At 43.0% G+C, this 62,515-nt stretch overlaps 1 protein-coding gene across 1 annotated transcript; it reads left to right on the top strand.

Moving 5' to 3' along the window:
• Positions 1-562: 562 nt before the first annotated feature.
• On the top strand, positions 563-29,494 carry MEX3C (mex-3 RNA binding family member C). Its single transcript, XM_010586730.2, has 2 exons — positions 563-1,325; positions 24,274-29,494. The coding sequence occupies exons 1-2, from the start codon at positions 578-580 to the stop codon at positions 25,497-25,499; spliced, it is 1,974 nt and encodes a 657-aa protein (XP_010585032.2). The 5' UTR covers positions 563-577; the 3' UTR covers positions 25,500-29,494.
• Positions 29,495-62,515: the final 33,021 nt, after the last annotated feature.

A 62,515-nucleotide genomic window follows, 5' to 3' on the forward strand; every position in this document is an offset into this window, starting at 1 on the left:
CGTAAAGGGAAGGGAGGGAGGGGAGGGGGAAAGGAGAGAGGGCGGAAGGAGAAGCCTTCAGGGGCCGGCCGGTCGTGGACACCCAATCAGAGAGCTCTGGCACGGGGTGGGGCGGGGTCCGAGAAGTGGGTGGGGGTGGGGCTAGGGAAAGGAGCGAGCAGGCTGCGAGGAAAGAGGGCGGGCTCCCAAAGAGTAGAAGCGGCCAATCAGAGCGCGCCGGCTTCATTCGGAGAGCGGCGTGGGGCGTCGCCGCCGCCGCCGCCGCCGCCGCCGCGCGCGCCGGGGGCTGGTTAAGGCCATGAAACAAAAGAAAGCCTGAGAAGGGAGCCGCTGCCGTCCCCACCCACCCACCTAGTTACCTACCTTGGCCTCCTTCCCCTGCCCCTCCACCCCGCCCTCTCCGCTACCCGGGCGGCGCTGGCGCTCCCCAGCCTGGGTCGCGGGCCCCGCCGCCTCCCCAGAGGAAAGGTGTTTGCGCGCTGAGCAGGGCCGGGCCCTGTCCGCCATGGGGCTCGCCGTCTGCCGCGCCTGACCCGGCCGCCGCCGCCGCCGCCGCCATTGACAGCACGCCGCCGCGATGCCGAGCGGCAGCTCCGCGGCCCTGGCCCTGGCGGCGGCCCCGGCCCCCCTGCCGCAGCCCCAGCCGCAGCCGCCCCCGCCGCCGCCCCCGCCGCTGCCACCGCCCGCGGGCGGCCCGGAGCTCGAGGGGGACGGGCTCCTGCTGAGGGAGCGCCTGGCCGTGCTAGGCCTCGAGGAGCCCAGCCCGGCGGAGCCCGGCGCTCCGGCGCTCCGGGCCGCGGCGGCGGCGGTGCAGGGCCAGGCCCGGCGGGCGGCGGGGCTGCCTCCGGAGGAGCAGGCTCCGCCTGGCGGGCCCGGGGCCGGGGAGGAGGCCGAGCTGGAGCTGGAGGAGGAGGGGGAGGAAGCGGAGCTGGACGGCGACTTGCTGGAGGAGGAGGAGCTGGAGGAGGGCGAAGAGGAGGACCGGCCGTCCCTGCTGCTGTTGTCGCCGCCCGCGGCCGCCTCCTCCCAGACCCCGCCGACCCCGGGCGGGTCCCTGGGGTCGGTGCTGCTGCCCGCCGCCGGCTTCGATGCCCGGGAGGCGGCCGCGGCGGCCGCGGCGGCGGGGGTACTCTACGGAGGGGACGATGCCCAGGGCATGATGGCGGCGATGCTGTCCCACGCCTACGGCCCCAGCGGCTGCGGGGCGGCGGCGGCCGCCCTGAACGGGGAGCAGGCAGCCCTGCTCCGGAGAAAGAGCGTCAACACCACCGAGTGCGTCCCGGTGCCCAGCTCCGAGCATGTCGCGGAGATTGTCGGTCGCCAGGGTGAGTGCGGGGAGGGGAGCCCAACTGAGCTTGGCCCTGGGCGTGGGTGGGGAGACCTGAGAAACAAGCTCGGGGCAAGAAAGGCGAATACGACGAGTCCCCCAAAGTCCACTGCCAGGGGGTCTGGGAGGAGCCCAGAGTCGAAGAGGCCAGAAGATGGGTCACCCTGCGAAACCCCTGCTGTTCCACTCCTTTTGCGTGATAAAAGATGTTAAGTTTCTTGAGCCACCCAATTCGGTGGGGTTCTCTGCTCGGGCTGTATTCGTGGAACACTAACTGGCGTGCCACCAGAAACCTCAGCGACGTGGTAAAAGGTCGCATCAGATGAGTGTGGATTCGGGGCTGTAAACTAAAAGCCTCGAGATTGTAAGTTCGTGCTGCAGACAGTTTTGTAAAAGCTGAGGAAGAAGCTGTTAGCTTTCCTTACCCAGCTTATTCAGATGAAGAAATGGATAGAAATGGAGTCTTGTAGAAAGCTTATTCGAAAGGGAAGGGTCAGTAGCCCCCACCCCGCCGCCTCCCCTCAGCTATTCAGAAACTTGGCTTTTGAAGAGCAGCCTGACTCGCCTGAGCTTACTGTATTCCTTTTGATACATTTTCTGTCTCAGAAAGGGACACTGGCTGTCTTGTACTGTCTTTCGTGTACGCGGTAAAGGAAAATTGGATAGCAAGGTAATTGAGTTAAGAAACTTTGCGTTTTTACAGTTTTCGGTCAATTCTCTTCACTTGCCAGCACACCAATACTGCAGACAGACTCCTCCCACATTGTTCAGACAAAGGACCTATGTCTCAGATTCCAGGAGTAGATTTGTGAAGGTGGGGGAAGGGGATGCTGGGAGTACCTCTGTATCTGACATTTTGGGGAAAGAGCCTATGATCTTAAATGTAGTTTTCCTACTTGATTATTACCCGCTGCCTCTTATGTACAATATGGTTTAGCCACGTTATTGCACGGCTCTTTACTGTTAGGTTGAGAGCGTCCGTGGGGGTCAAATAGATGATGGCGCTGCTGCTTAAATGATCTCATCTTTCCCAAGTGGTCTAAAGTACACATAAATAAGAGTTCTGTTGAAATGGTGGTTTCAGATATCAGAGTTGGCGCCGTTCTTACCTCTAGGATTTTAATAAGGAAACCCCATCTGAAATCTGGATAGAAAGAGCTTATTTCAGACTCCCTGATGATTTGGCACTTAAAAGCACAGCTCAAAGATGGTGCCATTCAGTCAAAAAGGAGTTTATTCCTATAGTTTGTGGTAAGTCAATTTCACATTCCTGTTTGTTTGTACCATTTTGTTTTGTTTGCATCATTTAAGATAAGGAGTCCCTGGGTGGCACAAATGCCTAAGCCTTGACTACTAGCTGTAAGGTTGGCAGATCGAACCCACCCAGAGGCACCTCAGAAGGCAGGCCTGGAGATCTACCTCTAAAGAATCACAGCCATGTAAATCCTGTGGAGCAGCTCTACTCTGCACACATGGGGTCACCATGAGTTGGAATCGACTCTCATAACAACAGGATAATAACTGTTTCACCTACACATGATGAAATTATAACATCTCAATTTGTAGGTCTAGAATGAGTTGCCCATTCATTTGAGAACGTCGAAGAATGGCTCTGTCAGGCTGGTAGTTCCAAAGCGTTTGACTTTGTGTCACTTGGGTATGTGAGGTTGATTCAGACAAACTTTCTGCCCTTACAAAGCTATCAGTCTAATAAACAGTGGAAGGGCACTAAACTGTTACCTAGTTAGTGTCACAAACTACAGTGTGTGACAAAGAAAAAGTGGTACATATGAGAACTTCGACCTTGGAGGGCCTTGGAGTATGGATAGGACTTTAACACATGGAGGTGGAAGAAAGACCAGAAGAACAATGAGAGGAAAGATGTGGAGGAATAATCTCTTGAGTGTGACTGGCAAGTAGTGTTGAGTTTTGTTAGTATCTAGCACTGGGTCTGGGTTAGGATTTGTAAAAGGGAGTGTGAAAAAGGGCCGGGAAGGTGTGCAGACCAGGATATGAAGAACCTTTAATGCCATGCTAGGATGCCACCTCCTTGTTTGTTTCAGTGAGCTTGTGGTGACAGTTTAGGATAACAAAAGAAGAACATTTACATGACAGTTATATTAAGGGACAAATTAATAATATGCATTGTGGATTTAGTTTAATAGAAACTTACTTCGCTGTGTTATACCCTTTAAAGCACTGTGAAATTGTCCTTTTTCCACAATCTGCTTGCTATCTTTATACAAATCCATTAGTTAAAAGTAAGCTGGATTAATTCCAGGCTTCTATTTTGTACCATCTAAAAAAAAATTTTTTTTTTATCAAGTGATTTTAGTTTCTTTTTTTTAATCAAGTGATAGCAAAAGAAATGAAGTCTTAGTGGTCTTTTTGTTTTGTTGTTCCTGTTTCAGGGCTGTGCTTATTAATAAGAAAATGTGGATATATTTATGTCTTAGGACATGGAGACAAATTGCTGACAATTCCTTTTGCACTTAATATTTTCCCAGAGTTGACATATTATTGCTAAAAGTATGTCATCATTCTCTATCTTATCTTAAGAGCAGCAAGTCTTGCCCTTTTCCTGTTTTGAACCATTCAACTAGTGGATCATTGACCCCTTTGCCACCCCCACTCACAGCCAACACCACAATAAAACCTGTGAAGTCTTTTATTTCCTCCTTTGGAGAGTAAGGCTACTTCTAATGTTTGTTGCATCCTCTCCATGGTGTGGTAATTTCCCCCTGGGAGAGTACCTATCCCTTTTCCCTAAGTGACTAAAAAAAAAAAAAAAGTGACTAGAACAGGGCAAATCATTTAGTTTAGTTGTTTGGTTTCAATGAGCTAAACTTTCATCCTTAAAAAATTACCCATTCTTGCTATTTTATTCAGTACCCGAAGTCATAATTTTCTATATGACATCTCTTAATTGGTTCTGGAAATAATTATGTCACAGATGGAGACATTTATGACTTCAGCTCTGAAGGAAGGAGTAGGACAAATGGAATTCTGAGTCATATAGACAAGCAGCTCAATGTAGATGGCCTCTGGTTCCAGTACCTTTCAAAAAAGAAAAGGAAAGAAACAGTGCTTTTGATGGTGATGAAAGTCGGCAGAGTGTTTGACCTCATATTTATTCTCCCCAGTAGCGTATGGTCATTTGTAGGTGTTGAATTGGGCTTGGTTTTTAAACTTCGCATCTCATTTAAAAGAAGCCAACAGTGCTGTATAAAATAAAGCTAAGATCTAAAGAGTCTTAAATCAAAGAAGCTTTACAATGTAAGGAAACCCTGGTGGTGTAGTGGTTAAGTGCTATGGCTGCTAACCAAAAGGTCGGGAGTTTGAATCCACCAGGCGCTCCTTGGAAACTATGTAGTAGTTCTACTCTGTCCTATAGGGTCGCTATGAGTCGGAATCGACTCGATGGCAATGGGTCTGGTTTTTTTGGTTTACAATGTAAAAATCAAAAGTAAACCTGACAATAGATTTAAGATTTAGTTTTGTAAACTTGGAAACATTTATATTTTTTAATGTATTGCCTGCAAGACGCATTCATAGAGGTGTTACCAGGAGGCTTAAGTCGATGGGTTTTATTCCGGTTTGTACGGTCATTGATAATCCAGTTTAAAAAAGGCATTAAAGTAGAATCCTATAACTGTCCTTTCTAACTACAAAATAAATAAATACTGAATGTCATAAATTCAGTTGTTACAAAGACTGGTAACCTAAGGTTTTGTGTTACTGTTTAAGGTCAATGGGCATCTTCAAATATTTTCATTAGTTACTCTTTGATGGTATATGTGTGTTCTGTAGCCTCATGAGTGTGCCAGTATATTGTACATCATACCCATTGCTGTTGAGTTGATTCCGACTCATAGCAACCCTATAGGACAGTGTAGAACTACCTCATAGGGTTTCCAAGGGAGTGGCTGATGGATTTGAACTGACAACCTTTTGACTAGCAGCCAAGCTCTCTAACAGCTGCACCACTAGGGCTCCGTTTTACATAAGACATATAAAAATTTTAAATAATGAGATTAAAATGGAAATAGGAGTTATAATTTTTTTTTCTGCACTCCTGGTGGATTGTCCTGCATATACCTTACTTTTGGCTATCACTTGAGCTAGAATATTTTGGATTTTTTTTTTTCTTTTATTGAGCCATTGTGTGTCTGCTGATCCCAGTGGTAATGTGTATTGTTACTTTTTTTTTTTAACAATAGTTCACATGGTTTCAATTTGTCTTACAAGCATCCTTGTGACAGTTTTTTTCCCAGTTCCTTGAGGTGGAACTAACTTTCAAGCTCTAACACAATTGAAATACGGTGTACACCTATTTGATCCAAAAAAAATTGTGTTATTATACACACTTGCTGTATATAAATTCACTATTCAAGAATAAATACATATTTCATGAGGAGAAACAATTTCACAATAATCCTAAAGTACAGTGTCTTTTAATTTTTTGGAGGAAGGAAATTGTTGATCTTCTCTTTGCTAGGTACTATCTTAGTTACTGTACCAGTGCCATTTAATCTTGCCTAGTTGGTTATATCCCCATTTTACAAATGTAGAAACTAACCTTTGGAAAGGTGACTTGCTCGAATAATGGAACTTGGATTTAAGTCAGTTTGACATAAAAGATATTCCCACTCTATAGTGCCACCTCACTATTTGAGGCATTCCGCTTACAGAAGATCAGTCGTGATTTCTGAGTTCGGAGACTTTATTTCTAGTATGCATAACAAAATATAACTGTCCAAATTAGTGTTTCTTAATAAGGTGTTGATGTCTACTACTCAGAAGGCACAGTTAGATTCTAATATAGTTTTAATGTGTTTGGCTAAAAATTCACTGTCATTTATATTTGTAGTTCAAAAGCTAATTTGTGTGTATATACACTAGCTTTAAAAAATAAAATATAGCTTTTCTAATCTTTAAACTTAATTAATAGTAGTTTGTATTCCCTTTGGGCCCATTGAGAAAGGTTCCGTTATAATTGTTTTGCAAATGGATTAAGGTATCTCTACTGCCTTTTTCTTCCTGCCTTATTCAGCTAATGAACTATTCTGATTAACGAGGGAGGAAATGTGAAATAAAAGCTGTGTTATTTCAGGGGTGTTTTTTTCTACCCCCTAGTTACCAACAACCTAGAAAACTGATCCAGGGAGACAAGTATTTGAGAACTGTTACTCTGTTGGAGATTTCTGCCCAGAAAAATCTTCAGAGGTGATGGTTTTGAGTTGGAATTCTAGGTAATTCTTCTCTGCATCTTAAATTTTTAAGAAAAGGCACCATTTAGTTATCTACTGCTAACGTAGTGCTTCATATACTGCTGATTTGGTTTTGAATATTTTTGACATTTGTCCAATTGGAATAATTTATAGAAATTTTAATACTTTTGCAATAAACTGAATACAAAAATGTTTTAGAGTATATTTTTAATGTAAAAACACATATTGTAAACTACCCCAAATTGCCTTTAACAGTCTCTTTTCAGCTGCAGTACACTGAAAAAAGCCAACAATCAGAAATAGAAGTTCCTGAATTTGGATTACCCTCTGCCACAAAATCACTTTGTGATCTTGCACAAGCCACTTACACTCCCTAGGCTTCTGATTCCCCTTCTAGCAGCTGGTTATAATCGTATCTACAATACCTGTAAAGACTACAAATGATACACAAATAAACTGACATATATGAAACTGTAAAGTGAGAAGCACGTAATTTTTGTGATGGTAAATCTGAAATTAATATGAAACCACTCTGTTTAATCTTGTTCCCCTTTTAGTACAGTTTCGTCGTTTATATTGGTTGGGTAATGTAAATAGAACTGGAACCAACTGATGATACCTGAATGTATCTTAGATATGTGACACTATTATCAATCAGGATTAGCTTAAATCATGGTGTGGTAACAACAACAAAAACTCCCAAATCTCAGTGTTAAAACAGCCAAGCTTTATTTCTTCTTGTTAGGTGTTCAGGGACACAGGCCGTTGGAGCAGCCACCATCTCAAGGGTTGCTGCTCCTCCCCCAGGGGAAAGGGATGAGAGACTATAGCATTGCACACCTTGCCCTTTAAATGTTCAACCCAGGAGTAATACCACTTAGCTGCCAAAGCAGGTCATCTGGCCACACCTAACTTTGAGTGTGTTTGTTACAGAATTAATAAAAATACAGTTTCTGTCATGTAGGACTTGTAATTTAAAGTTTCTGCTGCTTTAGGAAGCAGCAGATAGATAATAGTCTATTGATCTTCACATGATTCTAAAGTGATTTCGTTGTTGTTATTATTATAGAACTGTATCTTAATGCTTCCCGAATGGCTTGTATACCATAAATTGTGGATTTATTTTTAACTTTTTTCTCAAGCTGCCATTAGGTGCCATTGAAATTATTTTCTAATGTTAGGATTACCAAACCCAACTATACTAAATCAAATGTAGTCCTAGCCTCATGTTGCTTGAATAGTTCACATCTTTATTCCATGACTGATTTTGAGAATTTTAGGTTACTCTGTATAACTGTGGAAACCCTGGTGGCCTAGAGGTTAAGTGCTACAGCTGCTAACCAAAGGGTCGGCAGTTCGAATCCACCAGGCGCTCCTTGGAAACTCTATGGGACAGTTCTGCTCTGTCCTGTAGGGTCACTATCAGTCAGAATTGACTGGACAGCAACGTGGATTTTTTTTTTTTTTTAATTGTAACTATGTAGAGCCCGTTTCATGCCAGCCTTTGGGATTTAAGGATGTCTGCATGATTTGACCCAGAAAGAAAGGTCTATCATGAACTAGTAAGACTGGGCCTTAAAATAAAAATTATTTAGTCAGAACTGCAGACATAGTTGAAGGTAAGCATAAAGTAGGTGGTCTAGAACATGGTGGGTGGGGAGTGAGAAGGGAATGGTTCCAAACAACTAGAAAATTTTCCAAAACGTTACCAGTGTGAAAATGTTTGCATTTGGAGCTGACCTTTTTATTAATGTTACGCTTCTTTGTGCCGCTGCTCCTTCCCTACCCCAGAGCTTAGCCTTTCCACCAGTATGATCTGGTATACTGCAGCAAATGACATTGAACTTGGAGTTATAAAACTTGTGTTAGAGTCACCACTTGTTGGCTGTGACCTTGGGCAAATCGATTAACCTCTCTGAGCGTAGGTTCCTCCATGGAAAAAACCTGTCCTGTCTACCTATTCTTTCCAGCTCCTCTTCCCCCCAGTTTGTTGGGAGGATCAAGTTTGAGAAAATGTCATTAGTATAAGACAACTGTACACCTGGAAGTATAGAGATGATAAAAGTATACATGAGGTAACATAAAGTTAATGAATTTTTTTACTGCTAGATTTTTTTTTGTAAATGCTAATTGAAACCAAAAATTATCATTTCAACAAGTTTTTCCTAGGGTATGCCACTAGCTAAATGAGCTCAATTTTTTAAAGTGGCTTAAAATTGACCAGGTTGATGAATTATTACCATTGCAATCGAGTTGATTCTGACACCGACTTATAGCAACCCTATAGGACAGGGTAGGATTTCCAACGAGCAGCTGGTGGATTCAAACTGCCGAGCTTTTGGTCAGCAGCTGTATAGCACTTAACCACCACCATCAGGGCTCTTGATGAGTGTTAGACCTATGTAATATCTAGCAGAATCTTCATATTTCTTAAAGCCTACTAAATACTAAGTTTGTATTAAAATAAGTTTTTTGTTCTTGTAACTTTTGATTGGGGAAAGAGAGCCTTAAACTTAACAGTCTTAGCAACTAAAATGTTTTTCCTGCGATGATTTTTTAAGATCCTTTTTGCATCTCATGGCTGAATTGTAATATCACTAACCCAGTTGAGGTTTATATTTCTTACAGTTATAATAGCTTAATTTAAAAAAAAAAAATTCATTTCTTTTTTTAATTTAGTGTAACTTTAAAGTTAGATGAAGCAGGTTTTGCTAAATGTTGTCATTGTGGTCTAGTTTGAGAAACAGTACTCACCAGATGTGTATTTTAGCCCCAGTTTTACCTTTCATTTGCTGTGTGACTTGAAACTTTCAGTGCCTCAGTTCTGACGAAGAGATTGTTGTAGAGTGCTTTCGCTGATGGTTTCCACTATGGTCTCTAATAAATTAGAACCTCTAGGTTATTTTATTCTTGATCAGTCAGAACAGTGCTCATAAATCCTAAAATGAATAATGCGACTTTACAACAGCATTTCCCATCATACGTTCGCACTGATTAATAGATGTCAGAAAAGGACTGTAGTCAAATTAGTTTGCGAAATACTTAGGTAAACCAAGTTAAGCAGGTTATGTTACTACAGGGTTTTTTTTTAAGGGCCTTTATGTGAATGTTCATTGTCAGTCTCTTGGAAAGAACCTTTTCTCTCTGAGCATTGGGACTAGGGTTTTATCTTTGGGAAATGGAGCTCCAAAGCTTGGAGTTGGGATTCTTTTTGAATGACATATTGGCCTCAATATTGCCAGATTAAGTAATATAATTCTCTGGTTACTTAATTATGAGTTAAAAATTAATCAAAGACATGTGGGAAAATATAGTATTATTTCTTTATACAACCTATGAACAATTTTTAAATACCATTTACAGTTGTTGTTAGGTGCAGTCGAGTTGATTCTAACTCATAGTGACCCTGTAGGACAGAGTAGAACTGACCCATAGGGTTTCCAAGAAGAGGCCTGGTGGATTTGAACTGCCGACCTTTTGTTTAGTAGCTTAGGTCTTAACCACTGCACCACCCGGGTTCCCCATTTATAGTGGTGCCTCCAAAATGAAGTACTTGGGTATAAATCTAACAAAATACATATAGGATCAGCCTGTGTGCTGAAAAACGACAAAACACTGTTTGAAAGAAAAAAAAAAAAATTAAAGGAAACCTAAATAAAGGGACTCAATAACTTAAGAGGTCAGTTCTCCAAAAGTGATCTATAGATTTAATACAATACCAATTAAAATCCGAGGAAGATAATTTTTAGATTTAGACAAGATGATTATAAAATTTACATGAAAAAGTAAAGGAACTAGAACATCTAAAACAATGTTGTTAAAAATAAAGTTGGAGGACTCAAACTACTGATTTTAAAATGTATTATAAAGGATTTTAAAATCAGTAGTTTAATAAGGATAGTTGTGGTATTGGTGAAAGGATAGACACATAGACCAATAGAACAGAACAGAGTCTGGAAATTGTTCCATATAAGTGCAATCAGTTGGGTTTTTTTTTTTTTTTTTTTTTTTTTTTTTTAAAGCTGCAAGGCAATTCAATGGAGGAAGGACAGTCCTTTCAACGAATGTTCTTGGAAGAACTACATCCATATGCAAAAAAAAAAAAAAAAAAAAAAAACCTCAACCTATAGCTCATACCACAAACCAAAAAAAAAAAAAATTCTTGAAGTAGAAAAGTAGGTTGTGTAAAGTTTGCTATGTATACCATATTTTCACACAAATAACGTGCACCTGCTACATTTGTTTGCCAGCCATTCCCTCCCCCTACAAGATTTTATAAGTGTGCTATGCTAATTGTTTTTTTACAGCAATATGTAAAGAAAATTTGGCATAGCAGCGCTTACAGAAATACCTCGTGGTGTAGAAGGTGCGCATTACTTACACAAAAACATGGTATTTAATCCCTAGGTTAAATCACTAAAAAAATTATATAAAAGATATCATCAGATGGTCAATAGACAAATTAAAATCAAATTCTAAAAATTATTTAACTTACAAGAAGGCAAGAAAAGGAAGACAGGAACATAAAACAGAAGGGACAAACAGAAAGCTAATAATAAAATGTTATAATTAAATCTAGCCACATCAAAATTTATATTACATGTAAATGGTCTAAACACACCAATTAAAGACAAGGATTGCTGGGTTGGATTTACAAGAAACTAACTTGAAACATGATATAAACATATTAAAAATTAAAGGATGGAAAAGACGTACCACGCAAACACTAATTTTTTTAAAAAGCCAGCATGACTTTATTAACATGAGGAGAAGCAGACGTCAGAACAAGGAATATTACCAGAGGCAGAGAGGGACATTAAATAATGATTAATGGGTTACTTTACAAAGAAATCATAATACTGAATGAGAACAGCTTCACAATAGTTGGTGCAAAAACTGATAGAAGACGAGAAATAGACAAATCCGCAATTACAATTGGACCCCTGAACATTACTCTCTCAGCAAATGGTAGAACAAGCAGACAAAAAAACAGGATCATAGAAGACTTGAGCAACACCACCAGCCAACTTGACCTAATTAGCATTTGTAAAAATACCACTCATCACTTGCAAGATACACATTCTTTCCAAGTGTACATGGAACATGCACCAAGATAGACTACACACTAGGTCACAAAACCTGTTGTTGTTAGGTGCCGTTGAGTTGGTTCCAACTCAGAGAGACCCATGTACAATGGAATGAAATAGCACCTGGTCCTGTGCCATCCTCACAATTGTCGTTTTGCTTGAGCCCATTGTCGCAGCCACTTTGTCAAACCATCTTGTTGAGGGTCTTCCTCTTTTTCACTGATCCTCTACTTTACCAAGCATGATGTCGTTCTCCAGGGAAACAAACCTTATTAAATTTAAATAAAGTATATTCTCTAACTAAAATGCAGTTAAGCTAGAAATTAACAGCAGGAGGATATCTGGAATATTCCCTAAATTAGAAATTAAACAAAAGCACAATCAGCATATAATCCATGGGTCAAAGAGGAAGTCTCATGGAAATTAGAAAATATTTTGAACCAGATGAAAATACGACATATCAAAATTTGTGGGATGTAGCTAAAGCAGTGTTGAGAAGGAAATGTACAGTATTAAATGCTTGTATTTGAAAAGAGGAAAGATCTCAAATCAATACTTTAAGCTTCCACCTTAAACTAGAAAAAGAGCAAACCTAAAGAAGTGGGGATGGTGAAACTAAGCCTCACATACATTGGACACGTTATCAGGAGGGACCAGTCCCTGGAGAAGGACATGATGCTTGGTAGAGAGTCATCGAAAAAGAGGAAGACTTTCAATGAGATAGATTGACACAGTGGCTGCAACAGTGGGCTCAACAATTGTGAGACTGGCAGAGGACCAGGCAGGGTTTCATTCTGTTGTTCACGGGGTCGCTATGAGTCAGAACTGACTCCACAGCACCTATCAACAGCTGACAACACATGACTGAAGAAAAAGGTTGATGTATTTGGACTTACACATGCATGAGTGGAATGATTAGTTTTATGTGTTTTTCCTATATGAGGAGGGCATCATTGCATGGCTTTAGGCATAAAGGAAAAAATAACTTCTAAACAGATATCAACCAGGAAAAAAAAAAGTGAAATCATTTCATCTTCTGTTGAAGGTAATCATTAAAGTCAAATGCTCCATTGTGTTTTAGAGGCACAGTCATATTGTTTATGCATCTTTTTTACTGTTTATTCATTCAAAGTTGTTTCTTGTTTCAGTTTCTTTTGCCTTTTGTCTCTCCTTATGGTTTTGGTAGGAAACCCAAAAAAGAACAGGTGTATTTCCAGTAGTCTCCATTGGAAAGAACTATCAATTTATTATAGGGTCATAGGGGTGGGGAGTTGTGGATGATGAGAGGACAATGGCTTGGCTTCTCCAGGGTCATCAGATAGGTGAAGAAATACAGCCATCCTAAAGATAAAGAGGTTCTTAGCAGATTATTTACTCAGGTTCCAGGCACTGAAGAATCTGCAAGGGAACATGTATGCAGGGCAGAACAGTTCCTGCCTGTGTTAAGTGGCCTTAATTTCCTTACCTTTTGTGTTGTCCTTGAGAAGGGTGTGTGTAAGCTTTTAAATAGTAATCAGTAAATCTTGCGTTTATCTTAGTTTTTTTTTGTTTTGTCAGCATAGCTTACAATTATTTTGACTTTTTTTTCCTTGCTCCTGAATTCACAATCAAATCAAGTCTCATTAAATTTAGTCTAATCCTCCTAGACTAAATATGTCTTTTGGAGAGAGAGATTAAATGAGAGAGGCACCTTCAGGGAAGGAGCCATGAGAAATTCTAACACACGAAGTAAATTTAGAATGAAACCGAGGAGTTTACTTTCATCACTGACTTAGTAAAAAGTAACATCCCTGAAAAACCCCAGATCAAATGCTGCTTCCTACTTCCCTTTACCAGTCTTCTTATCAGGAGCTTTTGTATAAAACTGTCACTAGAACTGTAGAACAGGAAAATAATCGCCCTGAATACTAAACGTACCTGGACTAAATGAAAATCCTGTGGGTCTTGAGGATGCGATAAGTCAGTGAAGGCAGAGCTGAATCTCGGTCATATTTGCATCCTTCATGTCAGTAAAATTGCTTGATACGAAGTAGTTATTTGCCGTTTATTTAACTGGACTCAATTGTGGGATTAGAAATGTACCATTTGATTATCATTTTAGTTTCTGTGTTGTAGATGCTGTTTGATGTAAGTCATTAGATGTCCTTGTGAATAGTGGAAATAAGCAAAAGTGAAATCACACCCGTGAAGCTGTTTGAGGTGATGTCATAGTGATCCTCTAAAGTGAGACAAGCAAAGTGTTATTACAAAAAAAAATTTCGTATTTTGACTGTAAAAGGAGAGCAGTTGTTAACACAGGGCATTCCTAAACTAAATAAATTCTTATTTAAACGCTAACTTAAATTGTGTGGATAAGAAACACTTTCTTATTGGAATTTAGCTGATACACATCAGTCTTCCCAGCTATGATACTGAAATTGACTCCTTACAAAGTTAAAGGAACTTTTGAATAGCTAATCCTGGACTATGACAAACCAAAACCCAAAAACCCATTGCCATTGAGTCGATTCCTACTTATAGCAATCCTGTAAGACAGAGTGGAACTGCCCCATGGAGTTTCCAGGGAGCACCTGGTGGATTCAAACTGCAGACCTTCTGGTTAGCAGCTTATAGAACTTAATCACTACGCCACCAGGGTTTCCAAGACTATCGCAAGGGGAAGGAATTTTATTTTATATAAAATCATTAAATAATTTGACGCCCTCCCCGTTAGTTCTTACATATCATGAAACGTGAAATAGTGTACTTTTAGAGAAAAAGAGTGTAGAGTAGGTGGGAGGAATGTGAATTATTAAGACAACTTGAGTTTGAGATCTGACTTTCCAGCTGTGAGATCTTGAGCAATTCAGTTAAGCTCTTTCTTGTCCTTCCTGAAGCACTCTGTTATGATAATTAAATGAGAATATATCTAGGAGAGCTAGGAAAACGGAAAAGTGCTCTCCAAATCTTATTATTTCAAAGTTAAGTCTAATCTCTCAGATACTGACTCAATTGACTCCTGAAATAGTTTTGGCTGTGGGGTGAGGGGAGTAGTTTTTTAAAAGCACAAAAGCTACCCTTTCCTGAGCCCTTAACTGAATACCAGACATTGTGATCACTCTTAATACATTGTTTAAAGAAGTCCTAGTGGAGCAGACTATTACCCTAACAGGAAGTTTGATGGTTGGAACCCACTCACAGCTCTGTGGGAGAAAGACCTGGCAATCTGCTTCCATAAAGATTATAGCCACGAAAATCCTATAGGGCAGTTCTGCTCTGTCACATGGGATCACCGTGAGTCGGAATCAACTCCACAGAAAACAATAATACATTATTTAATCCTGGCAACAACCAGATGAGAGAAGTAGTTTTAATCGTAATTCCTTACTTACGAAGGAGAGACAGGTTTATTGTCCAGCTTCACAGAGCTGGGTTTGTGATGATCTTTCCAAAACCTTGTGTTCACAGGCATTACTCAAACTGCCTTTCCTTGAGAAAGAAAGACTAAAGACTAGATATATACATGTGAGATATGATAGTGCCTGATTCAGAGACAGGAACAGGCGTATTTCCTAGGAGAGGGATTTGACCAAGGAATATAAGCATCGGAAGGGACCTAGCGGTCAAATGCCTGTGCACTAACAGCAGTTAACTAGTGATAGATTAGGACTCACTCCTTCAGACAATCAGCTTTTTGCTCCTTATATTGTTTCCTTTGAACTGGACCTCGAAAGATGGCATATGCAGTAGCTCTAATAGCAATAGCTTATACCCCTGTTTATATTATTCTTGAGTTCATAGAGCCTTTCACATGTACAATTTCATCTTTTCCAAATAGCCATGTTTGTTACACAGGCAAGGCGCGGGGAGAGTGGATGAGGAGGGATTTTCAGGTTACTCAGGGAAGTACTTGTGCAGAGATGGAAGAGGAACAAAGCATGTTTAGGGGATGATAACAAATTTTATAAGAGGAATTAAAAATCAGTGAGTCTGGGAGAAGGTAGGTATTGCCACTTAAGAAAAAAAGGAAAAGGCTTTTAGTATCAGGCCAAGGAGTTTTCATTTTCTTAAAGGTAAAAAGTTACTCAAATAATTTTATACTCTCTCCCTCCCCCATCTTTATTAATGGGTGTGTGTATAGGCACCTACTGATTTCTAGGTAGGGTTCTTTCCCCTTCAAAACAAAAGCACGTGGGGGGGTGGGTTGTGAAGAAGTGTATACCTCCAAAGTGAAAATACGCATAGTGTAGCTTTCATGTTAGTGTTTGTAATACTTTGAGCTTTCCTAAATGACTTTATACTATATCCGTAGCTAATTTATTAAATGAATGGAAAATACGATGAATTTAATTTCAGGAAATCCTCCTTGTCAAAAATCAGCAACATTTCACATAATATTTCATTTTTTTTCTTCAATTAATCAATTGTTTTATTTGGTAATCAGTTTTAGAGAGAATAAAATAAATTGTCAGTAAACACTTTAAACATCACTCCCTTAACTTCTAATCTTTTTTTTTATTAACTTTTATTGAGCTTCAAGTGAACGTTTACAAATCAAGTCAGACTGTCACATATAAGTTTATATACACCTTACTCCGTTCTCCCACTTGCTCTCCCCCTAGTGAGTCAGCCCTTCCAGTCTCTCCTTTCTTGACAATTTTGCCAGCTTCCAACTCTCTATCCTCCCATCCTCCCTCCAGACAGGAGATGCCAACACAGTTTTAAGTGTCCACCTGATATCATTAGCTCACTCTTCATCAGCATCTCTCTCCTACCCACTGTCCAGTTCCTTTCATGTCTGATGAGTTGTCTTCGGGGATGGTTCCTGTCCTGGGCCAACGGAAGGTTTGGGGACCATGACTGCCGGGATTCTTCCAGTCTCAGTCAGACCATTAAGTATGGTCTTTTTGTGAGAATTTGGGGTCTGCATCCCACTGATCTCCTGCTCCCTCAGGGGTTCTCTGTTGTGCTCCCTGCCAGGGCAGTCATCGGTTGTAGCCGGGCACCATCTAGCTCTTCTGGTCTCAGGATGATGTAAGTCTCTAGTTCATGTTGGCCCTTTCTGTCTCTTGGGCTCTTAGTTATCGTGTGACCTTGGTGTTCTTCATTCTCCTTTAATCCAGGTGGGTTGAGACCAATTGATGCATCTTAGATGGCTGCTTGTTAGCATTTAAGACCCCAGACGCCACATTTCAAAGTTCATATTTCTTTTTAAAAAGCAAAAACAAACTTGAAATACTCCAGATGTAGAGCACACGGTGATCATACATAGCCCCTGCCTTCCACCTTTTCTGTCCTTCACTCCAGGTTTTTCTGCTGCTATTGCAGTAGCAGAGCATTGGTGGCACAGCGGTTAAAAGCTTGGCTGCTAACCAGGAGGTTGACAGTTTGAATGCACGAGCTGCTCCTTTGAAATCCTATGGGACATTTCTACTCTGTCCTATAGGGTCACCCAGCAACAAAATTTTTATTGTGATAGCCTTCCAGGTAAGTCTCCCTGCCTTCAGTCTCTTTTTGCATCTTTTATGTTCCCACTAGTCCCTGGTAGTGTAGTGGTTAAGAGTTTGGCTGCTAATCAAAAGGTTGGCAGTTCAGATCTACCAGGCGCTCCTTGGAAACCCTATGAGGCAGTTCTACTCTGTCCTGTGGGGTCACTATGAATCGGAACCGACTCGACAGCAATGGGTTGGAGTCTAATGTGCATATCTGATCAGGTTACTCTTGTACTCAAAATTCTTTGCACCTATAAGGTAAAAGTTTAAACTGCTGTGGCTGACATTGAAGGCTTCTGCCTCCCCCTCAGCCTTATTTCTGCCGTTCTAGCCTCCAGTCGCTCGAAACAATGATCTCGTATCGGTATTATTTGTTTCATCTCTAGACTGAGTTCCTTGAGGGCAGAAATCATGGTAGTTTCTTTGTATTACCTGGAAGTAGTACTGCAGCTGTATAAGAAATTTAATATTGGAATGAATAAACTCGTACATTACACTGATCCTTAATCTTGTAATTGGTAAGATGCCCTTGGACTCCTGAGATGGAGTGGTTTAGGCAAAGGTCTTAGGGCAAGTGGAGACCAGCTTTTACTTATATACCTCCTGCCAGATCACTCACTCCTCTTATCATAAACACCTCATCTAGGTAAGGATCTTTGTTAACATTCTGGCTATGTATTTCTTTCCTTCCTATTTGATTTTACTGTCTCTTCACCTCACTCCCTGGTGGCATAGTGGTTAAGTGCTACAGCTGCTAACCAAGAGGTTGGCAGTTCAAATCCACCAGGCACTCCTTGGAAACTCTATGGGGCAGTTCTACTCTGTCCTGTAGGGTCGCTGTGAGTCGGAATCGACTCGACGGCAGTGAGTTTGGTTTGGTTTGGTCAGGTCACCTCACTCCAGTGCCTGTGATACCCAAACTTTTTTTGCTTTCTTATGGCTATCTGCTGCCCAGACCATTGGGTTCCTGTTCCTGGATCAGTTGCTGTATAATAAATTACCACAAGTTTAGTGGCTTAAAACACATTTTTTTTGTGTGTGTGTGCTTTAGATGAAGGTTTACAGAGAAAATTAGTTTCTCATAAAAGAATACACATTGTTTTTGCGATGTTGGTTGCCAACCCCACGATGTGTCAGCAACACTCCTCCCTCCTCGACCTTGTGTTCCCCGTTTCCATTCATCCAGCTTTCCTGTCCCCTCCTGCCTTCTCATCTTTGCACTTAGGATGGTGTGCCCATTTAGTCTCTTATACATGGTTGAGCTCAGTTATTCTGTTTGTTTTTTGGGCCTGTCTAATCTTTGTCTGAAGGGTGAACCTCAGGAGTGACTTCATTACTGAACTATAAGGGTGTCCGGAGGCCATACTCTTGGAGTGTCTCCAGTCTCTGTCAGATCAGTAAGTCTGGTCTTTTTTTGTGAGTTAGAATTTTGTTCAACATTTTTCTCCAGCTCTGTCCGGGACCCTGTATTGTGATCCCAGTCAGGCAGTCAGTGGTGGTAGCCAGGCACCATCTAGTTGTGTTGGACCCAGGCTGGTAGAGGCTGCGGTACTTATGGTCCATTAGTCCTTTGGACTAACCTTTCCCTTGTGTCTTTGGTTTTTTTCAATCTCTGTTGTTCCAGATGGGGTGGGAGCAGTGGAGTATCTTAGATGGCCACTCAAAAGCTTTTAAGACCCCAGATGCTACTCATCAAAGTAGAATGTAGAAAATATTCTTTGTAAACTGTTAGGCCATTTGAGCTAGATGTCTCCCGAGATGATGGTCCCCAGCCCTCAGCCCAGTAATTCGCTCCCTCAGAGTTTGGATGTGTCTATGAAAAGCTTCCATGACCTTTCCATGGTCACACTGTGCTGACTTCCCCAGTATTGTGTACTGTCTTACCTTTCACCAGAGTTACTTCTTATCTGTTGTTTAGTGTTTTTACCTCCCCACCCCCATAACCATCAAAGATTGTTTCTTTCTGAGTGTAAACCTCTTCATGAGTTTTTATAATAGTGGTCTCATATTTGTCCTTTTGTGATTGACTTATTTCACTAAGAATAATGCGCTCCAGATTCATCCATGTTGGGAGACGTTTTGTAGATTCGTCATTGTTCTTTATTGTTACGTAGTATTCCATTGTGTGTATGTACCATAGTGTGTTTATCCTTTCTTCTGTTGATGGGCTCTTAGGGCGTTTCCATCTTTTTGCTATTGTGAACAGTGCTGCAGTGAACACAGGTGTGCATATGTCTATTTGTGTGATGGCTCTTGTATCTCTAGGGTATATTCCTAGGAGTGGGATTGATGGATCGTATGGTATTTCTGTTTCTAGCTTTTTAAGGAAGTGCTATATTGTTTTCCAAAATGGTTGTACTATTTTGCATTCCTACCAGCAGTACATAAGAGTTCCAGTCTCCCTGTAGCCTCTCCAATATTTGTTATTTTCTGTAAAACACACAAATTTATTGTCTCAGAATCTCTGTAGATCAGAAGTCCAGACATAGCATGACTGGATCATCGACTCAGGGTCTCACGGGCCTAAAATCAAGATTATCAGCTAGGAGCTAGCCAGCAGCCGTCTAAGATACATCAATTGGTCCCAGCCCACCTGGAGCAAAAGAGAATGAAGAACACCAAAGGCACAAGGAAAATATTAGCCCAGGAGACAAAAAGGGCCACATAAACCAGAGACTCCATCAACCTGAGACCAGAAGAACTAGATGTTGCCCGGGTACCATCAGTGACCACCCTAGCAGGGAACACAAGAGAATCCCTGATGGAGCAGGAGAAAAGTGGGGTGCAGAACTCAAATTCATGTAAAAAGACCAGACTTAATGGTCTGAGACTGGAGGAACCCCAGAAGACATGGCCCCCACACTCTGTTAACCAAGAACTAAAACCGTTCTTGAAGCCAACTCTGCGGACAAAGATTAGACTGGAGTTTAAGACATAAAATGATACTCCTGAAGAGTGTGCTTCGTAGTTCAAGTAGGTACATGAGACTAAATAAGTAGCTCCTGTCCCAAGGTGAGATGAGCAGGCAGAAAGGGATAGGAGCTGGTTGAATGGACACGGGAAATCCAGAGTGGAAGGGAGGGGAGCGTGTGTGGTCACATTATAGGGATAGCAACTAGGGTCACATAACAATGTGTGTATAAATTTTTGTATGAGAAACTAACTTGAGCTGTTAACTTTCACCTAAAGCACAATAAAAAATTTTAAAAAGATATCAGCTAGGACTGTAGTTCTGATCTTGGGCATTGATTCTCATCCAAGCTCCACTGATTGTTAGTAGAATTCATTTCCTTGCGGTTGTAGGATCGAGGCCTCCACCTTCTATCTAGCTCTTAGCAGCCACCCATCGTTCCTTGCCATGAGGCCCCCACAGGCAGTTCGCAACATGAATTGTTTGCTTTCTTCCAGGGCAGCCAGAGCACCTCTCTCTGACTTCTGAGACCAACTGGAGAAAAAACTCTGCTTTTAATGCACTCATGATTAGGTCAGGCCTATTTGAATAATCTGAAATGCTCTCCCTATTTTATAGTCAGCTAATTAGGGCCTTAATTATATCTGCGAAATTCTTTGACAGCTTTACCTAGATCAGTGTTTGAATACTGGAAGATAGAATTCTGTGGGCCACCTTAGAATTCTGCCTACCATACTGTCTGAACATGCAGGCACCTTGTACGGCTTGGTGGTGAATGATGCACAGCTCCGTGGACTTTTCATTGTAGCCTACTTAGCTGGTGACCGAAATATTTACTCAGTTCTTTCTCACATCTTTTTCTATTGGAAGGTGGGAACATATGGTATATGGTCATGTGGTCTTTCTGCCACCAACTAAATGGACCATTTTTTTTTTTTTTTTTTTTTTTTAAAAAAGCCTGCTCCGGGTATCTGAGATCTGATAGAAATATGGTAGCACTGTGCCAATTCCACACAATCCTCAATTTTCTCTGGCTTCAGATTAGAATTACAAAACCTTGTTCAGCTTTGAGGTTAGTGAATTGTTTTCCCTGCTTTTCATATAATTTAACATAATCTCAGTAGTAGTATTTAAAAAGTTTAATTGATATGTTAAGTCTAGTAAAATGTATCATTTCTATTTAGTTGTTTTTTCTATTGTATTTCTTTGAAAAACTAATGCATTTGTTTGGCTCAAATTTTACAAAAAATTGGAGTATATGATGAAAACTAAGTCTCCCTCCTACCCTGTCCCCCAACCAATATTATGACCACAAAGTATTCCATTATGTAGCTATAAACAGCCTTAGGCTATTACAGTGCTTCAATAAATAATATAAAGGTCATTTTGTACCTGTTTTAGTATTTCAACAGCTCAAGTAATTCTAGAAGTGGAATTGCAGGGGCAAAAGGATATATGCATATATAATTTTGATAGATATTGCAAACTATCCTCCATAGATACTGTACCAGTTTATACTGTCACCAGCTAAATGAGGGTCCTTTTACCAACTCTTACTAGCACTGTTATAAGAAGGTTTTCATAGAAACACAGTGTCTCTTTGCATTCCTTTTTGACTAGTACATAATAGTTAACGAGATAATTTAGTTACTAGGACAGCTAACAGAGTTGGGGATGAACACAGCTGACTTTGAGTAAGCCTGGAATTCAGCTGGGAGGCGAGCTGAGGTGACCTACTAGCCACAAGCTGACTGTGTGTTGTCATAGGTTGAGTTTTACTGAGGAGGAAGAGTGTGTATATTAAGTTAAAATGGTAAGACAATTACATGGAAGTCAGTTAAAGAACTTCTTTTGCATCGGTATGTGAAAATTTGAGGTTCTAGGCCTAGCAAAAAGACCATAGATTTTGAGATCGGACTGAGCTTAACTCTGACTCTGCTACTGGGTGAACTTGGACAAGATACACAGCTTTTCTGAACTTTAGTTTCCTTAGCAACAAGAGAATTGTAATAGCCTGGCTCTTAAGGTTATTGTGCAGGTTAAATGAGACAATAGATATTAAATGTCTTGTATATACATTAATTTTTTTTCTTTGCCACCCACATGCTGCAAGGTAAGTAAACTATTGCTGCTGTTAGGTGCCTTTGAGTTGGTTCTGACTCATAGTGACCCTATGTACTACAGAACGAAACACTGCCTGGTCCTGCGCCATGCTCACAATCGTTGTTATGCTTGGGCCCATTGTTGCAGCCACTGTGTCAGTCCATCTCGTTGAGGGTCTTCCTCTTCTTCACTGACCCTGTTACTTTACCAAGCATGATGTCCTTCTCCAGGGCCTGATACCTCCTGATAAACTATTAGTGTCCTGAAAATCAAAACCACTCATGGTATAGCGTACTACAAAGCATACTTTCATGGGTCATTTCCAGTGGCTAATAACTACGGGAACGTCCCTGGGTGGTACATACAGTTTGACTACTAACCTAAAGGTTGGTGGTTCAAACTCACCCACTGGCACCATGGAATAAAGGCCTGGTGATCTGCTTCCATAAAGATTAGTTTTAAAAAACCTATGGAGCAGATCTACTCTGTTACACAACGGGTCACCATGAGTCAGAATCAACTCCATGGCAATGGGTGTTTTTTTTTTTTTTTAGAGGGAGACAAGAATGATAAGCCTGACTTCTTAGGTAAGACCTTGCAGCAGAGGTGCCACCTCTTCCCAAATGAAAGACCACCAGAGAAGTACACCTCAGAATCTAGTAGCATGTGTGGAATTAGGAAAACTTTATCATCATCTAGTGATATGTTTTTATGATAAAGAACAAACTCTTTGTTGTTGTGTGCCCTTGAGTCAATTCTGACTCATAGTGACCCTATATGACAGAGTAGAACTGGTCCATAGGATTTCCCAGCCTGTAATCTTTTTTTTTGTGTGTGTGTGTGTGCATTAAGTGAAAGTTTACAAACCAAGTCAGTCTCTCATACAAAAACTTATATACACCTTGCTATATACTCCTAGTTGCTGTCCCTCTAATGAGACAGCACACTCCTTCCCTCCACTCTCTATTTTCATGTCCATTCTGCCAGCTTCTGACCCCCTCTGCCCTCTCATCTCTTCACCAGACAGGAGCTGCCCACAGTCTCATGTGTCTACTTGATCCAGGAAGCTCACTCTTCACCAGTATCATTTTCTATCCCATAGTCCAGTCCAATCCCTGTCTTAAAGAGTTGGCTTTGGGAATGGTTCCTGTCTTGGGCTAACAGAAGGTCTGAGGACCATGACCTCTGGGGTCCTTCTAGTCTCAGTCAGACCATTAAGTCTGGTCTTTTTACAAGAATTTGGGGTCTGCATCCCACTGTTCTCCTGCTCCCTCAGGGGTTCTCTGTTGTGTTCCCTGTCAGGGCAGTCATCCGTTGTAGCTGGGCACCATCTAGTTCTTCTGGTCTCAGGTTGATGTAGTCTCTGGTTTATGTGGCCCTTTCTGTCTCTTGGGCTCATGATTACCTGTGTCTTTGGTGTTCTTCATTCTCCTTTGCTCCAGGTGAGTTGAGACCAATTGATGCATCTTAGATGGCCACTTGCTGGCGTTTAAGACCCCAGATGCCACTCTCCAAAGTGGGGCACAGAATGTTTTCTTAGTAGATATTATTATGCCAGTTGACTTAGATGTCCCCTGAAACCATGTTCCCCAAACCCCCGCCCCTGCTATGTTGGCCTTCGAAGCATTCGGTTTATTCAGGAAACTTATTTGCTTTTGGTTTTTTTCACTGGTGCTGACCTCTCCTGTATTGTGTGTTATCTTTCCCTTCACCTAAAATAGTTCTTATCTAATTAGTGAAAACCCCTCTCTTTCCCTCTTTCCCTCCCTCCCTCCCCGCTCTCGTAACCATCAAAGAATATTTTCTTCTCTGTTTAAACTATTTCTCGAGGTCTTATAATAGTGGCCTCATACAATATTTGTCTTTTTATAACAGTAATTTCACTTACCTGGGCTGTAATCTTTACAGGGGCAGATCTCCGGGTCTTTTCTCCCACGGAAAGGCTTGAACCATTGACTATCATTTAGTGCAGAGTGCCTAACCATTGTGCTACCAGCACTTCTTTAAAGAACAAACTCTAAAACTTAAAAAAAAAAAAATTAACCATAACCAGATTTGGCTTGAAAGGGGCTTTCTGTGATTCGTCTTTATAATTATCATTAAAATTGATGTTGATTCTTACTAAATTTTTTCTCTCCAACAGGTTGTAAAATTAAGGCACTGAGGGCCAAGACAAACACATATATCAAGACACCTGTTCGTGGTGAAGAGCCCATTTTTGTTGTCACTGGACGGAAAGAAGATGTTGCCATGGCCAAAAGAGAAATCCTGTCAGCTGCGGAGCACTTCTCCATGATTCGTGCATCTCGAAACAAAAATGGCCCTGCCCTGGGAGGGTTGTCATGCAGTCCTAATCTGCCCGGTCAAACCACCGTTCAAGTCAGGGTCCCTTATCGTGTGGTAGGACTAGTGGTTGGACCCAAAGGAGCAACTATTAAAAGAATTCAGCAGCAGACCCACACATACATAGTAACTCCGAGCAGAGATAAGGAGCCTGTCTTTGAAGTGACAGGGATGCCAGAAAATGTTGACCGAGCACGGGAAGAAATAGAAATGCATATTGCCATGCGTACAGGAAACTATATCGAACTCAATGAAGAGAATGATTTTCATTACAATGGTACTGATGTAAGCTTTGAAGGTGGCACTCTTGGTTCTGCATGGCTCTCTTCCAATCCAGTTCCTCCTAGCCGTGCAAGAATGATACCCAATTATCGAAATGATAGTTCCAGTTCTCTAGGAAGTGGTTCAACAGATTCCTATTTTGGAAGCAATAGGCTGGCTGACTTTAGTCCAACAAGCCCATTTAGCACAGGAAACTTTTGGTTTGGAGATACACTACCATCCGTGGGCTCAGAAGATCTTGCAGTTGATTCTCCAGCCTTTGACTCTTTACCAACATCCGCTCAAACTATCTGGACTCCATTTGAACCAGTTAACCCACTCTCTAGCTTTGGGAGTGATCCTTCTGGTAACGTGAAGACTCAGCGCAGAGGAAGTCAGCCATCTACTCCTCGTCTGTCTCCTACATTTCCTGAGAGCATAGAACACCCACTTGCTCGAAGGGTTAGGAGCGACCCACCTAGTACAGGCAACCATGTTGGCCTTCCAATATACATCCCTGCTTTTTCTAATGGTACCAATAGTTACTCCTCTTCCAATGGTGGTTCCACCTCTAGCTCACCTCCAGAATCAAGAAGAAAACACGATTGTGTGATTTGCTTTGAGAATGAAGTTATTGCTGCCCTAGTTCCATGTGGCCACAACCTCTTCTGCATGGAATGTGCCAACAAGATCTGTGAAAAGAGAACGCCATCATGTCCAGTTTGCCAGACAGCTGTTACTCAGGCAATCCAAATTCACTCTTAACTATATATATATACATAAATACTATATCTCTATATGGACTCGTAAAGGCATGGGTATAATGGTACCCCCCAGTAAACTTCCTAATGAATTCTTATGACTGTTATCAGGCTTTATTGGGATTAGGCTAAAGTTGTTAGTAAACTTATAAAAGGCTGCTATGGTAACACTAAACCTAAGTGGTCTCTTGTCTATTAGTTTGGTTTGAATTATTAATACTATCCTGTAGACCCAGAGACATAGCTTGTATAAGAATTGCTAAAGTTCAGCTTGGCTGAGTGAAGATAATCATGTTATGTCAGCCTCTGAAAAAAGTGTGTACTTCTAAGATTTCAAAACCGATGGGTCCCAAAGCCTAACCACATTAAAAGTTTATGGAGGGTACTTGGCATTACAGATGACTCAGACACTTCCAGTGCTGCCTTCTTTACACTGCCAGTTTTGACAAAACAGGTTTGTTTGTTTTTTATTTTACAACAACTTATGCCTAATTCTGCAGGATTGCAAGTAACTTTTTAATGTATTGTGATTACTTATTGGTAAGGATAGGGCCGATGGCAGTTAACTAGATCACTGGTTATAATTCGGGACAAAAACTGCTACTACATTGACCTTCATCTCGCCCAGAGTGCTCAAGGCTGGTGTGATCAGTGAATCAGGAATGCAGTTGTCTCGATTGTGAATTGCCTCCCTTGGGGAATGTGGAAATGGCCGCTTGTGTTTCCCCATTTCAGGAGGGGTTTTGGGGTGCACCTATTATTGGCTAACAGTTGAGGATGCGAACATTCCATTCATTAGTCTGATCAAGCAATTAATTTTTAGACTAGATCATAATGTGAAACACTTTGTTTAATCCATATTTGTCTTGCACATTATAAATATATTTTTCTTTTTTAATAATTTAGGGGTGGAGGGAGGGAGCTAGGGATAACAGTGCCCTGAGCATAACTCACTAAAGCAGCTGTGACAACCTCCAGTCAGTTTACTTCATTTCAAAACTATTTCCAATCGGGAAAGATTTCTTTAAAATACACTTTTACATTTCACCTGTGGATGTCTCGAACTTCATCCTCGGTATGTTCCCAAATCTGTGCTGGCATTGAAAGGACAAAACATTATACTAGTGGGTTTTTCTACTAATTATTTTTTGAAGCGTTATTTTCCCAACTCAAAAGAGCTTTTTTTCTCGGTATAATGAAAATTGAAATCCTATGTGTATTGAATAGTAAATAGACAAATTTTATTTTTTATTTCCACTTGAAGAGTTACATTTCGTATAAAAGTTTACAAATAACGGTTTTTATTTTGATTTTTTCAGTATAAAAAAGTTGCCTTGATGGCATATTATGATGTAATGCTAATTGCTTGTAGGATAGTTAAATGTCAGTATTGAAACCTAATCTTTAGCTGCCGTCTTGTAGATATGAACGAATGTTCACCAAGCATGTATTTTGTATTTTATTGCATTGTACACTGCAACTAATAAGCCAAGGAATCGACATATATTAGGTGCGTGTACTGTTTCTAAAAACCACAAACTTAAGAATGATAAATTATCAATCTAGTTTAGTATTTGCTAATTTTACTACACTCTTTTGTTATGTATATGTAGGGAAGTCATAGGGATTATAAATTCAATTTGAGTAAAGTTTAAAAACCATATATTTTATGATAAAGGGCCTTTAACTTAAGATGGCCAAAGCACTGATATTATATATTTGCTGTAAAGAGAATTATAAGAGTTTTATTTTTCTGATATTAAAAGTTACTTAATAAAGACTTGTTTCCATTAACTTGAATGTATTCTCTGTGGTGTTTTTCATCTAATCATGAACAGTGTAGGCGGGAAGATAGCTGTGTACCAGAATTAAGGATTTCCTCTACAGAGTTTCCCTGCTCCCCACGTAGCTACCTACTTTCTTGTGACGATTATTTTCAAAATGTGCTCTTAAATGTGTCCCTTCTGCTCCTGTTCGAGGTTAGCTGCTTCTTTAAATGAACATTACATTGTAATGAAAGTGAGTGGAGGCTTAAGCTGGTTTTTTATTTAGTTATGTGTTTATGTAGTTGACCACAAATAATCACTATTGACCTAATTGTAAATAAAACAGTAAATGGCTTTTTTATACGGTGATGCTAGCTAAGATCCTGAAACCAAACTAGGTAGTGTTCTTTACTTATACATTTTTATCTTTTTATCACCAAACCTTTAAAACTTTTTGAAGGTGCAGGTTTTTAACTTTCAGTTGCCACTTACCCTGTGAAAGATTTTGTGGTTGACAAAACTACTACTCCATGAATTAAACTGATTTGATGCTGACAGGAGTAACTTGCCATTTTCCTAAAATGGAGAAGCACATTTCTGAGGTTCTTTTACGTTGTTGTTATGGTGGTTGGTTAAGTGCTACAGCTGTTAGCCAAAGGGTCGGCAGTTCAGATCCACCAGGTGCTCCTTGGAAACTCTATGGAGCAGTTCTACTCTGTCCTATAGGGTTCGTTTAAGTTGGAGTCGAATCAACAGCAACAGGTTTGGTTTTGTCTTTTTTTTTTTTAAAGAAACTAAAATTCTGTTTATTCCTACTTCTCAAAGGTATTACACAGCCATTTAAGTCCTTTCATTGTAGGTTTTGGACAAATTCTTGGGCTGTGCTAGAAGACTGGAGTATATAGATTCAGTAATGGGAAAGCTCATTGCCCTAGAATTAGTTTGCCAGAATTTGCTGTTTTTGGAATCAGCCTCCCGAAGTATGAAAGTTAAATTATTTGGGTGATTACAGTATTTACACAATTCCAGCTTAGATTGAATGACCAGTGAATACGAATTTTATTACTATTGTACTTTAGATGAAGGTTTACACAGAACAAACTAGCTTCTCATTTAAGCAATTAGTACACATTGTTTTGTGACACTAGTTACCAACCCTATGACATGTCAGCACTCTCCCTCCTCAACCTTGGGTTCCTTATTACCAGCTTTCCTGTCCCCTCCTGCTTTCTAGTCCTTTCCCCTGGGCTGGTGTGCCCCTTTAGTCTCATTTTGATTAATGGGCCTGTCTAATGTTTGGCTGAAGGGTGAACCTCAGGAATGACTTCATTACTGAGCTAAAAGGGTGTCTGGGGGCCATATTCGCAGAGTTTAAGTTTCTTAACTTTCACATAAGGTCAAGATCCTTCAGGGGACTACATTGGAGCCTTGTTTTCATTGCCCCAGAGTAAGCTAAGAAATTGTCTAAAGTTAATGTTGGCAAAACTGATAATATCAGCACTTATCCTAGCTCTAAGCCTGGATCTGCCTTTCCTCACCTGGAAAAGCAGGAAATTACTGGGGAAGAGACTGGTGTCACCAGGCAAGAGCAACACCACACTGGTTAATCTGCATCCTAAATCATCAAGAATTAGGCAATTCCTCACGATAGTGGAAGGGCTTTCCGTTAATCCCGTTTCGCAACCTGGGCTGCTAACCAAAAGGTCAGAGGTTCAAACACACCCAGTGGCTGTGGGAGAAAAGACCTGACGATTTGCTCCTATAAAGATTGCAGCCTACACTATGGGAGACAGTTCTACTCTGAACCGGAATCAAGAGCACACAACAGCAATTGTTATTATGGATTAAATTCTCATCAGTGGACCCGTTAGCACAAAACCACTGGTTCCCAATCTGCTACATTTCCCCCTCCTTTAAATTTCTACTTTTCTCAATCCATTTTATGGATAATGGGTTTTTGTAAAAAATGGTTTGGGGTTACCTAGTTGTGTTGTTTGTTCTTTTTCACTTAATGTATTGTGAACATCTTTTCCATGTCAGTATATTTCCACACATAATTTAATGGTTGAAGTAACAAGTCTCTTATGGCTAGCCCGTAACTTCACCTTTTGCTATTACTGACAGGGAGTGGCATTGAGAAACCTTATACGGAGATTCCATTTAATAAAGGTTAACAATAGCTGTTCTGACTGACACACCTTCCTACTTGGATCTCTCAAGTATTCCTGTTAAGTTGGTTCAGCTGATCATCTGAAGTAACTGAAAAAGGTGAAAGAATGCTGAATTATCCTGCCATTGGGGTTTTCTGTACTGCCTACGTGTTAATGTTTATCTGCTTTCAAACATTTGAAAAGCTTGCATTTGGGCACCACCGCAAGACAACTTCAGCAGGGAGGATGAGCAGTTAGATATTTTAAATAGTAAATCGAGTTCATTGTATAGAGATGCGGGTCAGAGTCGGAAGGCAGAAGAAGGAAACCGCTGGAGAGAAGCCACGTATTTCTAGGCCTTTGGGGTGGGTGATTGTAGACCCTTCATAAAAGTCTCATGGAAAATGGGATGTTTTGACCTGATGCCTAAATGAGAGTTGTAAAAATAGACTTTTCCTGCTCTTTTTGAGTGTGTTTAAAATTGTAAACATTTAATCTTTGTATGAGTGCATGTATAAATACCCTCCATTTTTAATATGAAAGTCTTGAGCTACAATTTCAGCTGAATTCATAACAAAATAACCAAAAGCTTGTTTAAGAAGGGGCAGTAAAGAAGGGTCAAGATTATATAAACCTTCCCTCCTTAATGCCTATCAGCAACATTTCCATGCTCACCAGAGCTTCTAGAAGTGTTTATACATAATTTAATACATATATTAATATTGAACATCGAGATGGGAAAAGCCAGTCATAAAATCTTAAAGGTTGCACAAAACTTCAAAATAAAAGATTTGACCTATAGCCCAAAGACAGTCAAATGGAGGTTCTGTTAGAACATTCTTGGACAAGTCAACAAGTTACCCAGTGTTCAAACTGAAAATGTGAGTTTCTTTTATATGATCCTAGAATTACGAAAATGTAATTTCTTAAAACTGGAAAATAAATGCTAGGTATTCCCCTATTTTAAAGCACCAAGGTTAGTATCTTTTGCATGACATTTGCCCAATATCAAAAGCAAGTGCAGAGTGGAACTTCTGACACAATCTGTTCCCACAGTTTCGGGGGAATTACCAAGGCATGGCAAGGGACTGAATGGGGTAGTGGTTTTAAGTACTTGAATCATAGATGGGAAGTGCTGAAGAACAGAAACTAGGAGTCATACTTGAAAAAGTGAAGGAGAGATTTCAGAAAGGGTTGTAGAAATAAACATTTGTAAATTACCTAGATTTAAAGTCTTCAGAGCTCATTACTAGGTCACCAGGATATGATAATAGAGTTAGTAAGAAAAAGGAACGTCTATTATTGTTATTAAATATCTCGTGAAGTAAAACTTTCCAAAAGTAAGACCTTTTAAAACTCCAGTGAGAGGCCGACTGGAGAGATGGGCTCTTCCATTTTTTTCTCCCTGGCCTGGGTGGAGACTACAATGTGAACTTGATGGCAGTAACTTTAAGAATTGTGTACATGTGAGTCATGTGACTGAAAGCAGCTCTTGAAGCTTTTTCTGTATCTTGGCCATTGATGAAACCCAAGTCGGACTATCAGTGGGCTCTGATTGTGTTTGGATTCAATACATAGCAACTTTGCTGTAACTGTAAGCTGCTAAATTTTTGTTTCTTGGACAGTGTACATTTACTAAGCCACCTTGTGGTATTGTCTAATTCTGGAAGATGCAGCTATCTAGAGACTAGACTGAGATCATCCTAGGTTTTATCTTTTCAACTATGGATGAAGGTTTCTATTCATGTTCCAAGAGCCTCCTCATTTGAAGTAGAAAAAGCAACTCCACAAATGTCTGGCTGCTTTTCCTGGCCTGTGCCCAATCAGTGGCTTTTCTTGAACTCCATGGAAGCCGATGAGAAGATCTTACTACTAGAAGCTTGTGGTGAGAACTCTTTTGAGTCAGGCTCATATTTTATGTTTTTTTTTTCTCCCCAAGCAGGTGATTCCTAGTACTTTTTGAAAAATACACCCTCATGTCAAAGATTGTATTTGTGGTCACGGATTACAGAAATAGTCTCTTTTACTTTCTTTACTAGTAGACAGGCCTTTCTTGATGTTCTTATTCTATTTCCTGACCCATTTAAGTGACCACACTTCAAATCTTGCCCCTGTCTTTTTTAATCTTCCCCAGGAATAGCATCCTCCTGCCATCCCTTCTACCACCGCCACCATTTGTCCACCTTTAGGTACCCCTTTCCTGGTAAAAGACGTAATCAGCTGGACTCCATGCCTCTGTCTTCAAGGCCTTTAAATCCCAGTTAGACCACTGAAGAGGACTAAATGTGTCATTTTTTAGAGTGCATCTGATTTTTTCAGTCATTTCCCATGCTTTCCAAATTCTGGCGGTATAGCCTAGGAGACTGCTCATGGGATAGCCTTGCAAAGCATCCAGGGCACAGCAGTTGTAGAATTTTATCTTACTCTCTAGTTTGGCACTTCCATTTCAGTTCAATCTCATATTTGCAGATTATGAGTCTTTAAATCTCATTTTCTTTATTTGTAAAATGGAAATAATTACCTCTGAGGAGCCCTGGTGGTACAGTAGTTAAAGCATTCAGCTACTAACCAAAAGTTCGGCAGCTCAAACCCACCAGCTGCTCCACAGGAGAAAGATGTAAATGATCTGCTTCTGTAAAGATTTACACCTTGGAAACCCTATGGGGCAGTTCTGTCCTGTAGGGTCACTATGAGTCAGAATTGACTCCAAGGCAGTGCATTTGGTTTTTTGGGGGTGGACTGCATAAAACTCAAGAAACTAAGACCTAGAGACACTGTGAAATAACTAACTTGCTTCCCAGGTAGCATCGCTCTTGTTGCTCTGGTTCTTTCAAAGGCCTGGCATGACCCTGAAAAATATTGTTAATGTGTACCTGAAGAGCTGTGTAAAATATAAAGAGCTTTCTGATTTTAGAATACTACCGTTCGTTGTGTAACCCAGTTTGTACAAAGTAAACTCAGGTAAATAATCTTATTTGGTCTTTACCACAGCCCCATGGGGTGTTTTAAAAAAATTTTTTCGGGGGGAGGTACTATTAAATCCATTTAACAGAGGAAAAAAGCTCCGGCTTAAGAGTCTTAAGTAGCTGGCTTCAGGTAAAAAAAAAAAAAATCCCCAAATCTAAAGATTTTCGAAAAGATTCCATGGAAAATGTCTCACTAGTTGCTTTCAGCTGAGATGCGTTTTCCACTTGATTCTCTACCTCCTAGGCATGCCAATCAAAAGATTTGGGTTGCACTTTTTAATATGGCTGGGTTCTTTTGTATCATGACAATAAAGGTCTTGGGCTAGCTTAAGCCATCAGTTCTTGTTTCAAAGTTGATTTGCAGATGTACTGGACACTAAAGTACTCTGCCAAGCATATGAAATGTAAAGACTAGTCAAAATTGTGCCCTAATCAAGGTCTTAGCTTTTTTTTATTTTGTCTTTGAGGCTATAGTATGAGCAGATATTGGCCCAGCCACATAACCTTCAGGACTTCTCCAAGGAATTGGTTGTTTCCAGTGTCATGGAAACTCCCCATTTGTTGGTGCTTATAGTCTCTTGGTATGTAGTTTGCCATCTAGAAATAAAATCAGGAATTGGGGTTGGACAGACCTCATCCGATTTACTATGTGATCCCCCCCCCCCTTTTTTTTCTGCACTGGCTGGGGGTTAACCCTCTAGCTGTCTTAATCCCCAGAACTGGTTAGTATCTCTTCCTTCCAGGTCAGTTGGCTTTTCAGGACTTGAACCTACCCAGTAAGTTTTATGCTGCAGTTCCCAAGCAGCTCCTGACCACACCGTATCCTCAAGAAATTGTTTTCTCCTCCTTGATGCCCATGCATTAATTCAGCCTTTTGGCTCAGTCCTTAGAAGACCACATTTCAACCTCTAGCTACTTTTCCATTCTGGCCTTCCATTTCTGTTGCTCTTTTTACATCTTACTGAAAGGCTTTTTAAATCAGTCAGCTGACCTATGAGTCTTAATTGTGGATCCAGTGTCTCTAACTTAATTCTGTGAGTTATAGCTGGTAATAGTTTCCTCACTGAGGGGTTCCTTTTCCCAGAGTTGTTTGCAGGGGTTTTCAGTTGCTGCTAGATTCTGGAATTTTAAGTCTTGTGCCTACCACTCCACACCCCACCCCCAATCTCAGTAGGCTAACCCTACCTTCTCCCTTTAGATCAAGTTTTTCAACACCAGCACTGTTGACATTTTAGGCTAGGTCATTTGGTGGGGGGCAAGGGAGAGAAGGGGAGAGAGGGAAGCTGTCCTACCCGTAATAGGATTTTAGCAGCATCCGTGGCCTCCACCCACTAGGTATCAGTAGCATACACCCTCTCCAGTTATGAGAATCAAAAATGGCTCCAGATATTGATGTAGGTACCCTGGGGAGTAAAATCGCCCCCAGTTGAGAAACTGCTGTAGATAAACATTTGGAAAACCAGGCCCTCATTTAGCCAGTCAACTTGAATACATTCTAGGAAGTAGACACACTGTGGAAAGTGACAGAGAAATGCTTTTAAATGGCTAAAAGTGAAATGACATCCATTTTTGAGTGCTTGAGTCAAACATGCTACTAAATGTTTTATATACAGACTCACATAATCCTTAAACTCTGGGGGAAGTATAGCCCCTCTTTTTTTTTTTTTTTTTTTTGCAGAGGAGGAACCCATCATACATTAATGTACTTGCCCAAGAGCACTCAGCAAGAGGCAAGACCGGGATTCTGCCCAGGGCATTTGCTGCCCATCATCTTCACCCTGCTCTGTGCAGCTTCCTTGCTCTTGAGCAACTTTGTTCAGATTGAGATACTACAGTCAGTATTCTTGAGACTTCAGGTCTCTTACACTTTCCAGGTACTCTATGAAGATCTCTGCTGCTAGACCGCAGAACACTGTACCCAGGGGGCATACTTTAGCCCTCTAGCTGCCAGCACTTCCCACCTAGGAGAGACTGTCCATAAACCTGGCAGCTCCAGCAAGCTACCTCAGAATCTGTTTGGTGAAAGATGCTATGTGGAACAAACAGTGAAGAATTGAGCTGTCTAAGGATCCATTTCCTTGGGTGTCAAGATTTTTTTTTGAAAACTTGGGACTTCTGTCCCCTGCATCTTTCTAGCAAGTCTCATTTTTTCTGTGGCTTTCCCATTTGGCCCTGGTTCCACGAAGGAACTAGAGGTCATCAAAACCATCACCTTCCAGCCTTGGGAAGGGGAGGGGGTAGCTGTCTTACAGAGCTTTGAGAGAATCCTTGGCTAAGGGTCATCCTTAGACTAGTTTACTCCCCCATTATCAAAAGATGGAAAGAAACATCTAAGTTTAAATTCTACTAAATGTTTTACATAGAGTTTCATTTAATCCTTATTTAATCTCTCTGTGTCCAGTCTCAGGCTACTCTGAAAGCAGTGCCGAGACCATTTGGAGCTACCCTGGTGGATTTCCTCATCCACTAGGGCTTTGATACTAACACTGATTTGATCCAGCAGAGGTCCCCAGTGGATTGGTCACTAATCACTCAGATCTTGAGGAAATCACTTTATCTCATCTACAAAGGGTCCGGAAGCCAGTGGTGGAAAGAGTCTGCTACAGACTTTTCCACCATCTAATCTGAGTTTGGAAACCTTGGTGGCGTAGTGATTACAAGCTGTGGCTACTAACCAAAAGGTCATCAGTTTGAATCCACCAGGCACTCCTTGGAAACTCTATGGGGCCGTTCTACTCCCCATAGGATAGTCATGAATCGGAATAACTCGGGGACAACGGCTTTGGTTTTTGGAATCTGAGTTTCAAAAGCAGAATAAACACACCCTTGAGCCAATCCCTGCTTAATCCCTCCTGAACATTGATGTCACCTGGGAATATTCTTATACATGCTAATGCTGAGTCAAGGAGCCCTGGCGGTACAGTGGCTAAGCACTGGGCTATTAACCGAAAGGTTAGCCAATTCAAACCCACCAGCTGTTCTACAGGAGAAAAGACATGGTGTCTGTTCCTATAAAGATTACAGCCTAGAAAACCCTATGGAGTTCTATCTACTCTGTCATATAGTGTCACTATGAGTCAGAACCGACTCGACAGTAACAACAACAATGCTGTGTCAAGGAGTTCCTGGATGGTGCAGCAAACAGTTACATACTCGACTATATAGCCAGAAGGTTGGCAGTTTGAACCCACCCAGAGGTGCCTTGGAAGACAGGCCTGGCAAGCTGCTTCTGAAATGTCACAGCATTGAAAACCCTATAGAGTAGTTCTACTCTGCACATGTACAGTCTCCATGAGTTAGAATCCACTTGACAGCAACAAACAACAACAAAAGCTGAGTCTGAATCCATAGTAACTAACAACAACAGTAATGCTGGACCCCACCCTAGAGATTCTTACTCAACTTCTCTGGGGTGGAGCCCAGACAAATGTGTCAGTGTAGTGGTGGGGTGAGGGTAGGGTTGTGGAGTACTGCTTTAAGCTGCAAGCCTGAAATTTCTTTGAAGACCCATGTTTAATCTTGGTCAATGAAAAGTTTGCATTTTGTGACCAACATATTTGATATTAAAAGGTCTTAAAGTACTTACCTCCCTGTGTGTACTTTCTAGAATCGATGCTCCGGGAAGGTGTGTGTCACATACCTGGCGGCATTATGGGTGTAGTTGGAGGCAGGTGAGGAGTAGATCGTGATGGCCCTTCAAGCATGCTCAGCCTGTCTCATGAGAGGAAATTCTCCAGCTTCACTACTAGGTTGATTTTCCCTGGGCTCTTGGGTACCACTTTCTCATCTGAATCAATCCATGCGTGATGGGTCAGATTCTTCCAGGTTTTCATAGGCCACATAATTATTCTAAACACAAGTCAAAGAGATGTAAAAAGTCCTGTGATTTGAGTAACAGTTTACTTTGACCAAGAAAGACTGCCCAAATGGGGGAAAACCCTGACAGAGCTCAGCAGGGGTTACTAAGGCCCAAGCGGAGGAGAACATCACTTTCACCTGAGATTTAGAGGCTCTGGCGTTCTAACAAGGAGCCCTAGTGGTGCAGTGGTTAAGTGTTTGGCTGGTAACTGAAAGGTCAGTGGTTCAAACCCACCAGCAACAATGCAGGGGCGGGGGTAGCGGGAATGTGGCAGTCTGCTTCCATAAAGATTACAGCCTTGGAAACCCTGTGGGGCAGCTCTACTCTGTTCTATAGGGTTGCTATGAGTTGTGACTGGATGGCAATGGGTTCGGTGCTCTGACTTTAATGTCTCTCTTTTTATTACCTCGTTCCAGGAAGATTTCACATCTATTATATTTGACTCTTGTGCCAGTGCTGTGAAATAGGGTGGTTACCCCATTTTACAGATGGAGGTGAGGCTCAGTGAGGTTGCCAGAATGGAACCTGGGGAAGCTGTGATACCAGGATATTGGTTGGGGGCATTGAGCCCATTTGGTTTGAACAACCTCCCACAATGCCAAACTGGAACCTGCCTTTTTGAGAACATTTTCAGCGTGTTGAGCTCTCTGAATTCAGAGTTTACATTTATCGTGGTAATTCACGAAGTCCCCTGGGTTTGGAATATTTCATTCATTAAAAAAAAAAATACTGTGTGTTGTCCATAGTAATTTCATAGTATTAGACTATCCTGGACACACATATGTGTGTGCTTCCACACTACTAAGCAGTTAGTACATACAGACACTACGCTGGGGTTTGCTCACAGGGTATCCTTTTATTTGCAAGGCCAGCCATCCCTGCTTAGCACGTACAGTACAACATGAGGCATCCTTTAGGGTGGATTGATCCCACACCAAGGCCTCCATTAAACCCTGTGCTTTGACACCCAGGAGGCCTTTAGAGGGATGTGGGCCACTGAATGATGCCCAGGGCCTGGAGAAGACTCCTTTCTGCAAAAGTGGAGACTGCAGACCATAGCTGGCAAGATAGGCATCAGCATCTCAAATGAACTGTGGGTGTGGGCTGGCCACATGGAGGTGTCAGCACGAAGGGCACCTAGATCAGCTCAGCCCAGACCTGGGAGAGTGCAGCATGGGCTCTTCAGGCCATTTCAAAATCGGGGCAGTGTCTAAGGTATTAATTCTGAGAGACAGCAGAAAAAAAGATGACCTTCAGCCCAGCAGGCTAGATGCTTGACTGGAAGCTCCAATAAAGATAGCAGCTTGGCTAGAGAGGTTTATGGCCAGGGTGGGGGTTCTGGTAAGAACAGGGTGATGAGGGTCCCTCCTACCACCCTGTCTGACTCCTAATCCCTCACTGCTCCCAGCAGGGACCCCAGTCTGTTTGGGGCAAGAAGTTTATGATACCTCCACAGCTCAACAAGTATGTGAGAAATATCATGGGTGCATTTTAACAGCCTCGCCCCCACAGCTACCAGAGCAGGACTGCAGGGCCCAAAGGGGGGAGAAGAAAACGCCCTGTGTACAAAGGATGCCACACATTTGTCCAGCGGGAAAGCCCGCCTGGCATGAAATGGGCCAAACCACCAGGGCCAGGAGGACCTGCCAAGCCAAGGGACTGCGCTCTGGGGGGTGGCAGCTGAAAATCCAGCCCGGATGAATCCTCAGGAAGCGCTCCCGCCCCCTCTGCACACCCACGCCCTTCCCAGCCTCCCCTTGCTATTCAGCCTCCCTCTTCCATCCTTCCCTCCCAGGAGTGTTTGTTAGCGGGGGGCCCAGCATTCGCCTGGGGAAACGGACACATAAAAAGAACTCTGTCCCCGCTGGCTGGGTCCTCCCCTCCCACTCATATCTCCCCTGGGGTTTAGGAAACAGGACTTTGGTGCATTCTTCTGATGCTGATTGAATTCCTTCCTTCTGGGCTGCTTTGTGTGCCCTTGGCACGGAATGAGAAAAGGGGCAGGAAGGGTTTAAAATAGCACAGAACTGGCCAATTTGCATCGCCAACAAAGGCTGGCTATTATAATCAAATTAAAAAAAAGTCCAGGTGATGCAATTTGTTGGAACTATCTTTGGCATGGACTCAGCGTGGGTTTGCGTTTTCAAGTGCACACATGCTTCGTTAGTGGAATGGAAGTAAATACACCAGGTGCACGCTGTTTCTGTTGCATGCTTTGGGACCAATCAGGTGCTCTTGTCGTTCAGGCTTGCAAACGCTTTGGTGTCTGTCTGAATAAAATGTGGATTTCGTCCCACTCCTGGACTTGGGGCCCTCAGGTGACTTGTGGGGCATCGGGTACTGTTGAACTCAGCAATTTCTAGGAACAGGAACCTAAGACTGCCATAAAAGGAAGCCACTTCCAGGGGTTGTCCTTAAAGGCAAGCTAGCTAGCTTCTAGAAATAGCCCCACAGGCCAGTCTCCTAACTGCATATAAATACTTTCAGATAGGCTCAAGTCACTCAAGGAAGTCCCTCCTGAGACTTCTGAGAGGGCCAGCATCATGAACACAGAGCATTTATGTACAAAAGAAGAGAGCCCTGATGGTGCAGTGATTAAATGCTCAGCAGCTAACCAAAAGGTTGGCAGTTTGAAGCCATCAGTGGCTCTGCGAGAGGAAGACGTGGCAAGCTGCTTCTGTAAAGATTACCCCATGGGGCAGTTCGACTCTGTCCTGTGGGGCCACTATGAGTCAAAATCCACGTGACAGCAGCAGGTTTGGTTTTTTGGTGTGTACAAAGGAAGTTTTCCATCACTTTATCAGCTGCTCCCCCTGTTACCACAAGGAGAGAACAAGCCTTGGGACAAGGATGTCGGGTCATTCACTGGCTTCAATCAGTAGAAGTGACTCAGATTTGTGCCTCTGCAAAGTGACAGAGGGAACGTCATGGTTGCTTGGGAACGTCTGGAATGTCATTTGCACAAATGCTGAGGGCCTGTCTATAGTCCTGTTGTCAAACCAAGGATCTCGACTTGGGGTGAGGAGAATAACGTTGCCACACCTCCAGCCACCTTTGTTTCCCTTGCTTGAAAGGAAGACATCCATCTTACCCCGATGCTCTGGAGTTGGCAGAGTCTTGCATTTCAGTGACACTTTATAGGTCTCACAGCATTGTCACAGCTATCATCTTCCTGTTAGAGGTCAGGAGGGCAGGTCTTTGGTGGGTGAGAAAAGCACCAGGAGATGGACAGCCTTTTGCTCAAGGTCACATAATTATTAGTTGAAGCTGGAATTAGAAACCAGGAATCCTAATACCTAGCTCCAATCTATTTTACATTTGCCTCCTCTCTGTTATCTGGCTCCAATTTCCCCCCACACTCCCCTGGAGGGCTCTTGGCCAGAAAAAGCCACCTGGCTTCTTCAGATTTCACCTTTATAACTTCATCTCTTTGACTTAAGGCTGAGTGTGAATCAAAATGCAAATGATCCTGGGAGGAAGGTATCTCTAAAACAAGGTTTCGCAAACTTGTTCTGTAAAGGGCCAGATAGTAAATATTTTAGGCTCTGAGGACCATACGGTCTCTCACAGCTACTCAGCTGTGCCCTTGTAGTGTAAAAGCAGCCAAAGACTATGTAAAGGAATGGACATAACATTATTTATGGACCCTGAAATTTGAATTTCATGTAATTCTCACGTCACAAAATATCACTCTTCTGAGTTTTAACTATTTAAAAATGTGAAAACCATTCTTAGCTCATGGGCATAACAAAAACAGGCAGTGTACCGGTCTGGCCTGCAGGCCGTAGTTTGCTAACCCTTACTCTAAGGCATCCTGGGTCAGTGGCTATGGTTTTTGGGTAAAGGTTCAGAGGAAAGGATTGGATGAGAGTATTGAGTGAGCTGGAGCCATCGAGTGTCCCCAGGCAGGGAGTGGGGGATGCAGACAGATCTCTGCCATCTGCAGTGTGGCCATCTCTGAGCCTGACTGGGACAGGCCGCTCACACTGCATCTGTGCCACCACAGCTTTGGGGGCAGCGGCCACAGCCATTCCAGGCCCCACAAGAGCCAAGGCTTTGACGCTGGTGTCCACTGGCTGGCTGAGGCAGCTCCTTGTTCCTCCCCCTGCCTCCATCTGTTAGGATCCTTGCCTCACCATCAAGAAGGTGAAAGGTGAGATTGTTCTGATGTTTGAGGAGAATGCTGTATAGATGGACCTGTTGATCTGCCGCACAGCAGACATGGGGTGTAAAGATGTTATCATTTTGGAAATACTTCCTCTTGTTATCTCATTTGATTCTGCTGATTTGAGTGAACAAGAAGATGTATGTCACCATTTTACAGATGGGAAAACTGAGGCTCAGAGCACTAAAGTGGCTTCCCAAGGCAGAGCAGGAGAGCAGGTCTGACTCCAAAGCCCTGGCCTTCAGTGCACCAGGACAACTCAAGGTGGTATGTGTGTGAGAACATCCCAGGCAGCCTTGCTCAGTTGCTCTAGCTGGAACGAGCGTCCCCTGGTCCCCTCACCTGGGGTCATTCAGAGCCACCCCCTCCAGCCTCAGCCTCTCCTCAGGACTGGCAGCCCCTCTGTGGTCCTTTTGCTGTTTTGCCTTGGGGATAGAAATGGGCCTCTGTCTGCTGGCAGTGCCCTCACCTGCCCAGCAGCACCATCTCAGGGAGTCTCACAAGAGCTCCAAGGCCCTTCAGCATGAGCAGGCCTCCCAGAGAGGCTTTTGTTACTATTTGTTCTTATATATGTATTAGTCTCTTGTCTGACATGCAGTCAACACTCAGCGTACATTTGTGACACGGATGAATGAATGAGTCCATGACTCTGACCCTCGGATGCCCCAGGAAGGCCCGGACAACATTCCCTGAGTTTAGCTTTCAGTGCAGTAAGCCACAGGAGCTTTCTGGAATTCAGTCCAATTGGATTAGCACATCTTAAGGATTCAAGGGAGCACTCAATGGGCCCTGCGCTTTGTACTTACTTGGTCCACAACACTGGTGCACAGCACCCTCCTCACTCCATTTGACAGAAGAAGGAACTGAGGTTTGGTGATGTTGAGGAACTTGCTCAAGGTCACAAAGCAGGTCAGTGGTGGGGCCAGGATTTGGACCCACTCAGCAGACTCCAAGGCGTGTCTTCACACAGCTGTTGCCAACCCTCTATAGGCACCAAGTCGAACAGGTGAAGGAAGCTCCATAATTAAACCTAAAGAGGAGGCTGGGGCAGATGGGGAGGGATGGTGGGACAGAAGGGTGCCCAAGCTGGGCTAAGTGGGAACTGCACACACCTGTTCCTTCAACCCACTGCCTACAAGCCTGGGGCTGGACTTAGTGATTTTTACTGGCAGCAAACGCAGGTGCAGAAAACTGACCTTACAGCCAGCCTTCCCCCAGAAGTACGTGGCCTGTGGGAAGATGGATCGAGTGGGCTTGAATATAAGAGACACTGACTCTCACTGCCCAGCCTGTACTGGAAATCCTGCCACAAAAGCCACACACCTTGGTAAGTTACTGCTTACGGTTTAAACAAAAAACAGTTGCCACCTAGTGGATTCTGACTTTGGAGACCCCATGTGTGTCAGAGTAGAACAGTACTCCATAGGGTTTTCAATGGCTGATTTTTTGCAAGTAGATCTCCAGGCCTCTCTTCCTCCACGGTGCTACTGGGTGAACTTGAATCTCCAACCTTTCAGTTAGCAGCCATGCGCATTACCTGTTTGCACCACCCAGGGTTTTCAAGAGTCCCCTAAAACAATGCACGTGAAAGGAAAATAGATGTGAACAGGTGTGGGAGGAAGTGGGGGGCAGAGGAAGATGCAGAAGGTACGGATTCCTACTTGGCATCAATACTGTGCCGGGCACCTTGTCTCTGTACCAGGCCTTTAGCCCACACCGATGTCAGTCTCCTGTCCCAAGTCCCAGACATCAGTGATGATATTGGCGGGGGCAGGAGGAGGGAGACAGAAGAGCAGTGTATCACACACCCCCCTTGGCTCACAGCTTCCTTCTCACAGGTCTCCCCAGGGCTTACTGACCACAGGTCCTCTTCCCTCTCCTCAGAGCCTCCAACCTCCTCAGCTCCTGCTACTGCTAACCCACTTGCCTTGCAGGGCAGTTTAGCTCCTTCGGCTCATATACCTCCAGTCTTCACCAAGCCTGGCAAACAAGATCCTTCAGCTACCAAGACCCATCCTTCTTAGAAGGTGGCAAGAGAATTAGAAATATGTTTTCCCTACCTGCACATACATTATCTTATTGAAGATCTGAGGTAAAAATCTATGAGTGGCTGCGTAAGGATTCCAACTGGGCTCTCCGAGACTAAAGCCCAAGGGTTCCAAACCCTGAGGTCCTAGAAGTGAGACCAGTAGGTGGAGATACAGATCCCTGCTCCTCCCCAGCCCTGCCCCCACTCAAAGCGTTCATTGACAATGTTTCTAGCCCCCTTTGGTGGCACAATGGAGCCCTGGTGGCGCAGTGTTTTAGAGCCTGGCTGCCAATTAAAAGGTGGGCAGTTTGACTCCACCAGTCGCTCCTTGGAAACCCTATGGAGCAGTCCTACTTATCCCTATAGGGTTGCTATGAGTCGGAATCGACTCAATGGCAACAGGTTTAGTTTGTTTGGTTTTTGGTGGCACAATGGTTACGTGCTCGGCTGCTAACTGAAAGGTCAGTCGCTCGAGCCCACCAGCAGCTTCACCAATGTCCACTCATTAAGATTACAGCCTAGGAAACCCTACAGGGCAGCTCTGCTCTGTCATATTGGGTCACTATGAGTTGGGATTGACTGAACAGCAACAACAGAGGTATTTGCAAATCCATGTTTAAGGCTAAGGAGTTTATCCCTGAGGGTGAATTCAGGTGGTGGGGCAGGATGAGGGGAGGTGGCATTAGTCTTTGGGCAGGATCCTTGTCTTCCCCTGGGAGTGAGGTTGACAGTGGCAGAGGTGGTTTCACTGACCTTCAGCTTGCTTTCATTTCAGCTGTGGTCATTTCTCTTCACCAGTGGGTCTCCAGACTAGCAACAACTAGCATCACCTGGGCACTTGTTAGAAATGCAAATTTTCAGGCCCCACCCAAGACTACTGAATTAGAAACCCCAGGAGAGGGGCCAGCAATAAGGGTTTTTACAAGTCCCGCAGGTGATTCTGAAGTATCTAAAGTTTGAGAATCACTGGCCTCAATCTGTGGTCCTGGAATTTTTGTGCCACCCACCCTTAAGAGTAAAAAAAAGAAGTTCATACTTTAGGTGAGGGGAAAGATAACACACAATACAGGCAAGGTCAGCACAACTAGACTAAACCAAAAGCAAAGCAGTTTCCTGAATAAACTGAATGCTTCGAAGGCCAGCATAGCAGGGGCGGAGATTTGGGGACCATGGTTTCAGGGGACATCTAAGTCAATTGGCGTAATAAAATCTATTAAGAAAACATTCTGCATCCCACCTTGAAGAGAGGTGTCTGGGGTCTTAAACGCTAGCAAGCGGCCATCTAACATACATCAATTGGTCTCAACCCACCTGGATCAAAGGAGAATGAAGAACACCAAGGACACAAGGTAATTATGAGCCCAAGAGACAGAAAGGGCCACATGAACCAGAAACTACATCAGCCTGAGACCAGAAGAGCTAGATGGTGCCCGGTTACAACTGATGACTGCCCTGACAGGGAACACAAGAGAGAACCCCTGAGGGAGCAGGAGAGAGACGCAGAACCCAAGTTCTCGTAAAAAGACCAGACTTAATGGTCTGACAGACTAGAAGGACCCTGGTGGTCATGGCCCCAGACCTTCTGTTGGCCCAGGACAGGAACCATTCCCGAAGCCAACTCTTCAGATAGGGATTGGACTGGACAATGGGTTGGGGAGGGATGCTGGTGAGTGAGCCTCTTGGATCAGGTGGACACTTGAGACTATGTGGGCATCTCCTCCCTGGAGGGGAGATGAAAGGGTAGAGGGGGTTAGAAGCTGGCAAAATGGACACGAAAGAGAGTGGAGGGAGGGAGCGGGCTGTCTTATTAGGGGGAGAGTAATTGGGAGTATGTAGCAAGGTGTATATAAGTTTTTGTGTGAGAGACTGACTTGATTTGTAAACTTTCACTTAAAGCACAATAAAAATAATTTTAAAAAAGTTCATGCACCCACAATTCTGATTATATATTTTATAAATTATATCCATGTACTATCATGTATAATATGAAACACTGAAAAAATAGAAAATTTAAAAAAAGATAAAGACGAAATCAATATTTTTAAATGTCTTGTTAGTTACTCTCATGGCACAATCTACACTTAAAACAGTGTTCGATGTGAATTTGGATGTAAAGCCAAATTTCAGCTAGTCTTCTGGATAATTTTAATTGTGGCAAGTTCTTTGTCAGACAGCGAGCTTAGACGTGGGTGAGAAGAGTCAGCTCTGCCATTTGGGGGCTGCTCACTTGTGGTTTTCATAGTAGTGTTATCTTCAGCCCAAGGTTTCTTTTCAGGAATGTTTAAAAGCCACCTGTCCTTTTTTGTAGGAGTCCCTGGGTGGTGGAAATGGTTAAGTGCCGGGCTACTAACTGAAAGCTCGGCTGGTTTGAACCCACCCAGAGGCACCTCAGAAGAAAGGCCTAGACACAATTTGATGGTGTCCAGCTACCACCACCAACTGCTCTGACAGGGATCACAATAGAGGGTCCCAGACAGAGCTGGAAAAAAATGTAGAGCAAAATTCTAACTCTCACACACACAAAAAAGACCAGACTTACTGCTCTGACAGATACTGGAGAAACCCCAAGAATATGACCCCTGGACACCCTTTTAACTCAGTATAAAAGTCGCTCCTGAGCTTCACCCTTCAGCCAAAGAAAGGCAGGCCGATAAAATAAAAGGAGACTAAACTTGGATACACCAACCCAGGGGCAAGGAGGAGAAGGCAGGACAGGAAAGCTGGTAACAGGGAACCCAAGGTGGAGAAGGGTAGAGTGTTGACGCATCGTGGGGCTAGCAGGCAATGTCACAAAACAACAAGTGTATTAGTTTAATGAGAAACTAATTTGCTCTGTAAACCTTCACCTAAAGCACACACACAAAAAAAATTCCTAGCATACGAAAAATGTAAAAAAAAGAGAAAAGCCTGGAGACCTGCCTCCAAAAGGTCACAGCCATTGAAAATTCTGTGGAGCAGTTTTACTCTGTGGCCTATGGGGTCACCATGAGTCATAATCATCTGGTTTGTTTTTTGGTTTGTCCTTTTTCATGAGTTGGTTTACTTAAAAATAGACAATACCCAAAATATCCTTAGCCTTAAATCTCTAAATAAGCTGCCATGTATTTGAATACCCAAGAGTGAAGGAATGAGTGGGTGGGCAATAGGATTCCCCCTCCTCTCTCCCTCAGGGCCCCCTCCCACCCCTGAGGTCATCTCCCACACAACGAGGGCACCAGAGACCATCAGCGTTCAAGATTAGCAGTACTGCATGAGATTGGCGACACATGTGAAGAATGTAACCCATGGCATTGATCTGTACATGTAGACGTTATTCAACAGGTATATGTTTTGTTGTGTATATGCTCACCAAAAAAAAAAAAGTTCCACTGGTTCCCTTTGTCCAATGAGAAGGTTGCTACAGAGAATATTGTACATAATCAAGTTGGAGAAATTGAGGTACAAAGAAATAAATTGTAAGCATAAAAAAATTTAATAACATTTCTCTTCCATTTTTGGAGCAAAACATTAATCTAAATAGATAGACTATTATCCTTTGCTTGAGCCCCTGGATCATCTTCCACTCCCTCTTGGACGTGCTACCCCCGTTTGGAAACACATCTCCAGACTAGACAGCATTCTTCCACTTCTCATAAACGTCCTGTAAAGCCAGTGAGCCAGTTGCTGTGCGGTCCTTTCTGACTCCTGGCAACCTATGTGTGTCAGAGTACACCTGTGCTCCAGGGGGTTTTCAATGGCTGATTTTTTGGAAGTAGATCCTCAGGCCTTTCTTCTGAGGTGCCTCTGGGTGGACTTGAACTTCCAACCTTCCTGTTCGTGGGGGAGGGCATTAACTGTTCCCCCCACCCCCACCCAGGGTGCAAACAGCCCTGTGGAGGCCGCTAAAGAAGGTCTGCTAATTGCTGTCTAGGCCACTCCAGGAAAGCTCGGTTTGGGTGGGTCTCAGGAGGCCACATGCCTCCCTTCCCTCTGTGACCGGTTTCCCTGAGTTTCTGTATGACCCAAGAGGTTTGCACACAGGAGTGTGGAGCGTCGCCTGATGTCAGCCTGGCAAGATCAGCTACTGGGCAGCGCCAGGTGTGCTCCACGTGGCCAGATGCTGCAGGCCAGGCACCACCTCACAGCAGGCACCCTGCTAGGCACCAGGCAGGGTGGGGCCGGTGCAGGGGCTTCCCAGTGGGCAGGCCCAGCTGTCCTTGAAAGGCAGGGGAAGTATGAGGGAGGGGCTGCCGCCTCACCAGTTTCCTTGAGGCACTTCTGAAATTTCATTTCCTGCCACAATTCCGAAGCAGGTGTTTCTGTTTTTAAATACGGCTCCAGTTGCTATTCTGGTCCTGTGATTCTCTAGTCTTTTCCAAGGACAAAACTGCTATTTTTTCCTCTTGTGGAGGCACAGCTAGCAGCTGACCCCCTCAACCAGGATCAGTTGTGTAGCGGAGGTTCCTCCTGGGCTGGCCCCAGCCCAGAGATGCGGGGCCTCCCCTGGGCTGAGCGGGGATCCCCAGCGGATCAGGGTGCCATCCCTTGAGCAGTTAACCAGCCCTCTGTGTTTTGGTTCTAATTTTGTAGGAAGTGTGAGCCTGGCCCCACCCAGGAAAGCAAAAACAAAAACAAGTCAGGCTGAAGCACCTTCTTGGGGGAAACTCAGTCCCAGAAGGGGATTGAAAGTAGTTGGGGGCAAATGCAGGCCCAAAGGGAAGAGGTGACAGAGCCTCCCACCCAGAAAACCAGAAGTTTAAGTCCAGGAATTTGCATACTGGGGTCTAAGAACATCCTGGGACCCATCAGACACATTCTGGCCCACGACCCTTTAAGAGACTCTTCATTGAGATTCTTGAATCAACGAAACTCTTATAAATTAATGTCAACATATTCCTATCATATGAAAGATCATCTTGTAAATGTTTCTAGAGATTTCGGAGCCAAATAGTACTAATTTGATACGTTTGAAAAACCAAAACCTATTGCCATGGAGTCCCTTCTGGCTCATAGCAGACCCTATAGTCATAGGCTATTTAAAAAAGAATGGAGCAGAGAATTTAATTCGTAAGTGACATCATGGCATTCTGTAAAAACAAAATGTGATTGTTCCAGTCAAGGAAAGACATGGAAGAATCAGGGCATCACCCCATACAATATGGAGCCTTGAGCTGTGTTGTCAGCCTGATATTCACAGTGTTTGGTTTCAGAAAAACATGTTGGATCCCCTTACAGTAAGTGTGCTGACTTGAGTCTCACCGGTTGTGTGGAAATTTTTGTGTTTTGTTTTTACATTGGATTTAGTTTTAGAGTTTGCCTGAAATTTTAGTTTCTAGCACCTTCTATAGGACAGAGTATAGCTCTTCCATGTCGTTTCCAAGGAGCGCCTGGTGGATTCAAACTGCCAACCTTTTGGTTAGCAGCCGTATCTCCTAACTGCTATACCACCTGGGTTTCCACTGTGGGGTTAGTCAATAAAAAATGAATTCTATAAATGTCTTATTGCTTAATGAACAAATAAAACTACTAGACTATGAAGTCTGGAGAACCAAAATGACAATCACATGCACGTGTGTGTGTGTGTGTAAAACTAAGACTACACGAGGGACATAAAAGAGAGAATATAACGTGTAATAACTATATGCTCCATAGATGAAGGAGGAAGAGGAAGATGAGGAGATAGACTGGAGTGAGAATGCACACATGAAATTCAAAAATCCAAATCCATTGCCATCACACACAGTGACCCTACAGGCCAAAGTAGAATTGCTCCATATGGTGTCCAAGGAGTGCCTGGTGGATTCGAACTGCTGACCTTTTAGTTAGTAGTCATAGCTCTTAACCACTATGCCACCAGTTTCCACACATGAAATAGTAACAATTTAACTGTTTTCAGTAACCGAATTTTGGCAGTAATGTACCATTTTCCACTAAAAGAAACCAGCGCTTCAGGCAGGGAGAAATGTCAGGGGAGAAGAATTGTACAAGATGAGCCTTGTCACACCCTGGGGAGGAGCTGCAGAAGCCCTGGAGGCAGCAGTGGCAGGTGAGGTCATTGCCCCAGGAAGCGGAGGGCAGCTCTACCTGCTGGGGAGTTGGGGAGGGGAGGGGAGGGGAGAGGAGGGGTTTTGTGAGAGTGAAGCTTTAAGTGCTCACCCGTCTCCCTCACCAGTGGGGCAAGAGTCACTGAAGAGCAAGAGTCACAGCTTTGTTTGGATTGTCCCTCACATTTCCCAGGAGCCACAGAGTCCATAGGAGCAAAACAAGTAACTTGACAGTATGAGAGATTTAAGTCACATTTGTTCATTCAAATCAGCAAATAAGCCTACAACACAGCAAGGCCCTGTCCCTGCCAACCATGGCATGAAGTATGGGCAGAGAGAACAAGTCCAGTCAGACGCCTCAGCCCCTCATGACCTCCAACAGCTGATCCAGAGACTCAGGTGTCAGATGCCCTCAGGACAGACTCACCGGAAATCTGTGAGACAAGTACCTGCTGAGATATTCATAGTTGGGAGGGGGGTGGTTGGTAAAGGAAGATGAAATAAGGGTAATAAACAGACCAAGGCACACAAACTGAGTAACTTAAGCCCTGGGGAGTCAGTTTCCCAAAGCCAGATACCTCAGGACCAAGTAGGCAGGCGCATTTCCAGGAAGGACAGAGGTTCTCACTATCACCTTCCTGTCAACTGAGAGAGTGTTTTCACGCCACCCCCCAAAAATGGCACCATGTGAGGTGTGGAAGGTCCAGGCTAGAGCCATGTTGTTGGCAGTGAGGGTTGTATGGAACCTCTGCCTGCAATGACAGGTTCATTCATAGGAAGACTAAGCAGTAGCTCCAGGAATGGCCCATCTCTCACCTTGTCTCGGCTCCTGGCCCTTGCTCCTCACTTCTTTGGCCTATAGGCCATGGAGCCAGCCTTGAGTACTTGCTGCACCCACCTTGGTGAAGGTGGAGCAAAAAGTCTATTTTTGTACTGACTCAGAGAGGCAGGGTGAGCCCTAGGCACTGATCCAAAATCTGCTCAGGACAGCACAGGCCACCTCAGGTGCCCCTTGGATTATGTTTATTCAGACAGTTAAGCAACACGTGCAGCTCCCAGACCTGCCTGGCCCCTCTCCCAACCCCACCCCTGCATAGCATCACGTGCTGGGTCCATGAGTCATCTTTCCTAGACATCACAGAGGCTGAAGACCCATGGGAATTAGACTGTTAGCAGCAATATATGCTTCCATGCCTGCTCACCTGGTCTTCATCAAGTAGAGTACAGCATGGAGGCTAATAGTGCTGGACTTTACACCTCCAGCAGTGACATAATAGGTAATAAGAATAATTGTTCTATCAAGGACAACTAGAAAAGCTGGATGAAATATAAAAATTATTGAAAGGATCAGAGAGCTCACATGGAAGTAAGAACTACTGGGTCAAGACTGAATGGTGACTTGGAAACCCAGGCAGGTGAGGCAGGTGTTTGAAGCCACTTTTCCCCTGGGTGCATGTGCTGAGTACACAGAGAGCAACTGAAAAACTGAGCTTCACCTTTGAAAGGTTCATAGGCAAGGGTACACAACAACAATAGCATGTAAGTTAGAAGTCAAGTAAATGGAATTAATGTTTTCCTAAGGTACTCATGATGTCTGGGAAGAGGTAAAAGCACTGGTTTCTTTTAGAGTCTGATATCTCAAAGAACTATGTTGTAATCTCTAAGGCTGACCACTAAAAACCATATTTCTTAAAAAGTATAACTACCAACCTAGGAGAAGGGAGAATGGAAAAATTTAAAAAGAAAGAAAGAAAGCAAGTAAGAGAACATAGACCAATGGAACAAAAAGCAAATAATAACATTTAAGCCCAAGTGAATCAGTAATTATATTAAATGTAGGTGGACTAAATGTTCCAATGTCTGAGTTGATAAAAACAAAACCCAGTTATAAGCTACACACCTAAAATTAAAAGATAAAGAAAGGTTAAAAGTTAAAGTATGGAAAAGATACAATAATCACACAACCTAAGGAAAGTTGGAGTAGCTATGTTAATATCAGAAAAATAGATTAAAAGCAAGAAACATTACTAGAGATAAGGAGGTATTTCATAATAACAAAAGGTTTTGATTCACCAGAAAGATCTAGCAAACCTAAATTTGTACACCCATAATAGCATAGTTTCAAAAGTATATAAAGCAAAAATTGACCAAATAGAAAGGAAAAAAATAGAAAAACCCATAATTATAATTAGGAGAAAGTAACACATTTCACCCAAAAACTGTGGTAAAAAATGAACAAAAAATCTGAAAGGGATGAAAAGAATACACCATTTAACTGGAGAAATTGACCCAAAATGGCCAACACCAAGACATATTCTAGTAAGATATTGGACTTTAAAGAAAGAGAAAAAAAAAAAAAAAAATCCTTTGGGCATCCAGTCAGAAAGACCAAGTATCTATTAAGGGAAAGAAAATTAAGTTGTCATAAGACTTTTTGATGGCAACACTTTATGCCAGAAAAAAGATACTTAAGAAAAGAAAATGAGAGTCAAGGACTTTTTAATCTAGCGAAACTGACTTTTAAACATAAACATTGCAGACTAACATCACGCAAAAATTCAGGAAATACTGGTTCTATAGGCCTTTCTTAGGACACTAATAGACAATGAAGTTTAGACAACCAAAATGACGATTGTGTGCACGCGTGTGTGTAAAACTAAGACTGCACAAGGGATACAAGAGAGACAGTATAAAATGTAGTAACTATATGCTCCATAGAAGAAGGCAGAAGAAGAAGATGAGATACAATGGAGTGAGAATACACACACGAAATAACAACTGTTTAACTGTTTTCAGTAACCAAATTTTGGCAGTAGTGTACCATTTTCCACTAAAAGAAACCAGCACTTTAGGGAGAAATGTCCAGAGCAAGAATTGTACAAGATGAGCCTGGAGTATCTTGTCTACCAGATGGGAAAGAATCAAAGTCACAGGAGCCAAGTAGAAGAACTCCAACTGTCCAAGCATGGATGTGCTGAGAAATCAACTCTTTATTTTGAAAACTGGTAAGTAAAGGGAAATAATTATTTATCTTGCTTTTTTTCTATTGAACTGTACAACTGGGAACTAAACAGCAGATGAGGTGAAGTTCCTCTTTATCGAAGTACTCCAGCAAATGAAGGAAGAAGGAATGGCAGTTTGGCGATATCACTATTTTGCAACCCTGTATGAATTAACGCACCTAGACATTGAACACCACTAACTGCTAAATCACAGGCAGAAATCACACATTATGCACTTCATGGTGAAAAAAAAAAGACAACCATTTATGAAGTAGTCTTGCCAAAAACAAACAAAAAACCTGATCCTGATTAGACTTCTAGATCAATTACCAATTTACAAGAAATGCAGAAGATAGAAGAATATTTTAAATGACACCATGGGAATATAATCAGCAAAACTAAGAAACTCCACAGGACAAATGACCTGGTTTTTTCCAACAAATAAATTATGAGACAAAAAGGAAGACTGTGAATTAAAAAGAGACTTAAAAACAATTAAGCAAAAACAGTCAAAACTATAGTGTTTACGTACTTATGCTAGCAAAGAGGTGTGACTGTAAGATTGTGAGGTGATAAAATATAAAGACAAGTGAGAAAGTAATTACCGTAAAAGTCAGGATAATGGATACTCCTGAGGGGAGGGAGGGTGATTAGCTGAGAGTACATGGGATTCACAGGAGGCTAGTAAGGCTCTACCTTCCTCAGACATATTCCCAGTAGAAATGCGTACACACCAAGGGGTTTGTACAAGAATGTTCATAGCAGCACTGTTTGTAATAGCAAAAATAAACGAATGAATATTGTAAACAACCCCTGCCCAACAATAAATAAAATAGTTAAATGGTAATATATTCATGCAAGAGAATACTACACAGCATTGAAAATAAACAAACTTCATTTTCAACCAAGAACACGGATGACTCTCCAAGTTACAGAAAAGTACCTAAAGTATGATTCCATTTATTTAAAGTGTAAAATCATGCAAAACAAAACAAACTCTGGGGCTGCAAACAGACATGGTAAAACTAAAAGAAAAGCAGAATGATAATACAGAATTCATGAAGGTGGTTAGGTTACCCCTGACAGCTGAGGGGAGGGAATGGCATGGAGAGGGTTAACAGGGTACTTCAAAGGAAATTTTTGGGTGTCAAGCTGATTGCAACTCATAGTGACCCCATGTGACAGAGTGGAACTGCCTCATAGGATTTTCATGGCTGTAATTTTTTTTTACGGAGGAAACCCTAGTGGTGTAGCAGTTAAGTGCTACGGCTGCTAACCAAGAGGTCAGCAGTTCGAATCTGCCAAGCGCTCCTTGAAAACTCTATGGTGCGGTTCTACTCTGTCCTATAGGGTCGCTATGAGTTGGGATCGACTCGACGGCAGTGGGTGGGAATCTTTATGGAAGCAGATGACCGGTCTTTTTCCCGTGGAGCTGCTGGGTGGGTTTGAACCACCAACCCTTCGATTAGCAGCTGGGCGCTTAACCATTGTACCACCAGGTCTCCTTTCAAAGGAAATAGTACTGTTCTATTTCTTTGCCAGGGTGGTAGGTATGTCTATTATAACTCTTAATACCTTACTTATATTTTACTAATACTCTACTGCATCTCAATATTTTATTTTTAAAATTTTTTGAATAAGCTGCAAGCATGCCAAAAAGTCACCAATTGCCTATAATGACACTTTTTACTCCACCCCAGTATTAATCACTTTTAACAATTTGGCATATATTTCTTTAGATTTTGCTCTCTGTGTATGACTAACATATAATATATATGGATATTGTTTTAAAATGTGCATTTTTCCACACAAGCAAACAAATGAGCATTACCCAGAATTGGGGAGCTAACAATCAGCAAGTCCATATTAGGCACCTGTAGAAAGCACTTCCGGAAACAAAAACCCTCCCCAGACCCCATGCTGGGGGTGTAGGACTAGGGGGAGGGCAGGAGGAAGAGAGTTAAGGATAAAATTCCCACTGAGGGACAACACGCACTTTTTATTTTTGTCTGCTTTTATTTCTTTGTTTTGATAAAATACTGAGTTGATTACTAGAGCTTAAAGTCCAGTTGGGGGAGATGAGATATGTATTGTGAGTTAAAAATCAAAGAATTCCAAGGGGCCATCTAAGATGCACCCACTGGTTCCAACCCACCTGGAGCAAAGGAGAATGAAGAACACTAAAGACACAAGGAAAATATTAGCCCAAGAGACAAAATGGCCACATGTACCAGAGACTCCAACAGCCTGAGACCAGAAGACCTAGATGGTATCCAGCTACCACCAATGACCGCCCTGGCAGGGAACACAACACAGAGTCCCTGACAGAGCAGGAGAAATGTGTGGAGCAGAACTCAAATTCACATAAAAACGCCAACCTTAATGGTCTGACTGAGACTGGAGGAACCCTCGAAGCTATGGCCCCTGGACGCTCTGTTAACCCAGAACTAAAACCGTTCCTGAAGACCACTCTTCAGACGTAGACTGGACTGTAAAACAAAATAATACTCAGGAAGAGTGTGCTTCTTAGTTCAAGCAGATTAAAAAAAAAAAAAAAACCAAACCCGTTGCCATCGATTCCAACTCATAGCGACCCTATAGGACAGAGTAGAACTGCCCCATTGAGTTTACAGGGAGCGCCTGGTAGATTCAAACTGCTGACCCTTTGGTTAGCAGCCGTAGCACAGCAGATACATGAGACTAAATGGGCGGTTCCTGTCTGGAGGCAGGATGAGAAGACAGAAAGAGACAGGAGCTAGTTGGATGGACACAGGAAACCCCAGGGTGGAAAGGGGGAGAGTGCTGTCACATGATAGGGTTAGCAACTAATGTCACATAACAATATGTGTATAAACTTTTATATGTGAAATTAACTTAAGCTGTAAACTTTCACCTAAAGCACAATTAAAAAAAAAAGAATTCCTGGCAAATGAGTATACTTGCTGACAAACGAATATTAAAGACAATGTTGGGTGGCTGGAGTTAGGAGGGAGAGTTGCTGTGTCTCAGGGATGAAGAGCAAAGACTTTGGGTTTATATCAGAAAATGTGGGTTTAACTCTTAGCATTGTGTGACCTTGGAGAAGTCATTTCCACCTCTCCATGTCTGTTTTCTCCTTGGTGAAGAAGGGTGCTAATAGAAATCCTTGCCCCACTTACCTCAAAGGCTGGCACAGAAGTGCTTCATCAACCATGAGGCTTTAGAGGCTCTTCGTTAGAACACCCCAGTCAGTGCCCTGCCCTTTCCATGCAGGCTGGGGGACAGAGGCTCAGGAGCCACAGAGAAGGAGTAGGGAAAAAAGGCCGGAGCAAAAGAACCCACAGAAGAACTCTAGAAAATTCTAACAGGGGCATGTGCTGTTTTCTGCCTCTCAAAGGGGGCTTCTAACCGCCTTGGGCTCCTATAGGCCAAGGGGGGCCAGACCGATGCTGTGGCCGGCTGACTTATGCCACCTCCCCAAACTCATCTGTCTCCACACTCAGGTCTTAATCAGCCTTTAAGAGGTGGCTGTGAAGTTTATGTCCCTGTGACGGATCTAACTACTCCAGTGGAAATTCCAGTCTAATTAATCCTAAATCATCATTCATCCTGGCAGTGTCTACAGTTATTAAAATCTTGACTCAGAAGCCTGCTCATCAAGACCTAAGCCACGATGCTGCCCTCATTTTCCAAGGTGAGTGGCTATGAAATACCTTGTTTACAAGGCGGCCTAGGAGGAAGGGAGGAAGGACTGTGTACATGACAAGAAAAGACAGAGGAACTGGACTTGGAAGAAACCTACTCAAGCAACAGCCACATCCTTAAGAGACACCCAGGGTGCTTTACTCACACCCCTTCAGCTCGGCATCTCCTTCCCTCTTTCTGATTTTTCTCACTGGGGAAGCCAATTGAGAATTTGTGGTCTGCGTCTGGCTGAACTGCCAAACAATAGGTCTGGCCTCCATAAGCTTCTGCTTCCTGATGTGTATGAAAAATAAAAACCAGCTGCTGTGGAGTCAATTCCGACCCATGGTGGCCCCATGCGCCTCAGAGTAGAGCTGTGCTCCTCAGGGTTTTCAACGGCTGATTTTTTGGAATTAAATCACCAGGCCTTTTTTCCAAGGCACCTCTGAGTCGACTCAAACCGCCAACTTTTGGGCTAGCAGCCAAGCCAGTTAACCCTACACACTACCCTGGGACTCCCCTCATCTGTACCCCACCCAAACCAAATCCTGGGCCGGCAAGTCGATTCTGACTGCTACCAAATCTTACAAGACAAAATAGACCTGTCCCATAGAGCTTCCAAGTCTGTCATCTTTACAGAAGTAGGCTGCCACATCTTTCTTGCACGGAGCTGCTGGTGAGTTTGAATCACCAACCTTGGGTTAGCAGCTGAGCGCTTAACCACTGCACCACCAGTGCTTCTTTCTAATCTGTACAGTAGGTCAAAGATATCTACTGCTCAGGGTGATGGAGACAGCAAAGCAAAATCGTGCAAAATTGTCAACTCAAAAGTGGTAGACACGATTACTTCATCAGCTAGCCCTCTACAGGACCAAAGAAGAAAGGATTTGCTAAATAAATGAAGAAAGCAGCTAGCTGGGCAAAGGGAAGCTATAGCATAGAAACTATTGTGTGCCTTAAAAGAAAATACTTGTCTTCATCCCAAATTATCCCTCACTAATTCTTCATCCAGGTCACCAAAGAACCCCTACTTGGCACAGGCTACCACGCATGTATTGAATGTCACATAGCTGCACAGCTTTAAGAAATGCAATGTCACTAGGCTTTCACAGAGTCTTCACACTCACCCCTTGCTTTTTGATTAGGGTTTGCAGTGAGCCTCATTTCTTGACACCCCCTGAGAAGTGGGATTAAACAGTCCTTATCATTGTTTTTTTTTTTTTATCATTGGGGTTGAGTCCTAGTCACAACTCACTCCTGTGTGTCCTTGGGCAAGTCCTCAACAGCAACCTCTCCAAGCCTCCCGTTCTTCATCTATAACCAGCAACCAGAAGCCCTTGAGTCATTTCTGATGCATGGCGACCCCATGTGTGTTGGAGTAGAACTGTACTCCATAGGGCTTTCGATGGCTAGTTTTTAGGAAATAGATTGCCAGGCCTTTCTTCCAAGGTACCTCTAGGTGGACTCAAACCTCCAACTTTTTGGTTAGTAGCCAAGCACGTTAACCATTTGCACCACCCAATACTCCAAGTGGAACAGTACAACACTCTAAGCAGCAGTAGCACCTAACCAAAAGGTTGGCAGTTTGACTCCACCAGCTGCTCCTTGGAAACCCTATGGGTTAGTTCTACTCTGTCCTATAGGATCGCTATGAGTCAGAATCGACTCAATGGCAATGGGTTTTGGTTCTGGACTCCAGTTTCTCAACTCTACAACAGGGAAATGAGAATCCCCTCCCCCCCAGGGTTGCTGTGAGGATTAAATAATTCATATAGCATACTGAGCAATGCCTGGCTCAGAGGAAGGCTTCAAAAACTGTTAGCTATTATACTCTCAGAAAAAAAAAATCAAACTGTAAGTCCAAGTCTCTTTTCTCAGGGAGAAGGAGAAGCCTGCAGAGGCTTCAACTGGGAGCTTTGATGCCAGATTGGTACTCAACATGAATGAGGTGGCTTCCCCTCACTGAGCACCTTCCAGGTCTGAGGAAAGACAAACGGACCCTTTGGCCCAGTCCTCAGGCTCGAGGGACTCAAACTTCATGCTGAGGAGCCAGGGAAGGCTTGCCACAGGGTCCAAAGTAACTGAAATCATCCACGCCACTCCCACAGCTCAAGTTACTGGAGGGCCTGGGGCCTCCAGGAGATCAGAAAGGCTCCAAGCTATGCTACTCACTTTTGTTGTTGTTGTTAGTTGCCCTCCAGTCTGCTCAGACACATGGTGAGCTCAGGTACAACAGAAGGAAATACTGTGATCCCACACCTTCCTCATGAATCCAGTGTTGCCTTCCAACCTAGGGGGCTCATCTTCCAACAGTTCATCAGACAATATTCTGTTGTGATCCATAGGGTTTTCACTGGCTAATTTGTGGAGGTAGATCACCAGGCCTTTCCTCCTAGTCTGTTGTAGTCTGGAAGCACCAAGGAAACTGGTCCACTATAGGTGACCCTGCTGGTATTTGATTATCGGTGGCATAGCTTCCAGCATCATAGCAACACACGAAGCACCCCAGTATGACAGGCTGACAGATGGTGGTGGGTACTCCACACACACTTAAATGTTATACCAGTCCTCCAAAGCATTTCATGAAGAAGTGTAGGGGCTCCCTACCTCCGGCCACGGCCACCCTGCCCCAGGCATGAGGCAGTGTCTGAGCTTATTTATGAGACCATGAGTTCATTTCAAAATGCCAATGGCACTTGGTGCCTCTGCTGTGCTGAGTGTCTTCACAGACGTTTGTCCTTCCTCGTGTGCCCAAGGGCCTCTGCACTTCAGGAACATCCATCTTGGTGACTGTCACAAGAAGCTACCGTGTCATCAAATTGCCCAAGAAAAGTCGGGGAGCAACTAACTGCCCAGGCTATGCTGGGGTGAGCATGGGGAGACTCAGCCAGAAGGCATGTCCCGGGGAACGCTGAGTGCAGGTCATGGATGGGAACCTATAAATTCAATCACCCAGAAAAAGTAACCAAAACTTCAGACAAATGGAACTGTGGGGTGTGCTCGGAAAACAATTTTATCATTTTATGATTTCCCCCCATCATTTGCCCACTAAAACCTGCTGTACGGGGCTGCTCTGACCCTGCCCATGGGTGAGCCTCCAGCAGGTTCTCTGCCTCCCCATGCTCAGTCTCCAAAAAAAAAAAAGTCCTCTGGTCACTTTTTAAAACTTTCATTATGGAAATTGCACACATAAACAAAAGAAAATAGTAGAATGAACTCCATGTAACCAATCTCCTGGCTTCAACAGTTATCAACAGTCATTCTTGTTTCATCAGTTACCATCTCCCCTCAACATACACACTTGGCTTTTGCTGGAATATTTTAAAACAAAGTCTCTGGTTGCTTTTAGAAACAAAAATAGCCTTAGTCGGGTAACGAGTACTAAATCCTCCCAAAAAAACCCACTGCCGCCGAGTCGATTCTGACTCATAGTGACCCTATAAGACAGAGTAGAACTGCCCTGGAGAGTTTCCAAGGAGCACCTGGCAGATTCGAACTGCCGACCTTTTGGTTAGCAGCCGTAGCATTTAACCACTACGCCACCAGGGTTTCCACTAAATCCAGCCCAGTGAAATAATCTAAGACTTCTAAACTTCAGTTAAAATTTACTCTTCTGTCCAGGGCTGCTGAGGGCTGGGAGCCTGCTACTTAAAAGGGGCCTGGGTGGGGGTCTTCTGTATTTCCCACCTTAAGTTTCTCCCTCTCCTCACAGCTGCCTGATTCCTTCAAGGTGGACAGGGTAAAGTACAGAGATTTCCCTCTGGCTCTTACAGGTTAGAGGCAATGGTCAGATAAAAGCCCCACAGCTGGCTCTTCATCTCCTCCTCAGCAGGTCTTGCCCTTTCAGAACGGTCCCCAGAACTGCTGGCTGATGGCGGAAACAGATACTGGTTTCAGTGCCTGAGCCGGAGAGCAGTGCACACTGGGTGAACTGAGCAAGACTTGGCCATCCATCACTATGAAGACATGTTTTAGTGGAAAGAAAATGTAGGGCTCCAGAAGGAGGGAAAATATGCACTGCTTTCACTGGCTGGGTGAAATGCAGAATTCTCATTCCTGCTTAGGTGGTCTGGCATCTCACCTGGGAATGTAACTTCACATAGCAGTGTATCTCATAGCGCCACCTGCCCAGGGCCTGTGAGGACCCGTGAGCAGTCTCAGACATGCCAGTACAGCCAGCAGCATATCTGAAACTGCTCAGTAGTGCCATGTGAGGGCCGGCGCAGTATCTGCCACAGCTGCCATACCCTGCTGTTGTTGTTGTTGTTGTGTGCCATTGAGTGGATTCGGACTCATAGCAACTGTATAGGACAGAGGAGACCTGCCCCATAGGGTTTCCTAGACTGTAATTTTCATAGGAGTAGATCGTCAGGTCTTTCTCCAGCTACACACTAAACGAAAAAGACCAAACTCGTTGCTGTTGAGTCAACTCCTACTCATAGTGACCCTATATGACTGCGTAGAACTGCCCGATAGGGTTTCCAAGGAGTGGCTGGTGGATTCAAACTGCCCACCTTTTGGTTAGCAGCTGAGCTCTTAACCACTGCGCCACCAGGGCTCCTACCATACCCTAGTTACCCTGTTGTTGTTGTTAGGTGCTGTAGAGTCCGTTCAACAGAACGAAACACCACACAGTCCTGCACCATCCTCACAGTCGTCGTTACGCTTGAGCCCATTGTTGCGACTGTGTCAATTCATCTCTTTGAGGATCTTCTTCTTTTCCGCTCACCCTCTACTTTACCGAGCATGAAGTCCTTTTCCAGGGACTGATCCCTGCTGATAACATGTCCAAAGTATGTGAGACGAAGTCTCACCATCCTTGCTTCTAAGTACCGTTCTGGTTGTACTTCTTCCAAGACAGATTCGGCAGTCCATGATACATTCAATTCTTCAACACCACAAGTCTTCTTTATTTATCGTCCAGCTTTCACATGCATATGAGGCCATTGAAAACACCCTGGCTTGGGTCAGGTGCAACTTAGTCTTCAAGGTGACATCTTTGCTTTTTAACAATTTAAAGCAGTCTTTTGCTACAGATTTGCCCAATCCAATGTGTCGTTTGATTTCTTCACTGCTGCTTCCAGGGGTGTTGATTGTGGATCCAAGTAAAATGAAATCCTTGACAACTTCAATCTTTTCTCTGTTTATCATGATGTTGCTTACTGGTCCAGTTGTGAGGACTTTTGTTTTCACCATACTTTTATTCAATTGGTATGCTGAGCAAATAATCCGAGAAGCTGGACTATATGAAGAAGAACCCAGCATCAGGATTGGAAAAAGACTCATTAACAACCTGCATTATGCCAATAACACAACCTTGCTTGCTGAGAATGAAGAGGACTTGAAGCATTTACTGATGAAGATCAAAGACCACAGCCTCATGATTACACCTCAACATAAAGAAAACAAAAATTCTCACAACCTAGTTATGCCTAATTGTTGGCACTTGTTGCATTTGCTCTATGCTGTCCAGTATGGTGGTGTAGTGGTTAAGTGCTACAGCTGCTAACCAAAGGGCCGGCCGTTCGAATCCACCAGGCGCTCCTTGGAAGCTCTATGGGGCAGTTCTACTCTGTCCTATAAGGTTGCTATGAGTCGGAATCAACTCGATGGCACTGGGTTTGGTTTCTGTTTTTGGTCCAATATGGTAGCCACTAGCCTTGTGTGGTTCCATTATAAAACACACTGGATTTTGAAGACTTGGTGTGAAAGAAAAAGTAAAATATCTATTAATAGTTTTATATTTGATTACATGTTGAACAGATAATATTTTGATATATTAAGTGGGATATATTAAAATTAATTTCATCTGTTTCCTTTTCATTTTTATATAATTTTTTTAAACTAGAAAATTTTAAATTACACACAAGTCTCACATTAAATTTCTGTTGGAAAGTGTGGCTTTAGAGACACAGCTAAAACTGAGTGCAATTGTTACATTTTAATATCATATTACAAAAACTCTACCCCCACCCCCAAACAAATTAATCCTAGAGTCAATTAAGGTTTGGTCTGGATGAGTGTCTAGTATGATCCCTTAATTTTACAGATAATGAAACTGAGGCTGAGAGAGAAGTGACTGGCTTGGCTTAAGGTCACCACATGTCACTGTATAGCGCTCTATTTCTAGCTGTTCCTGTGAAACAGTGGAAAAGATGAGTGCCTTCTAGAAAATTCTCCACTTACCCCTTGAAATGAAATATTGCAGTGTCTCATAGTTGAGTAACAGCTGGGGGGCGGGGAGGGCAAGTCTGCAGGCATTTTCCCATTGCCCTCGGAAATGGCTCCTTGTGTGCCAGCCGACAGCATGTGGCCCTGAAGAGGTCTGGTCTGAGGTCAACGAATTGGCAGCCTGAGGCCTCCATCTGGCCCTCAGACCTGTTTTGATTGGCCTGAGCTGTTTCAAAATTTTTTTTAATTATTTGCCAACATTTAAACATTGGGAAATGTTAATACTAATACATGTTTCCGACTTCTCTTGAAAGATTAGATCGGGTTACACTAGCTTTGTTTTCCTGCCTGCTGTCGCTCCACAGTGCTGCCCCAGAGGACATGACATCGTGCCCTCCCCACAGCCCTACCTGCCGTCCTCCCTGACAGGCCCATGGGCGGTCTTCAGCTATAATCGTTATTCAAGCAAAGAGGAAAGTAAAGTCTTTTTTACACCCATGTCTCTACCAAATAAGAGACAGAAAATAAAACTAGGCCAAGAGGGCTTCGTGTTTCAAGAAGCTTTTTTTTTTTTTTTTTTAGCCAGCTGCTTACCCATTTGCTTCACCTCCCACCGCACCATAAGCATTAGAGTTTGCCGTCCGGATCTCATTTGTTTCTGCTGTATCCCGTGACAAAAGGGAAAACCCATTGCTATCGACAAGAGCCACATCCAGGCATAGGAAGGAAAAGGATATGGATTAACATGTCTCAAACTATACATTTCAAAATAAAATGAAATTTAAAATAAATTTTAAAAAACAGCACAGCAACATAGATCGTTTGAAAAGCAATGGAGGAAAACCTTAACCCCACCACTGGAAAAGCCTAGATTGTCGCTTCTTCCCTTCCTGTTTTTAAAACGTGCTGCTATGGAGTCGATTCTGACTGATGGCGACCCCACATGTGTCAGAGTAGAACGGTGCTTCATAGGTCTTTCAGTGGCTAGTTTTCCGGAAGCAGACTACCAGGCCTGGTTAGAACTGATCCCTTCCAGGGCTTCCGGGCTAAGAACCTGGCAAAAGCACTGCCCTCAGGGCTTCCAGCACACCCGGCCCACCATGCGGCCTTTAAGAGAAAGGACACGATGCAGGTGCAGCCGGTCCAAAAACGGCATTCTCCTGGTCTCACTCCTACACTTTGCCATTTGCTCACTGTGAAATTGCCTATTTCAGTAAAATAATTTA

The sequence above is a fragment of the Loxodonta africana genome, chromosome 11 (assembly GCF_030014295.1).
Source record: "Loxodonta africana isolate mLoxAfr1 chromosome 11, mLoxAfr1.hap2, whole genome shotgun sequence".
In the NCBI taxonomy this organism is placed as follows: Eukaryota; Metazoa; Chordata; class Mammalia; order Proboscidea; family Elephantidae; genus Loxodonta; species Loxodonta africana.

Coding starts and splice junctions, on each gene's coding strand:
- MEX3C (XM_010586730.2), top strand. CDS start 578: ATGCCGAGCGGCAGCTCCGCGGCCCTGGCCCTGGCGGCGGCCCCGGCC. Junction 1,326..24,273: donor GGAGATTGTCGGTCGCCAGG/GTGAGTGCGGGG, acceptor TCTCTCCAACAG/GTTGTAAAATTAAGGCACTG.